Source organism: Moschus berezovskii, chromosome 26 (assembly GCF_049115385.1).
Source record: "Moschus berezovskii isolate FMDL1 chromosome 26, NW_MosBer_1.0, whole genome shotgun sequence".
Taxonomy (NCBI): Eukaryota; Metazoa; Chordata; class Mammalia; order Artiodactyla; family Moschidae; genus Moschus; species Moschus berezovskii.
The window spans coordinates 34,071,890-34,143,978 of record NC_142485.1 but is presented as its reverse complement, the minus strand read 5'-3'; the positions used below and the strand labels follow the sequence as shown (position 1 = coordinate 34,143,978).

General features: G+C 37.8%; 1 pseudogene; it reads right to left on the bottom strand.

The window, feature by feature from the left end:
* Nucleotides 1–33,574: 33,574 nt before the first annotated feature.
* LOC129549200 (dnaJ homolog subfamily A member 1 pseudogene) lies at nt 33,575–55,073 on the bottom strand (annotated as a pseudogene).
* Nucleotides 55,074–72,089: the final 17,016 nt, after the last annotated feature.

The window sequence follows — 72,089 nt, the reverse complement described above, 5'->3', positions numbered from 1 at the left end:
ATTTAAGGTTGTTAGAGCAATGAAAATTATTGACTTGGCCTAGAAAACCAGATAGATTGATCTATAACAATGTAAACATGCATATTCATATTTTCAGACTTCTAAAAATAGTTTGAAGTTTTATTATCCCAATTTCCTTTTTTTATCCATTATGAAAAATAATGATTATGATTTTAAATATTACCTATTTTAAAATATTATCTATTAATATTGTTCAAGTGTTAATAAGACAAAATTATGAAATGGCTATAAATGGTCCCTGAGAAAAGGTGAAGAATATAGTTCAGAATGAAAGAAGGTTAGTATTTTATTTATTTGCTATCTATTTATTTATGCATGCTTAATTTTTATGGAATTAATAGATGGGGAAACAGTGGAAACAGTGTCAGATTTATTTTTGGGGGCTCCAAAATCACTGCGGATGCTGATTGCAGCCATGAAATTAAAAGACACTTACTCCTTGGAAGGAAAGCTATGACCAACCTAGATAGCATATTAAAAAGCAGAGACATTACTTTGCCAACCAAGGTCTGTCTAGTCAAGGCTATGGTTTTCCCGTGGTCATGTATGGATGTGAGAGTTGGACTGTGAAGAAGGCTGATCGCCGAAGAATTGATGCTTTTGAACTGTGGTGCTGGAGAAGACTCTTGAGAGTCCCTTGGACTGCAAGGAGATCCAACCAGTCCATTCTAAAGGAGATCAATCCTGGGTGTTCATTGGAAGGACTGATGCTAAAGCTGAAACTGCAATACTTTGGCCACCTCATGCGACGAGTTGACTCACTGGAAAAGAGTCTGATGCTAGGAGGGATTGGGGGTGGGAGGAGACGGGGACGATAGAAAATGAGATGGCTGGATGGCATCACCGACTCGATGGACATGAGTTTGAGTGAACTCCAGGAGTTTGTGATGGACAGGGAGGCCTGGTGTGCTGTGATTCATGGGGTCACAAAGAGTCGGACACGACTGAGCGACTGAACTGAATTGAACTGAATAGTAACAGGGATGATATAAATTTCCCAAAGTCTTAATTACAGGAAACCATTGCCATGTCTTTGCTTCATAGTGTTGCCAACCGTATATTTGGTTGAAGATGTATTGGATGGAGCCAAATTGCACAACAGAAACTGCAGTGACTACAGGTCACTTCTTTCTTGGTTGGAATGATTTCCATTCTCTTTGCTGCACTTCCAGGTTGCAAATCTAATTGTTGTAATCTTCTTCTAAAAAAGGCTAAATTGCTTCTGGTTGCCCATAGGAAAAGTCTGAATTTCTTAGTTTGCCTAACATATCCATAAAAATTAGTTCTTGCTGACAACCAAGTAATGTTTTTTTTTCTAGAGTGTCTCCTGTCCACTGTGTATTCCAGTCTAACATACTTTTATTTCAACCCAATAAATGTGTCACACTGTCTTTAGCCTCCAGACACTTGCATATGCCCTTCTCTTCTGGGAGTCATTTCACTTCCACCCGTATGACTTTTCTTCACCTGGCTCTTACCTGCTTATCATTGAGGCATCAATGTAGTCTTCCCTTCCCTGCAAAAACCTCATTTCCTACAATGCTTCAGTTTTCTCACCCTGCACTGATGGAGTTGTGAGATGCTGGTCTGGGTTACCTGCAAGCCTCTCAGTCAGTGAGTGGATTTGGCACATTCTCTACTTCTCAGTCCCCAACAGATTGCCTTGAATATCATGCATACTTAGTGGTAAATATTTGAATAAATAAACTACCAATCTGGAAACATGCACAAATATATGATTGGGCAACTAAATTCCAGGAGGCAGTGTAGGACAGGGAAGCCTGCTGTGCTGTCGTGCATGGGGTCTCAAAGATTTGAACACAACTTAGTGACTGAACAGCAACTAGGCAATTTTAGGTAGTTATTAATTCATTTACTACACCAAACACTGATTCTTTCCATACTATTTTTGAGTAAAATTGATTGTTTCTGACCCATTGGTCATTGGTAAATGTTTGATCACCTGGCCCCTTGGTTAATGGAAAGGAAGAATGCATAGGAGCTTAGAAGTTTTAAATTTCTTAGAGGTATTTGTAAATTTATATAATCTAAGTTACATAAGGGCTTCCCTGGTGGCTGAGAGGTTAACGCATCTGCCTCCAATGCGGGAGACCCGGGTTCGATCCCTGGGTCGGGAAGATCCCCTGGAGAAGGAAATGGTAACCCACTCCAGTATTCTTGCCTGGAGAATCCCATGGATGGAGAAGCCTGGTAGGCTACAGTCCACGGGGTCGCAAAGAGTCAGACATGACTGAGCGACTGAACAGAACAGAACAGAAGTTACATAAGCTAACTTAATGTATGTTTAAGTTGAATTGCAGAGAATTAACAAAGATTGTTAAACATTACATAGCCAAGTGCAAAAACTAGAATGAAAAAGCTATATGGCATTTTAGCAGATACATATTTTTCATAGTCCAAATGCAGTAATTGATCTACTGTCTTCAAAGGTTAATATGTTTGTATCCATGAAGGAAAAAAGAATCCCATGTGGTTCCAAGTAAAACTGGATCTTTTAATGTTCTAAATCCTCCAGTGGAGATTGGATTACTCGTGTGTGGTTTACAGAGGTGGGTATTTCAGGGAAATCTGTCGACTAATAGGCACTCAGCAGCTCTAGCCACTATAGGAGGTCTTTGTCTTAGTTTAATAGTTTAATTTTAGAAAGTCATGGAAATGCTCCATGAAGAGCAAAACAGCAACAGGAAAAAAAAATAGTTTAATAAGGATGAGCTATGACTAGAGTTGTGGTTTGGGGAATAATACATTAGGTTTGTAATCAATTATGGATGAAATGTCTGGTCCATATTTTTCCACACCATCTACCAGCTGTGCATCCCTCATGCCAGAGACGATTATGGAAGTAACGCCTCTTCTGTCATAACTGCCTGGACCCAGAAGGATATGATACCTGCAGAACAGTGATTAGCATCAGAAACCAGTCATCTTTAGGTTGTGTTTTCTAGAGTTCATCTAGAAAAAAAAAAAAATCCTCCAATTGAGTCTGTGTGTGTGCATGCGTACACATGCTGGTATTTACTTGTAGTCTGTTGAATTGGAAACCTGACATTTTCTGCTTGTGTCTAAAAGCAGAACAAATCAGCCTAGTTAAACCCCTGAAAATAAGAATGTGACATCCCAGTGACACACAGGAAAACAATTAGATTTGAAGTATTTCTTAATGTTAGCAATCCATATTAGCATATATAAATTGGCTGATTACCTAGTGCAAAGCTACTGTTGTTGTTATAAAGGTTACTGAAATTTTATGCACAAACAATCAAGAAATCTTGGTGAAAAAATAATGGTAACAATAAAAAAATGAACCTTTCCAGAGCTCATTTTATATAGCAGAATTTTTAACACTGCTTGAGCTAATATTTTCATTAATGTAACTGATAAATATCTAAGGCATTACCCCTAAAATGCAATTTGGCTTTATAAAATAACTTCTTTCAGCTTGTAGATGACTCTAAGGGAAGAAACATATATAATTGAACTAGTCAACAATCCTTGTTTATGCAGTCATGCAGCATTTGCACATTCTGTGTTTGTGGAAACATTACAGAGACTTATTCCTTGTTGATTCTAAAATGTACACCAAAAAAATAGCAAAGTTCAAGACAGCCTTTCTTTGTCATGGCTTTAAGACTGGAATATTTCATAAGCACTCTTTTTTGTGACAACTAGATGCATTTGTTACCGTTGATAAAGGTAAATATAAAATATGAAAATAGGTGTTGAAAAAAATTATAACCAGCAAAACATGACTCAAATTGTGTGGAACTTCTTAACCTGTAGACTATTCAAAATAGTCTACAGGTCAGACACCATGAAAATCCCCATTCTCCAAGAACCTACTATCTGGATGAGGGCAGATAAGAGATAACACGTGTTCCTGCTGCTTGTGTCGCCTGTGTGTTCTGAAGTCACACCAGCTAACTTTGGCAGAAATTCCAAAGTGGCACTTCTGGTTAGGAATCAGGGAAAAGTTCATGAGTGGAGAGGTTTCTCCTGCACCAGGCTTTTTATTTATAATAGTTCCTGCATTTTTTTCATTTTACTTTCTGCATAAGCATCCCTTGGAAAAGCTCTAACAACTGGTGCTTCTAATAGATATTCTGTTACCTTATCTGGAGGCTCCTCTATCACCATGTGAATACCAAGGGGGAAAAAAAGTTTTGCTCATCTTTGTGTCCAATCCTGAGCCTGGCATGTCAACATGCAATGGATACTTTGTTTATTTAAATCTTTAACAATGTATGCTGTCCTGAATTATTTTTGCAAATAGAGATTTATCTCTGTCAGTTTTACCTGTTCTTCAACATTATTAGGGCAGTGGCTGAGCCTAACAGTGCTTAAAAATTCATTCTTTGTATATTGTATTAGAAAATATGGCTCTCACTGAGCATTTCTGCCGAAGAAGGCAATGGCAACCCACTCCAGTACTCTTGCCTGGAAAATCCCATGGACAGAGGAGCCTGGTAGGCTGCAGTCCATGGGTTCGCTATGAGTCGGACATGACTTGAGTGACTTCACTTTCACTTTTCACTTTCATGCATTGGAGAAGGAAATGGCAACCCACTCCAGTGTTCTTGCCTGGAGAATCCCAGGGACGGGGGAGCCTGGTGGGCTGCCTTCTATGGGGTTGCACAGAGTCGGACACGACTGAAGTGACTTAGCAGCAGCAGCAGCAGAGCATTTCTGTGATAAAAATCACATATGACTATTTTTCTTTACTGGATTTGATAAGTTAGTATAATCAAAACCCATTAAAACCAGCTTTCTGTAAATTCAAAGAAGGTGCTCTTTGACAACTGTTTGCATATGATAGGCTGAAGTGTCTTTTAACCTTCACTGGCTATAAGCAGAAACATAATTAGTAGGCAACTTGCTATTTTAATCATGAAATAAAAAAATAAGTATTTCATTTGCAGTTTACTTATTATCCCTCAGTTGTCTTTATGGCACAAGTCATCATGCAGGAATATTGTGAAGTGAAGAAAGTGAAGTCACTCAGTCGTGTCCGACTCTTTGTGACCCCATGGACTGTAGCCTACCAGGCTTCTCCGTCCATGGGATTTTCCAGGCAAGGATACTGGAGTGGGTTGTCATTTCCTTCTCCAGGAGATCTTCCCGACCCAGGAATTGAACCTGGGTCTCCCGTATTGTCGACAGACACTTTACCGTCTGAGCCACCAGGGAAACCAGGGATATTGTAGCATAGACTAAATATGAAAACAGGTATGAAGAACTCGAATCCAAATTACCCAGTTTGGGTTTAGTTTGCCACATAGGCAACATTAGTTTCTGATGGCTGCTATAACAAAATAACTGCAGTCAATGGCTTAGAAGACCTCAGATTTATTATCTTATAGTTCTCGAGACCACAAGTCCAAGATGATAGGGAGAGCTGATTTTCTCATGGAGACTCCAGGGAAGAATTCATTTCTGTGCCATTTCTAGCATCTATAGGATTGACCAAAAGGCTCCTCCAGGTTTTTCCATACGGTGTAACAGAAAAATCCAAACGAACTTTTGGCCACCCTGGAGATGCTGCCTTTGTTTCTTGGCCCCTGGTCCCACAGCTCCCCTCCCTCTCCTGCCTCCAGTGTCAGAGCTGGCCCAACTCTTGGCTTCCTTGTCTCTGTTACAAGGACCCTTGTGATTATTCCAGACTTCCTGGATAGGCACAGCATAGTCTTCCCGTCTGAAAACACAAAGTTAAAACACATCAGCAGGGCCTCTGTTGTTAAGGAAACCGACCACCAGGTTTCATCAAGTAGATTGTGAAATTTTTTGAAGTGTCATTATTAATTTAGGAAAGATTTCTCCCAAATGAAAGCAATTTAAATACCTCTTCTATTAACCCTTGGTCTATGACGCCTTTTCAGGGTGGGAAAACCAGGGGTAAAGGAGATAGGTGGTACTGGTCTCATTTAAATCTGGAAAATCCATAGCCATTGAGATTGTGCATTTTCATTTGGGATAGAAGGATAAAGTATCCTCTGATTAGATCTTTATGTAGTTATCTTTGCTCTCACATTTTAAACTTCTTTTGGAACAAATACCCAGATTACTTGAGAAAGTTTTTGTAAGGTCAGACTGAAAATAGTGATTGTCATGTCTTGATTTTGCTTTTCTCCTGAGGCTGCCAGAAGTTGTCATGAACACATACATTTCTTAAAACTGATTTGACATGAAAGAGAATAGATAATGTAAAACTTATAGTAGTAACTCTTGAAACCCTAAAATTTTTGTTTTTCTTGAAATGATTTTTTGCTTGGTCAATATCAATAGATTTCTTAATTATTAATATTTATGTTCAACATATTATTTAATCAACTTTTATATATTTATAGTCAAGCTGTTTGAGGATGTGAGTTTCTCTTTCCTTTATGTGCATCCTTTTTTAGTTGATTATTTTCATTAAGATTGGAAACTGTCTCTTTAATGCTGTAGTATAATGTCTTCCTCTTAAAAGGATATTTTTCTGACACTTAAACTCTATGTTTTGAATCCCAACCCAAGGATTGAACCCAGGTCTCCCGCATTGCAGGCAGATTCTTTACCAGCTGAACCACAAGAAAAGCCCAAGAATACTGGAGTGGGTAGCCTAGGGGATCTTCCTGACACAGGAATCCAACCAGGGTCTCCTGCATTGCAGGTGGATTCGTTACTGACTTATCAGGGAAGCCCAGTCATGGCTGACTCTTTGCAACCTCATGGACTGTAGTTCACCAGGCTCGTCTGTCCATGGAATTCTCCAGGCAAGAATACTAGAGTGGGTTGCCCATTTCTTTTTCCAGGGGATTTTCCTGACCCAGAGATCGAACCTGGGTCTCTCACATTGCAGACAGATTCTTTACCATCTGAGCCACCAGGGAAGCCCGATAAATTTCCTACTTGTCTTTAACTTCAGAATATAAATCGAAAGTATCTTACTGTTTATTTGGTTTATAGATAACTTGAACAGTTTTATAACAGTTCAAAATGTTATAGATTCATTTTTCAATCATTTACCTTCCTGATAGTCAAGCTACTTTCTAGAGTGTTTTATGATCTACAGTAAAAACTTTTGGGGGGCAAATTTCCTACATGTTTTCAAACTAAGATTTAGTTAACAATGCAGATGTTGAAAATACATGTTCCATTTAATGACTAGTATCATTAAATATTCAACATTTCTCTCAAAGCTTGAAAGTGTCAAATACACTCTGGGGAATGTTCATGTGATGTGATTATTTTGTGCTAGAAATACAGAAATGGCATTATCAAAGAAAAGTGAGTTTTGAAAAATACCTTGTATTTACCTTAATCAAAATGTGAGATGCTTTCCAATTGATCCTTGTAAATGGTTTCTATGACATTAGCCACGATGGTCATTAATTTAGATAATAATAGCCCAGTGTATATTTGGATCCTTTCGGTTTTTCAGAACTAAGAAATGGTGTTGGCTAGTTTTCTGCTTTATGAGCCTCTGCAAAAACAAATGTGCTCATAAAATGCACATTAAAAGTTCTTCAATTATGTTCTTACTTCCTTTAGCACCCCAGCCTCTTAATAAGCTTTTTTCAGGTGTTTCTACTCCATATTCATTTAATTTCTTCAACTTTTCTCATAAGCTTTCATCATGATTTAAATGAAATCCTGTTACAAATTACAGCAGAATTATAACCAAGTTCATTCACTGAGTCCTTATAGGAGCTTATTTCACTATATGGGAAGAAAAATAATTTGCATTTAATATCTTCACTTTTTTTAGTTTTAAGAAAACCATTGAAATTTCATACACACATTTATATACAGGTATATTTAACAAATATACGCAAATATTTTAATCACAAAGGAAGATTCCCAAGATTATCCAGTCCAGCCCTCTTTTTCTATATTGCTCAAGCTAGGTAGTCACGGAGCTGAAGTGAGATGAGAGCAGGCACAGCACTAGGATTCTGGTCTCTTTACTCTAGGTTAAGTCCATCATCTGGTCAATTATCCTGCCTTCTTGACAACATGTACAGTGAGCAATATAAAGCCTGCCTGCACATGATACACCTGGGCTGGAGGCCCCATTGACTCTTTCTGGTACAGAACTTGACACTCCATCAAGTTCCTGCTGCAGCTGTCATCATGACCTGTCACTTGCCTGACACTTTGATAGCATATGCCTCACACAGTATGAGTCCAGGCAGAATGTGATTTTAATTATATGTGTGTGTGTGTGTATTGTCCTTTTTGTCATTGCTAGATGACGCACAAGTGATGGATACAATAATGAATATGTACCAAATTGATTATGGTCATAGGCCCTTGTGTCTGTTCATGTCTTCATGCTTATTTCTTTTTAAATGTCTGATCATTTCATCATTTGGGTTTTGGTTATTGAGCCTGTCTTCTCCCAGTGTTAGAATTTTTTCACCAGTGTCTTTTTACCTTTTGCCTTCTTGAAGGATTTTGTTCTTTAATATATATATATTTTTTTTCTTGCTTTGTTTCATAATCATCTTTTTTGAATTTCTCACTCTATGTTACGTATATGAATTTAAAGCTATACTTTTAATACTTTTTGAGAAATTTTTTTTATTTTTATTAAGTAATAAGTGTTCATTGATTCCTGAGCACTACAAATGGAACTAATAAAATAGCTCAAATTTAGTGTATTGTAATATTTGAAATTAACCAGAGGTGGGGTTTAAATGTCAGGTCTGTTACATGGTTACAGCTATATGAGTTGAGAAAATGACTTAGATTCTTGTAATTTAAATTTTCTTCTCTATACAATGGAAATAATAGCAAGTAAGTTTAAAAGAATATTGTGGAAATTACTGAGACATTCCTTGATAAGATTCTGGAATGCATAATATCCTTACTGCAGAGTGGCTAATTTTCATTCACTAATTTGAAAATATAATTTAGTAAACAAAATGGGAGATGGTCTGAGAAGTCAGATACTGGTTAATAAGCTTAAAGGCCCAGACCAAGGGAAAAAATCTTTAAAATGTGATGTAAGCCCCTCTTCCCAAAATTTCCAAAATAATTTTCTTTCCCAGAAAGCTTCAATCTTTTCTCAAAGGGAAGAATAGCCTTCTGGACTTGGCCTCATCCATTTAATTAGCATATATCTTAGTGGGTCTCAGGTTCTTCTTCAGAGATTGTGAAGAGAAGCTAAATGTTTATTTATGAAATTTGTGAGATCATCAAAAAAATAACAACCATTATTCTAGGGCTTTCTGGTTCTCATATCCTGATTGAAAAGATTATCACTTGTGTATGTTATTTATTTACTTGTGAATTTGTTTAGGATTCACCTTGCCCCTAATATAAGTTGCATGAGGACAGAGGTATTGCAGATTTTATCAACCACACTGTCTCCAGTGGCTGGGAAGATGCATAGCATACTATAGACGCCTCATGTACTGGATGAGTGGGTGGATGGATGCACTTCAAATATTAGATATTCAGCTACAGAGATTTTAAAGACTAGTTTTCAGGCATTAATCTTTCTTTAGTAATTTAAGTAAAACAAGATTTTCCAAACCCAAAGCAATTCTTGAAATTTTGTTTTCAACACTTTGTTAGTTTATATATCTTCAATAAACTATGAAGTTTGTTAAATATAAGCAGAGAACTTAGCCCAGTTACTAACTACTGAATAAATATTAAATATTAGTCATCAGTTAGTTTACTTGAAATAAAATTTTTCAGTTTTTCGGTAGTCTACAAAAAAGAAGAGAATTTTTTTTTTTATCATAACAAGGTAAATAGCTAAGAACTGTCTCAAATTTCATGTGTGTCTAATATTTGACTCCGTGGACAGCTTTGCTTTTAAGATGTGGCAGAAGATTTTTCAGCTTGGTTATTAAGGGTGATTAGGGTTCCTTCTTGTTTTGCAAAATACAGCATTATTAGAGAATTTTTATAACAACAGCCATCAATAATGATGAGTTTAGATGGATCCAGAGTGAGTTAATTAAAATGACAGTAGAATTGTACTTATTGTCTTGCTATAAATGAGCTCCAAATATTCATTCAGAGCTTGAATATGTTACTTTTTAAACTGCCCATTGTACAACACAACAGAAATTAAACTGAAATAATTAATACTTTAAAAAATGTTAAAACGAGTTACTGCCATCTGTTTCATCAGGGATATTAATATACATGAAATGCATCTTATTATAAAGTAGGAACAGCTGGCAATAGAGTAGTAATTTCTTTGACTGTATTTTTTAAATAAAGATTACCTGGACACAATGATTTATTGAAGTAGTAGCTAGAGTGGTAATTACACAACTGATAAATGTGTTGTAATTAATGGCCTGTAAACAAATTTCCAATTATATGTAGTCATTTTACAGTTTTTATGTATGTAATTCAGTTGATGACTTTAAATTAAATTTAAATGGATTAACCTGAAATATATATTTAAAAGAAAAATTCTTCACTCACTGAAATCTTCAGAGGAATGATAGCAACTTTAAGCTATAAATAACACTGGGCATGTTGCAATTAGTTTCAGTGATGTTTGAAGTAAACACTCAGTTTTTACTGAGTGAAATTCACCAAAGGTATCTTTTTGGAACTTAACATTTTTGCAATGCCTAACGAATGGATCATTATGGAAAAATTTGAGAGTGCCGTTAAAAATGTGTTCTCTGCATTAAAATGAAATAAAATTTCCTACCAACACATTAGATGGCATTATTTTGCAGTTTAATATTAACTACATTAGAGTATAAGATTCTTCAGTGACCTTGTTAAAAATAACGAAAATTTGAACATTATTTTTAAATGAAAATATTATTTAATCATTTTAAAAGCTACATCTTTTGACATAGTTATAATCATTTTCATTGAGAAAGAGATATATTGTTCCTTTTATGTCATTCTCATTAACTTGTATAAGGCATGCTTATATAACTTAAGTAAAATATAACAAGATTCTTCGCCTTTCACAAATGTAATTTACAGAAGAGCAGAAGATAAGCTAGTACTCAATATTACACTGAAATGAATCATCATTGATAACTGCACTTCTTCCTCTCTGCTTAGCTTTTTATCTTTTCTCTTCATAATGTACTTGTGGATGATGAGTAATTTGCAATGGATTCCATTCTAACAATTATACAAACTGCTCCACTCCTATTTCCTGACAAGCGAGATTTAGACTAAAAGGAGTGCAAGAATAGCACAGAATAAGAACTCCTTCTCAAGCAGAGTGTGAATGTTAGGAAAGAACCTGTTTGCTGATGTTGGCTGGATAGTAATTTGGGGAGATGAGCCCTCATCCACATGCAAACGCTGGGAAGGAAAGTAAAATGCCTGTGGAGCAGAGCAGAGGAGCCCACAAACAGTAACTTATCATCTCATTAATGCTGTTTTAATATTTTGATTACTATTGTTAATGTTTATCATAACTCTCGAAACTACCTTTCTTTTACCGCCGACGAAGTTTGCCAGTTGACTTTGGCAGTGAAGACACTGAGCTGGAGGCGTCCCAGAGTGGCACTTGTAGACGCAGATAGGCCTGCGTCAGATTCATCTCTCTTGCCACTTTGCTTGTTTAATTTCATCTGTGTGTTCACTAAGGATTTATTGACAGACACTGTTCTAGGAAACTTAGATGCAAATATAGTGAAAGAGTCTTGTCTATTTGAGTCCAACACGTATAACATTCATTGCAACCATACAATAAGGGCTTTAGTAATCAACATGTATGTGACATTATGGAAACTCAGCAGGGAGCGCTTTATTGCCTGGAGAGATCTGTCAAGTCCATTTGGACTCCTTTGGGCTTGTAGTAGATGTTCAGCCTTTGCATGAAGGGAGAAGATGTTCTTAGCTGAGTAAGCATTTATGGGTAAAGACAGGATCAGAGAGAGTATGGCTTGTTCAGGAATTCGAGTGACTGGAGAGTAAGTGACAAAGGAAATGTATTTACTTTTCTATTTCCCAGCTTCTAAATATTTTTTTTATGTCTTTAATTATTTACCACCTATGCAGTTGATCTGTAACTATACCTGTTAGTGATTTGGGTATCGTTCATGCATTGCTAAGGGTCGGACACGACTGAGCGACTTCACTTTCACTTTTCACTTTCCACTTTCACACATTGGAGAAGGAAATGGCAACCCACTCCAGTGTTCTTGCCTGGAGAATCCCAGGGACGGGGGAGCCTGGTGGGCTTCCGTTTATGGGGTCACACAGAGTCGGATATGACTGAAGTGACTTAGCAGCAGCAGCATGCATTGTGGGAGAAGGCAATGGCACCCCACTCCAGTACTCTTGCCTAGAAAATCCCATGGACAGAGGAGCCTGGTAGGCTGCAGTCCATGGGGTCGCTAGACGACTGAGCGACTTCACTTTCACTTTTCACTTTCTTGCATTGGAGACAGAAATGGCAACCCACTCCAGTGTTCTTGCCTGGAGAATCCCAGGGACGGCAGAGCCTGGTGGGCTGCTGTCTATGGGGTCGCACAGAGTCGGACACGACTGAAGCGACTTAGCAGCAGCAGCAGCAGCATGCATTGTGTGCTGGGAAAGCTGGATCCTCTGACACTGAGTGGTAGTACTACCTCAAGGATTTTAAGTTGTCTATGATAGTATTCTACTATTGAAGAAATAGAATGGTTACTTCCTGTCAGGGATATAAATTATATAATAAAAAAGATGGAAATGTTGGGAAAACGTTTATGATTAAAATTTGGAAGAGTGATCTTTGCATTCTGCTTTTATAAGTAACCTTCAGCAATTTATTTATAGATTTCCTTGTTGCAGAGTTCATTGTGGTAAGCACTAATTTCTAAAGGTGCAGTTTATTTAGTCATGACAAAGATACAAATGATAATCCTGTCAGCAGTTCAGAGGGAAAAAATGGATACCTTGAGACAAGGCAATTGTGTAATCCTCAGGCTTCCCCAGAAAAATATTGCCACTGCATGTACAGTAGCAGTGTGCTTGTTTGGAGTCATTACGGGCCTGAATCTCTATTGATTTTCCACCAATATTGGGTATATGTTGAAAAATCTAAAGCTGCTTTGAAGTTGCTGGAGAGTGACATGCAAATGGCATGTTTCTTGCATTGATCACAATGCAGAATTGACTCTTACCATCTTAAAAAAATACTCAAAATATTCAATCAGAGAAATAAGATGTATTGTTTATGAAGGAGCTTGTACTGCTGCTGCTGCTGCTAAGTCACTTCGGTCGTGTCCGACTCTGTGTGACCCCATAGACGGAAGCCCACCAGGCTCCCCGTCCCTGGGATTCTCCAGGCAAGAACACTGGAGTGGGTTGCCATTTCCTTCTCCAATGTGTGAAAGTGAAAAGTGAAAGTGAAGTCGCTCAGTCGTGTCTGATCCTTAGCGACCCCACGGACTGCAGCCTACCAGGCTCCTCCATCTATGGGATTTTCTAGGCAAGAGTACTGGAGTGGCTTGCCATTGCCTTCTCCGGGAGCTTGTACAGAGAGCTTCAATGTTTCTAGGATGAAGGTATGCTTCCAAAAGAGATATCACATATGTAAATAGTGATATTTAATACTCAAAAGGTTGCCTGTGCTCTCTAGTAGAAGCAGATTGTAGTGATGCTTCGTGTTTTTGTCTTGTTCTTAAATGGAAAGTGTAGATAGGAAAGTTTCTGATGGAAGAAGTGAGAGATCTGGAGGTTTAGATACTGGGCTTAAGAGCAGAAGTTTAGAAACTACAGCCGATAGGCCAAGTGTGGTCATTGCTTGTTTCTCTGTGGCTTGAATTTTTTTTTTTTTTTTTTACATTTTGAAAGGTTAGAAAACAGTTTGTTACCAGTGCAAATCATTTAAAATTGCCAATTGACATTTCAGTGACTATAGCTAAAATTTTATTGAAACAGACTCACTTCATTTATTCACATGTGGTCTGTGGCTGCCTTTGTTTGAAAAGCAGAGATAAGTAGTTGAGACAGACAGTCAAGGCTGAAAATTCTCAAATATTGATTATATGGTTTTTGACAGAAAGTTTGCCAACCTCTGGTCTTCCCTGATGGCTCAGACAGCAAAGAGTCTGCTTAGAAAGCAGGAGACCCGGGTTCAATGCCTGGGTTTAGAAGATCCCCTGGAGAAGGGAATGACTACCTACTCCAGTATTCTTGCCTGGAGAATTCCATGAACAGAGGAGCCTGGTGGGCTACAATCCAAGGGATCTCAGGGTTGGAAAAGACTGACTGACTAAGCCTTTCACACTTGCCAACCTCTGATTTAAGAATCAAGGGACTGGAATTCCCTACCAATCCAATGGTTAAGACTCTGTGCTCTCACTGCTGAGGGTGTGTGTTCAATCCCTAAACATGGGGAATTAAGATCTGACAATCCAGTTGGTCAATATATATATATATACACACACATATATACAATATGATGTGATATAATATGATATATATATATATCATGTAGAATATCATGTAGTTAAAAAAAAGAGAACTGCACACAATGATACTCAAGAGTATCAAGAGAGTTCAGAGCACCAAGTTATTTATGTAAATTCATTTAGGTTTCAGTTAAATTGCAGAAAACAGTATCTGAAAGCAAAGACAGAAGATTTTCTTTCACTTCTCTTTTGTTAAAAACTGAATATATATATTTTTTGAGCCTGAGAGTCCATAGTTGATAGAAACAGGCAGGTACATACAGATGGGTGAGCCCAGCATATGGATTTTTCAGTGACTGGGTGGTTGGGATTCAGCGCAAGGAGAAGTCTTCTGCAGCGAGCAGATGGCCAGCATTAGCAGCAGTAAGAAGAGATGGGTCGAGCTGCATGCATCACCTCTCCCCCACTGTTACTATCCAGGAAGTCAAGTAGCATGTACTTCAGAAATCGGAGTTGCAATTCACAACTCTGTAGTAGGTGTTATATCCTTTATAAACGGATAAAAAAATAAAATAGGTTAAGCTCTAAATAACAGAACTAAATCTTAGGATAATAGATCCACTTTAACTCCAACTGAATTGCAATATACTTGTCATACTGGGAGAGAAAAAAAAAACATAGTTCTCAACACTGAACACAAAACTGAGAGAAAAAGTCCCAAAGAAACCACTGGACAGTGTATAATTTCAGGGTCCGCTAACTAAACTCAAATAGCTGAATTAGTGAGTGAAAGTCGCTCAGTTGTGTCTGATTCTTTGTGACCCTGTGGGTTATACAGTCCATGGAATTCTCTAGGCCAGAATACTGGAGTGGGTAGCCTTTCCCTTCTCCAGGGGATCTTCCCAAACTAGGATTGAACCCAGGTCTCCCCAGGCAGGCAGAGCCACAAGGGAAGCCCCAAATAGCAGAGAATAATGTAAATATGTAAGAATGTTAGTCTCATGGAATCTACTAACTGTATACAGAATATTCAGTTATATTTAGGTGAGGTGATTGGGGAAAAAAACACATCATAATAGATATAGATAGAACCTTTGTTTTTTCAGAAAACCAAATTCTATTTTTCCTAAGGTTTTCTTCTATGCAAAATATAAATAGAAAACTTATGCTTTCATAGGAAATTAATAGATTCTCAGTCTTTGAAAAGTTTTCTAGGGAAGGTATTTATTGGTTCCATTTTACTTTTTCCATAAGCCCCATCCTTCCCTCTATGGGAACAGGGTATTGATACAAAAGATCCTCCCAGTTTACTTAAAACAGTTTGCCCTGGAAAATGGCACCCCACTTTAAAAATAAAAAGCACTCTTTTTTTTTCTTCACATTTCCCCTTCAGAATCTACTTAAATACCATTTTCTGATGGTGCGTATCCAGTGTAGTTTGTATTTTTTATAATGTACTCTCCCTCCTTTCTCAACCATGCTCTTCTACGCTCAAGTATGTCAGGTATTGATGCCTCTCTTCGCTGTCACTGCTGTGGAAGATCTCTCAGAGGGACTCGCCCCGCTTTCTTCCCCAGACCTGAGACTCTGGCACCTTCCTGTTTGCTAACCTGGGCTCTGGAGACAGCTGCATTAGCGTTGCTTAGGGCCGCCTGCATTTCCGAGAATGGTCAGCAATACAAAGAAAGCGAATGTGAAAATGTTAAGGAGGTTCCACTTTGGCTAAGTGTTCTTTAAATAAGTGGTGTCCTATCATTATCAAATTAAATACCAAGTGAGGGTTTTAAATGGCATGTTCTGAGCATTTCTCTATTGTTTCATCTTGTCCTTCAGCAAAGTTTGTTCAGCCTGAAACAGGTGTAAAGGTATCAGGAGGCAGGGATGCTTCCAGCATTTTTGTAAGGAGGCTTCCTGGAGGTTCTCTGAAAACGCTATGAGAAGAGCAGTTCATGAGCACGCATGACGCTTCTTTCTCTTTTCACTTGTATGTTTTTAAAAGCTTTTTTCTATTTTTACTGAAGGACCTTAGTGCTGGCTTCAGGATAGGAGGTATATGCAGTGGATTGTGCTGTTTTGGAAATTATGCATGTAGAGCAAGGTCATATTATATAAGCTTGTTCCTTGGAATGTATAAAACTGGATTTCTAACTGTCCATCTTTATGCTTTGGAGAATTAATGTCATTTTATTAGTAGTGCTCGTATTTCTCTTTGAATTTAATTTATCCTCTTTAAGTTTCTGTTCACCAATTTTCTTTGATCATCAATAATTTTCATTCCTCAGACATGTCTATAAATGTTCCTTTAACCCTCTCAATTTTTTTTAACCTGAATTTTTTTCACTGTCGATTTTATTAATACCAAATACATTCTAGGTTAATACCACTTTTCCCCAGTGTTTTAAATGTAAACAGTCTAAATTCAATTAAACTTTATATATTTTCAAATGTTTCCAATGTTTTCTTGCCTTTGTGATTATTACAGTACGATGTCTTTCACTTTCAAAGTTCTACCACTTACATAATTAACTATCACAGGGATGGCTTAGAGAACATTCTTTACATTGAATGTTTTGGTTTACAGTGTGAATTTAGGTCTCAAATCTATGTTGGGGTCAGCTTAGGTTTATCACTTCTCATAGAAGCTTTCTTTATTTTTTGAAAATAAATTATGGACAAGGTCAACACCAGGTTTCTCGACATTGATACTATAGACTGCTGGATGATTTGTTGTGGGTCAGAACTGTCCTGAGCTTAAAAATATTGAGCAGGATCCCTGACTCCTACCCACGAGATACCAACAGCACGGTAGCATCTCCCGTTAGTTTTCGCAACCAAAGATGTCTGGTGACACTGCCATCTGGCTGTTGGGGGGAGGGAAATACGGTCTCAATGGAAAACCATTGATTAAGACCAAAACCAACCTGTTTCCCAGGGGCTCTTCTTTGCAGGCGATGTGTATGTGTGTACTTTTTCTAATTAATATTTTTCTTTTTGCTCTTTTTTTGGGTCATATTGCAAAAAGGAAACCTACCTATTTTGTGTGTATTATGAAAATCCATTTAAATGTAACAACATTAAGAAATTCCAATAATATGCACTATAGAATCCCAAATAATTAAAAGAGAAAAGTCACTGTTTAAGAGATGAAATACTTCAGTAAATTATGTCATGCTTTGAAGAAGTATTTATAGAGTACCTATTATGTAGCTGGTATTAATATTCTTAGACAAGTTTGTAAATTATTAAATACATTGGTATTAATACTATTAATAGTCAATCATATTGTCACTGTTGTAACAGTAAAATGCTTATTAGAACTCTGTAAACAGATATAGGTACAGGATGATTGTAAATAAATGAAGAATAAACTCAGCTAGACATCCAAAGACCCTAACCATCTATTACACACCTGCCTAGTAACACCAGATACACAGAAGTAAGACAAAGTTCCTGAAAAGATGACAGTAATAATACAAAACCAACATATGCTTGCAATAAAAAATACTTACGCCTTTATAGTTTAGGTCAAACACAGAAGAATATGTGAATATATACAGCAGTCAAGCCACGGAGTTAATGAATATGATTTTGAAAACCTTTATTTCAGAATTCCTTTGGACCATAAGATTTCTGTAGAGAATAGTTGAGACACAGTCTAGATTTTTTACTAAAAACATCTTATGCAATAAAGAGAACTAAATTTGGAGTTCTTTGTGTTTGTCTCTAGTGTAGCAAACATATTTTGAATTCTGCCTCCCAGATACCATTTCCTGTCACTCTAGGTCACACAGCCTCCATTTCCTTTGCATAGCTGTCCCTTGCTGGCTGGGTCACTCACTGACAACACACAGAGCCTAAGAGAAGCTCACCGCTTCCAGCTACAGGGGCGGGGCCTGGAGATGAAACCTAGTCAGTTTGCTCAAGAGTGGGCATATCACCTGAAGTGGTCTGGTCAGAGAGAAGCTTAGGAATTGTCTACTGTTTGTGGAAGAGACCCTTACACTGATATTGTGTGATTATGAGAAGAGAGTGTCCCAACAAGGCAGGCAGCACTAAGTGTATTAATTAGGACAGTGTCTGATGATTCAAGTAGCCCATTAGCAGAAGGAAGTGTTTCCCAACCTTTATTTTGGGCTGTGTGGGTGAGCATTGCCTTCCTACAAGCAAACACCACACTAGGCTGGAATGACACTGTTACTAATATTGTTATCATTGAAAATCTGTGTAGGAGGGAAATAAAGTATTGTTGTTGCTTATTTGCTAAGTCATATCTAACTCTTTGAGACTCTGGACTGTAGCCTTCCAGGCTCCTCTAGGGACTTAATTTCTTCAAATGTTGCTTTAGGGGTACAGTGACTTATGACCCTGTGTGCCTGACAGCATGCAGAGGTAAATATGGTTGTGGCATCCTGATAACTTAGGTCGAATCTTTTAATCTATGGTAAACCTTTTCTGACTTATATTGGTGATAGTTACTATGCTGCCCAAGTGCTCAGAAACAAAACCCAATCAGCTCTTGGCTTCTTATCTACACATTGTAATGACTGATGAAGACCTTTTAGTTCAGTTGAATTCAAATGCAGAAAAGTTTTCCACATTTAGTCATGAGGAGCAAAGATCTATAATGGTAAGTGGGCTGTTACTCAATGTAAAGTGAAAGTCGCTCAGTCATGTCCGACTCCTTGAAACCCCATGGATTATACAGTCCATGGAATTCTCCAGGCCAGAATACTGGAGTGGGTAACCTTTCCTTCTCCAGGGGATCTTCCCAACCCAGGGATCCTGCATTGCAGGCAGATTCTTTACCAGCTGAGCTATGAAGGAAATCATACTCAATGCAGGAAACTCTTAAATCCTAATCATGCACCAGTCATAAAATATACTAACTTAAAAGAGTTCATGCCATAGAGAAGAGTGTGCTTGTAGTCTTAGCTCGAATCTTGCTCCCTCCGCTCACTTCAGTGACATATGATCTCATGCTGCTGCTGATAAGTCGCTTCAGTCGTGTCTGACTCTGTGCGACCCCATAGACTGCAGCCCACCAGGCTCCTCCATCCATGGGATTTTCCAGGCAAGAGTAACGGAGTGGGTTGCCATTGCCTTCTCCTATATGATCTCATGCCAGCTACCAAATCTCCTGGAGACTTAGTCTATGTGGAATGAGTTAATCTCACCTCACTTACAATTCTTAACATCATATAATATATATATGAAATGCGCAGTAGAGTTTTTTGCACACAGTGGGTGCTTAATACATTTTACCTGCTCCCAAAGGGAAGCTCAGATGTCCCCTGTTTTTTGTTGGGGACAAAGCATGAAGACCCTTCAAGGATTAAAATGCTAAAACAGTTGCACCAAATTCTGCACACAGTTCATTTAAGAGAGAGAGTCAACAGCCCAGTGTTACTGAGTGACCCCTAATGGTGTCTTTTGAGAATAAAAGAGGATGATCTCTCGTATACTTGTAGTATATGTAGCAGTCTCATATACTTTGCTCTTTGAACTTCCTAAATTAAAGTTAAAAATACAGTCACCTGTTCAATTTTTTTCTTCTTCTCAACAGAAGAAAATTGCATAACAAGGCTTTGTCAAAGAGTCAGCAAAATTACTTTTGTAATTTGTACCTTGTCACGTATGATCTCTTTTCAAGGTACTTAAAAAAAAGCCTGAAAACCCTTCTTTCTCCCATGGCTAAGGCCTGTTGATTACTCTTCTATATTCACCCACTTTCAGTTGTACTTCATTGATAAGTTACTTTTTTTTTATTGAAAAGGTATTCTTAACATTTAAGTCTACAATATAAGAAAAAACATAGAAGGTAATTTTGAGAATTAGAAATAAGTATTTCCTTTATCCTTTTTAAAAGGATAAAGGTTCTACATAATGAATAATGGGATTTCACTTCAGCTAATCTTGGGAATAAAATTATTAGGGAAAATACAGAGATAAGTGAAATGACAGTCCTCTTTCTGCCTTCCATTCTTCCCTCATATTTCAAGCCTCCATCTTTTCACACTGAGTATTTCAAAAGCCTGTCAAGTTATGACCAGAATTATAATTTTTTGGTATATATTCTATACCTAAGATGATTTTGTGCTTAGCCCTCAAATTACCATTTCAATTACAATGCAAATGGACACATGCATGCGATTTTATTTAAATGCATTGCCTTTCTTCAACGGTTGCATTGCCAAGGTGCTGTTCTCTTTGGTTCATTTTCTGTTGTTTTCAGGAACTAATATTTGCAATTACAGTGAATGAGAAATTGTGATTTGACCTATAGAAACCGGATTCTTTGAATATTATTTTTCCATTGTTAAACCCTAAATGATGTCATCACTTTCGTTTCTGTCATTTACATTTTTTTCATTACCTGTAAGCCATTCCAAGTATGACATATTTTTGGATTAAAGAGACTCATCGTTCTTTCATAGTTAGACATGTCAGAAATTTCACACTTATGATTTTTACATTTTCTGTCACTGAAAGGAGGTGAATATATTTCCTGCAAAATTTATATTTTATCGTCTGCCTAATTTTTTCAACCTGTCTAGTTCAATTCTTCCTTTCCCCCTCTCAAAAACACCATGTACCATCTAAACAATCACAATTGAGGGTTGAATGGTGAGGAAATTTCCATAGCTCCATTTCCTCAAGAGATTTTGACATTTAGAAGAATTTATAAATTCTCTTACTTGTGTGATTATGTTTTTCTTTTCTCCTTTATGTGACTTCTGCCTTTTAACCCAAAATTGGGAAAACAAGAGGAGTAGGGACGTATAATGGCTAAAATCTGCCTAAAGTGGCTATTCTAGATGTTACAGTTAATCAGTAGTCAAGCTGGGAGCTGAACTAAAATCAGACTTTGAGCAAGTATCTCCTCTCACTCTACTAGACAGATTATGATTTCTACATCTGAATTGTTTGAAGCAATGAAACAATGATTTGTTACCAGAGATAGTAAACTTAGTCTGTTAATTACATATGAGAGGCAGTACTATGGATGGCATTGTTTTTTCTTGTTATTTAAGGTTATTCATTGAAAATTCTTAACATGGAGAAGTCTCTGTGAAGACTTTACAGAGAAATTAGAGGACTCTTGCCACCAAAATATTTAAATTTAATTACATTTAGATAGTGTCTGTGTATTTTCTGTTAGATCTAACCTTAGATGCTAAATGCTTAAAGACTAATCACTGACTTCTAGAAAGGAGTTTATTATTGAAAGTTGTCTGTTCTAACATAAACCCTACTTTTTGATTTTGCTTTAATGATCAAGTCATTTAATATCCTCTTGTACCTCTTTATTGACTACGTGAAAATAACAACATTTCTCACCTCTCTAATGTAGGCAATTTAATAAATTATTAATACTTACTGAGTGTTTTAAACTACTGCCTTAAACTGTGTACACTAACAGATGTATGTGAGAAAAATGCCTCAAGGGTGACCTCACCTGTGTTATGATGTTGACCTCTGCACAAACCCAGATAATGGCTGATGGCTTTTTCCACAAAATAATTGTTGATATGTTTCTTCAACCCACTGCTTCTAACAGTCTTCTTTCTTTTCAAGGAAACCCACTGATATGCTTTAGAGGCACTTCATCATTATCTCTTCTACTCTTTGTGAATGGTCAGTAGGAATATTTCAGGGCTTCTGGAGCTATATTCATTTCCTGCTTTCCTCTTAAATTGTCTCAGGAAGTTAAGCAGAAGTAAATAAGTCAGCTAAGTGTTCAGTTTGCATGCATTCAATCAAAAACTGGAATTCTGCACCACTCAAGATTATACAGGTTGAGTAGGGGGAAATTCAGAGACATGATAGCCAGCGTCAGATTAATGAAAAAATGTAACTATGTAGTATGTATATGATGGGACTTTTTCATGTGTATGAGGCATAATTTATGTTAGTGAAAATGTCACAATATTTTCTATATCGTTAACCCTTATATAAAATAATGAAAGCACTGAATCAGAAAAGTATATATATGTATAGTATATAAAAATACTTTCAAATATGCAAAGAATACTGTATAAGTATTTAGAGTGAGGTGCTCTTATACGATTCCAGAACTTACAGCTGTTCTCTTAAAAACCAAACACTATACTTTAGCTGTGCTGAGGTTTGTAAGTGTGTAAGCCTGAAACAATCAATCAATCAGTCAAAAAATCAACTCAAATTCATTAAGTATTTATTGAACTCCCACCATAGGCTGATCACTGAGCTCAGAATTGGGTGTACGATCAGTGGAAAGCAATTCTCGCTCCCAAGAAGTAGCCCGCATATCAATAATAAAGAGCACAGTACTGAGTGCTGAAAGAGAGCTATCAAAGCACAAGAGAATCAGGAAAGGAATCATAAACATGATGACAGGAGAAATGAATCTTGAAGAATGGGTAGGTTCTTTGTTCAACAGAACACATGGTATGTTCTGGATATATCAAGATATTCTACTTGACTTGTGGGAAAAGACAGGAAAGAAATAGAACTGATAAAAATAATGAAGCAGGGAAAAGTAGAAATGTTGGATTTCAAGAAACCTGAATGTCATGATAAATTTGGACTTTGGTCTCCTGGAAATGAAGAAACCTACAAGAACTGCAGGCTTTAATGTATGGATCAATGATCCTCAGGGGGGCATGTGGAGAATGATATAGCGTCACAGGAATGATTTGATAATATTTACAGACATTTCTGGGCCTCCCTGGTGACTCAGTGGTAAATAATCTGCCTGCCAAAGCAAGAGATGTGAGTTTGATTCCTGGGTCAGGAAGATCCCCTGGAGATGGGATTGGCTACCCACTCCAGTATTTTTGCCTGGAAAATTCCATGGACAGAGGAGCCTGTTGGGCTTCGGTCCATGGGGTCACAAAGACTCGGACACAACTTAGCAACTAACCAATAACAACCGACATTTCTTGTGGTCATGGTTGGTGATGTTCTAATTAACATCTAGTGAATAGAGAGCCATGGGGTGCTGTTAAGCACCCTGCAATATGAAGGACAACCTTACAACAAAGAATTCCTAGACCACCATAGTAGTAGTGCTGAGAAACCCCCGTGTAGCCTATGGGATGGTTAGGAAGAGTTGTCCACAGTGGACTGCTTTCTTAGGAGACTAATGCTATAGTTAAGATAGAAAACAAACCCAGAACTAAGAGACTAAAGGAACTTCAGAAGGAGACTCAGTGGATATACTGAAGAAGAATAATCTGTGCACATTGGTAGCTTATTGAATGTAGATTGAGATAGAAACACTGAAAATGACTCTGAAGTTTTCGGGCGTGGGTAACTCGGGGAATGACTGTGGATCTAATAAAGTTGGGGAAGTTACGTGAGTTTAACTACTAATATTTTGAGATTTGGGTTTCTGCTGCTCATCAGAGGGAGCTGTATCATAGATAGTTACAAACTTAAGCATCAGGAAGTGCTATTTGTTCAAACATTAATCTTTATTTAATACTTTAATCTAGGCATATGGAATCATACAACCATCAGTCAGACATAATAGATGCCCACATTGAACTCCACACTCTTCAGTCATAAAGATAGATCAGTGGTGTATGTAGATGGTGTTGGCTCTTTTTTCATGAGAAATTAGTTGTTTTTTGAAAATATTAACATGAGGTGACAATGGTGTAGGAAATAGATAATCTCATTTTATTCTGATGGGAATATTACCCAGTAAAAGGTATTGAAATGGTAATTTGTCAATGTGTTTAAGATTATCCTAAGTCTCAGTCAAGTTACTCAAGTTCTGGGAAACAATCAGAGATGAATTAAACTTCTCAGGGAAAGCAGTTATCACAGCATTGTTGATAAAAGTGCATAGTTAAAAGTGATGCATGTGCCCCCAAAGTTGTATAGTGTAAGATAAATCATTACAATTTCATAGGAGTTAACTCTAAGCAGACATGAGATTCAGTGTAGGGGGATGAATGAATGTTTCATGCAAAGAAATAGAGGAAAATAATAAAATGGGAAAGCCTAGAGATCTCTTCAAGAAAATTAGAAATACCAAGGGAATGTTTCATGCAAAGATGGGCTCGATAAAGGTCAGAAATGGTGTGGACCAATAGAAGCAGAAGATATTAAGAAGAGGTGGCAAGAATACACAGAAGAACTGTACAAAAAAGAGCTTCACAACCAAGATAATCACGATGGTGTGAGCACTCACTTAGAGCCAGACATCCTGGAATGCAAAGTCAAGTGGGCCATAGGAAGCATCACTATGACCAAAGCTAGTGGAAGCGATGGAATTCCAGTTGAGCTATTTCAAATCGTCAAAGATGATGCTGTTAAGTTGTTGCACTCATTACGACAGAAAATTTGGAAAACTCATCAGTGGCCACAAACTGGAAAAGGTCAGTCTTCATTCCAATCCCAAAGATAGGCAATGCCAAAGAATGCTTAAACTACCACACAACTGCACTCATCTCACACGCTAGTAAAGTCGTGCTCAAAATTCTCCAAGCCAGGCTTCAGCAATATGTGAACCATGAACTTCAAGATGTTCAAGCTGGGTTTAAAAAAGGCAGAGTAACCAGAGATCAAATTGCCAACATGCTGGATCATCAAAAAAGCAAGAGAGTTCCAGAAAAACATCTACTTTTGCTTCATTGACTGTGCTAAAGCCTTTGACTGTGTGGATCACAATAAACTGTGGAAAATTCTGAAAGACATGGGAATACCAGACTACCTGACCTAACTGTTGAGAAATCTGTATATAGGTCAGGAAGCAACAGTTAGAACTGGACATGGAACAACAGACTGGTTCCAAATAGGAAAAGGAGTACATCAAGGCTGTATGTTGTCACCCTGCTTATTTAACTTTTATGCAGAGTACATCATGAGAAACACTGGGCTGGAAGAAGCACAAGCTGGAATCAAGATTGCTGGGAGAAATATCAATAACCTCAGATATGCAGATGACACCACCCTTATGGCAGAAAGTGAAGAAGAACTAAAGAGCCTCTTGGTAAAAGTGAAAGAGGAGAGTGAAAAATTGGCTTAAAGCTCAACATTTAGAAAACAAAGATCATGGCATCTGGTCCCATTACTTCATGGCAAATAGATGGGGCGACAGTAGAAACAGTGACTGACTTTATTTTTGGGGGCTCCAAAATCACTGCAAATGATGACTGCAGCCAAGAAATTAAAAGACACTTACTCCTTGGAAGGAAAGTTATGACCAACCTAGATAGCACATTAAATAGCAGAGAGGTTACTTTGCCAACAAAAGTCCATCTAGTCAAGGCTATGGTTTTCCCAGTAGTCATGTATGGATGTGAGAGTTGGACTATAAAGCTGAGCGCAGAAGAATTGATGCTTTTAAACTGTGGTGTTGGAGAAGACTCTTGATAGCCCCTTGGACTGCAAGGAGATCCAACCATTCTATCCTAAAGAAGATCAGTCTTCGGTGTTCTTTGGAAGGACTGTTGTTGAAGCTGAAACTCAAGTAGTTTGGCCACCTGATGCGAAAAGCTAACTCATTTGATGATGTGTGAAAGATTGAAGGTGGGAGGAGAAGGGAACGACAGAGGATGAGATGGTTGGATGGCATCACTGACTCGATGCACATGAGTTTGGGTGTACTCTAGGAGTTGGTGATGGACAGGGAGGCCTGGAGTGCTGTAGTCCATGTTTTCACAAAGAGTCGGACAGGACTGAGTGACTGAACTGAATTGAACTGAATAATGGGTAAATAGCTTTCTTTAGGAGAAGAAAATGGCAGTCCACTCCAGTGTTCTTGCCTGGAGAACCCCAGGGATGCTGGTGCCTGGTGGGTTGCCAGCTATGGGGTCTCACAGAGTCAGACACGACTGAAGCAACTTAAGAGCAGCAGCTTTCTTTATAGATCCATACATACTGATTTTTTCCTTTTTCTACTGAGATCTAACAAGTTTAAATGAGACAAGTGAAAAGTGAAAGTGTTAGTCACTCAGTCGTGTCCCACTCTTTGCAACCCCATGAACTGTAGCACACTGGACTTCTCTGTCCATAGAATTCTCCAGGCAAGAATACCGGAGTGGGCAGCCATTGCTCTTTTCCAAGGGATCTTCCTGACCCAGGGACTGAACCTGGGCCTCCTGCATTGCTGGCAGATTCTTTACCATCTGAATCACCAGGGAAACCCTGAGGAAACAAAGTACACATGTTTTTAAAAGGCACAGAAGTAATTAGAAAATAGCAATTCTGTAAATTGGTAGGCATGTAAGAGCTGACAGGTACTTGGCAAGGCGCAGGGAAATGCCAGGACTGCATCTAGAGTTCTTTTTTTGTCCAACACAGGTTCTCCATGCCTCAAACTTAACTTTAAGTTGTGGAGGAATTATCATTTATTTATTTTTTAGACTTCACAGAACACTAAACTTAAATGAATAATCAACACTTCCTTGCAGTAATGCTCTTTTCTCTCATATTTACCTTTCCCACACTTTGAGATGACCAGTTGCATCGTTTCTCCTAAAATCCTTGACAAAGCCTCCCATCGCTTTCACTCCAGGGTACCCTTTCCTCACACATGATGGAGAAATGGAAGTTACTGGCCAACACTTTCCCGGTTGTTGATTGTTAAAATGCAAGTGTACAATCTATACCAATCTTTTCACCTTCTTCCTATTAAGAATTCTTGAATATTGTGAATCTCATTTCCCCAACCTTATTCAAGGAATTCTTCCCCTTTGTTCTCCATCTGGTAAATTGTCTTCAAAAGTATATTCTAGATTTTCTGTATCCCTTTTTCCTCTTTGTATTAACCTCTCCATCCTCCCCAAACTGAATTCTTTCCCTAACAATTCACTGAAGCTTTTCTCATCAGGAACAACAAGGAATTTTGCTTTACCCCGAGCTCCCTGATTATATTTGCATAGATTTTCCAGCAGATTTCAACAGTCAGTAACTTGCTCTCCCTCGAAATACTGTCATGGAGCCAAGGCATCCTTTAGATTTTGCTGGCTGCTTACATGAGCATTATTATCTGTCTTTTCTCTACCCATTCTTTGCAGGCTGAAATTCTAGATTCAGCATGTTGCCAACCACCTTTCTACCTTCATCTTAAACTGTACTATGTTGGGGGCCGTCTACTTTCCTGAGGTTTTAAATACCACCTAATTGTTAATAATTCCTATTGTTTTAAAGCCATCCTAGACTGCTGTTCTGATTTTTGGATGTGTATATACAACTCAGTTTCCTTGTTTGTTTTATGGACTCCTCATATAGTGTCCAAGCCAAAACTGTAAACTATTTTCTCCCTCATCATGCTAAGTGGAATCATGCATTCAGACACTAGTGCAAATCAGTTGCTGAGAAGTTATTGCTGTTCAGCCACTGTTTACTGTTTTTATCAACATCTTAATCTAATGCAGTTAGACTAATGCAGTGTATCTACTTATTGTCTTTCTTGTTTGTCTTGTCTTTCTTGATCTCTAGAATATTATTTTCTTTTTGCAGGAACATTATTTTGTGCAAAATTGTACAAGGGTCACCTGCAAAACTCCTGGACACCAGTGAGTTGCAAGGTTGTATATTTTTCTTCCAGTAGACAATTAAGGAGACATTGTGACTTAAATAATTGAATAGGATATATTTGAACATGAGGAGTTACATACTGAATTTGATAATATTATTTTTAGTAGACCATATGGTTCAGCTATTTTAAACATCTGCCAAATCAGGACATGAAACCTAGATATCGAAAACTTATAAATATATCAGATTTGAAGTGATTCAGAATATTAGAGTAACCTGGGATGCTTTCTTATATGTAAATTATAGATTCCTTTGTATTAACTTAAATATTAAATCATATTGCAACTAATTGTATTTTAATAAAAATACAATAAATGGCCGTGAACATGGTACTGATTTTAAAGAATTGTATTCAAAGCATAAGGAGAGTTTGCTTCCTATTTTTTTGTTTTAATTTAAATCCAGGTAGCATTGAGAGCTCACCTCTCACTTGCAAGATATCTTGTGGGTAGCAGCTGAGACTGTGGTTTGCAGGGTCAACTGACATTCATGTTTATGTCCCTTCACTTTGGAATTTAACCTCTACTTTTGTTGCCATTGAGTGATGTTCACTTCGATTCCTGCGTGCCACATGATGCTGCCATTGCCTAGCAGTAAATAGCATACGCTGCCTTGTTTAAAATTGTATTTAAACCTTGTCTCTCCTCTACACTTTGGATGAACTTAGTTTTGCTCCTAACACTACAGTCTTTGAGTTATGAGAGTTTAGGAGGTATCATTTAGATGATGATCATAGTGGTGGTAAAGAATTTGTGGTAAAAAGAAATATCATTGATGATAACGATAAAACAAGAATGTCTTAGAGTCTCAACACAGAGTAGACCTTGGATATGATGCTATGGGGCTGACTTAAATTAGCACCTACTTAATTAAACAAAGGAAGAGCTAGATGTTTCTTTAATTCATTAAGGATGTATTTTAAAGGGGAGTCAGAGCACATCTGGCTCTCAAATTGTGACTTTTCCTCAATCAATAACTTCATCCCTAATGTCCATTCTAAAGGAGATCAATCCTGGATGTTCATTGGAGGGACTGATGCTAAAGCTGAAACTGCAATACTTTGGCCACCTCATGCGACGCATTGACTCACTGGAAAAGACTCTGATGCTGGGAAAGGTTGAGGGTGGGAGGAGAAGGGGACGACGGAGAATGAGATGGCTGGATGGCATCACCGACTCTGTGGACATGAGTTTGAGTGTACTCCGGGAGTTGGTGATGGACAGGGAGGCCTGGCGTGCTGTGATTCATGGGGTCGCGGAGAGTCGGACACGACTGAGCGACTGAACTGAACTGAACTGAACTGAATGTACTTATGTGTTAAAATGCATCACCTTCTAGTGGGCTATACAAAAATAATCTTTTATTTCAAGAGAACATTTACTTTCCAGTCAGAAATTGTGAGTTAAACATTGGACACTATGACTAAAGTTGTCAATAGTGTACTAAATTTGTGTTCAATAATTATAATATATAGTATCTTTAACTTTTAATTTGTGCATGTTAATGATTTACAATATAGAAAATACATATTTTAATATCTAATACCATAGTTACACAAATGTTCTTATTCCTTTTTTTGCTAAATAAAATTCCATTATTGCCAACTACTATTTAAAAAGATATTTCTCATTTAACTTTTACCTAGCTCAAAATTGTAAAGTAAATAAAAATAATGAAACATAGATTTCAAGCTGGTTAGTATTTAAGAATTGATTCTTCCTTGATATATCACACATTTTCATCACAGAAATAAATCTATCCATTTATATTTCTTTTTAAATTATTTATTTTAATTGGCGGCTAATTAATTTACAGTATTGTGGTGGATTTTGCCATACATTGACATGAATCAGCCACAGGTGTACATGTATTCCCCATTCTGAACCCCCCTTCCACCTCCCTCCCCATCCCTTCCCTCTGGCTCGTCCCAGTGTACAGGCTTTGAGTTCCCTGTTTCATGCATTGAACTTGGCCTGGTCATCTATTTCACATATGGTAATATACATGTTTCAATGCTATTCTCTCAAATCATCCCACCCTCACCTTCTCCCACAGAGTCCAAAAGTTTGTTCTTTATATTTATGTCTCTTTTGCTTTCTCACATATAGGGTCATTGTTACAATCCTTCTAAATTCCATATATATGCATTAATATACTGCATTGGTGTTTTTCTTTCTGACTTACTTCACTCTGTATAATAGGTTTCAGTTTTATCCACCTCATTAGAACTGATTCAAGTGTGCTCTTTTTAATAGCTGACTAATATTCCATTGTGTATATGTACCACATCCTTTTTATCCATTTGTCAGCTGATGGACATCTAGGTTGCTTCCATGTCCTGGCTATTGTAAACAGTGCTGCAATGAACACTGGGGTACACGTGTCTCTTTCATTTCTGGTTTCCTTGGTGTGTATGCCCAGCAGTGGGATTGCTGGGTCATATGGCAGTTCTATTTCCAGTTTTTTGAGGAATCTCCACACTGTTCTCCATAGTGGCTGTACTAGTTTGCATTCCCACCAACAGTGTAAGAGGGTTCCCTTCTCTCCACACCCTCTCCAGCATTTATTGCTTGTAGACTTTTGGATAGCAGCCATTCTGATTGGCGTGAAATGGTACTTCACTGTGGTTTTGATTTGCATTTCTCTGATAATGAGTGATGTTGAGCATCTTTTCATGTGTTTGTTAGCTATCTGTATGTCTTCTTTGGAGAAATGTCTGTTTAGTTCTTCGGCACATCTTTGATCAGGTCGTTTATTTTTCTGCTATTGAGCTGCAGGAGCTGCTTGTATATTTTTGAGATTAATTCTTTATCAGTTGCTTCATTAGTTATTATTTTCTCCCATTGTGAAGGCTGTCTTTTCACCTTGCTTATAGTTTCCTTCATTGTGCAAAAGCTTTTAAGTTTAATTAGGTCCCATTTGTTTATTTTTCCTTCTATTTCCATTACTCAGGGAGGTGGGTCATAGAGGATCCTGCTGTGATTTATGTCATAAAGTATTTTGTCTGTGTTTTCCTCTAGGAGTTTTATATAAGTTTCTGGTCTTACATTTAGATCTTTAATCCATTTTGAGTTTAGTTTTGTGTATGGTGTTTTAAAGCATTCTAGTTTCATTCTTTTACAGGTGGTTGACCAGTTTTCCCAACACCACTTGTTAAAGAGATTATCTTTTCTCCATTGTATATTTTTGCCTCCTTTGTCAAAGATAAGGTGTCCATAGGTACATGGATTTATCTCTGGGCTTTCAATTTTGTTCCATTGATCTATATTTCTGTCTTTGTGCCAGTACCATACTGTCTTGATGACTAACTTTGTAGTATAGTCTGAAGTCAGGCAGGTCGATTCTTCAAGTTCCATTCTTCTTTCTCAAGATTGCGTTGACTATTCAGTCTTTTGTATCTCCATACAAATTATGAAATTATTTGTTCTAGTTCTGTGAAAAATATTTCCATTTTTAATAATATACTGAGTAGCAGAATAATTGAATATAATAATATGTTGAATAGTTGTGAGCCCTCCACCCAGCTAAATAACTTCTGTTTACCTGTATGTTCTTTCTGTTTGATTTACCAAATTGTTACAATAAGTAACTACATCAGGAGAAGTAATATAAACTTTTATGAAATTTTACTCAGAGACATCCATATAATCTGAAAATTTAAATTCAAAATACAAATGATAATTACACAGAGAAATTAGTCACGGAAAACATTGGAATATATTTATTTATTTTTGTAAATCTCAACTGTTATTGTGTCCTGAGTGTACTAGCCATGTCCAGTAGCATTTTCTGTTTGCTTCTAATAGAGAGGTATGGGTAATGACAGTTACTGTATTAGTTTTAATTTCATGATAAGTAATGTGATTTAATTTGTGGGCTTAGCACGTATTGATTTTATAAATTAGCTATTCATTGTTTAGGGTGGGCACATTACGTGAAGATTGTGGCTTTATAAAACTCTGAATTAAACTCTGGCAGTTATTTGAGCCTGTCTCATGAGTCTTGATCTTCATTTGTGGATATGTGACTCTCAATATTAAATATACATATACATAGTCAATTTGACATTTATTTGAATAACTTAAAATTTTATATTATTTTGAATCAAATTAATAGGACACTCAAACAATAAATGACAACAATTATAACTCTTTGTACTCAGAGATAGAAAAATATGAAAAATAATGCAATTAACATTTTCACTAAAATTCTACTTTGGAATTAGAATAAGGATAAAATAATATGTCACAGATGTAATGCTAGTCTCATGTTTGAAGAGTTTTCTTTAAATTTTGTATATGTATAACTAAGTTTGCAAAGGATGAAATGAATTCTTCAAGATCACATTAGTTATTAGAAAAAGACCAAGGGTGGAAATCATGGTAATCTGGAGTTTTACAGGGTCATGAAGCATTCACACTGGGCAAGAATTTCCAGTATCTTCCATCTCAGTCTAAAGGATTAAGAAACTTTTGTCATCTCAGTTTGCTACTTGAACCTCCTAGAATTAAGATTAGTGAGATACAATGAAAATAATAAAGACTTTTGAAATCCAGATAGATCACAGTTTGCATATCAACCCTGACACTGTGTCTTTGAACAAGTTCCTAAATATCTCTCATCTCAGAGTTCTTGTTTTCTCATCAGTAAAACATATTTTGTACCTCAGAAATAGTCAAAGATATATAACTGAGGCCACTGTCTACAAATTTTTCAATAAATATTAATGCTTTGTTCTCCCAGTATGGTGTTTCCCAGCAGATTATGTTGCTGATCCAACATGGGGTTTAAATAACAATTTGATCCAGCTATAAAACAATGTATAAAGAAGCTGGATTCAAGTGAAGGCATGACTTGCTTCCAAAATATGTGCAATCAAAACAAGGAGGGAGCTTCCTAATATCACAGGAACTCATAATAAAGAGTGATTTCTATAAATGAACAACAGTGGAATTAGAAAGAGAGGGAGTGAAATGGTACCGGTGAAAATGGAGCAAATGACTAATTCATAATCTCCTTCATTTACCTAGTTCTAAAACGTACAGTTTTTGTGTAAAAAGCATTTTAATGCAACTCAATGTTTTTCGGAAGAAAGTTACTCTGTCTTCATAACAAAAAGTTATTTATAATACAATTAAAATGATAAATAATATCTTGAAGTTTTGTGTATTTTACAATGTTGTTATTGTTCAGTCGCTAGGTCATGTCTGTCTCTTTGTGACCCTATGGATTGACTGCAGTAGGCCAGGCTCCTCTGTCTTCCATTATATCCTGGAGTTTGTTCAAATTCATGTTCATTGAGTCAGTGGTGCTATCTAACCATCTCATTCTCTGCTGCCCTCTTCTCCTCCTACCTTCAGTCTTTTTCTCAGCATCAGGGTGTTTTCCAATGAACTGGCTCTTTGCATCAGGCAGCCAAAGTATTGGAGCTTCAGCAGTAGTCTTTCCAATGAATAGTTAAGATATTTTCCCCTATTTTGAGGTGGACCCATATCTTATGCTGAGAAGTATGAGAACATAATGTTAATTATGTTGGTAGAATAGAATATTCTACTTTTTTTTTTTTTTTTTTTGCATTTAAGGCCAATCCATTGAGTATTTTGAAATATCCAATATTTTGAGGTGTTTTTAAACTTTTATATGCAAGTATACTCTTCATTTAACTTTTAAAACACTGCTTATATGAATAGTAAAATAATAGCAAGTAGTGAAAGTATGATGATATAGTCCTTCATTCCGTTACTATTAAAAATAAAATGCCAGCAGTGAGTTTCATTCCTGGCCCTGGTAAGAAGTCTGACACTGAGCACCACCTCAAGAATGGTCATCATCCTCATATGCTTCTCCATTGAATGGCACCGTCTTTCCTGATCTGAATTAAAGTCCGCTAGTTTTACTTGGTTCGTTTCATTGATCTCTTCTACTTCCTTCTTCTCAGGAGTTTTTCTAGCAAAGAGAGTTTATCAGGGGAGAGAAAGCCATTCTTGGGAAAGTTTAACCTCAATTTGGTGATTAGGCAGCCCTTTTCATGCAGTCTGTGATAAATCACCATGCCTTCATTTAGCACACACGGATGTCTTTATGCTTGACAATCTGACCTGGATGAGAAGTGATGACTATAGTTTGGTTGTCAAGAGTAGATTGCCTTTTGGAAGCCACACAAAACTTCAGTCAGCTGCAAGTTCATGCACAAGAGATGGTATTCTCCTCCTTAAGTAAAAACATGGTCCTTCTGATCTAAAGCAATGATAATATCCTCTTTCTCCAATACTGGTTCTTGATCTTCCTCACCATGGAATGTTAAATTCTGGCCATCTTTCATGCTTTTGTTAATATGAGATTCTGGAATTTTCTTCTGAAAATACTAAAATTCTCATTTAACATTAGTGTCACGATGAAGTCCAGTCTGGAAATAAATTAGGGATAAATGTAAGGGAGTGACAGTAAACAGTACCTTTCACATCTATGCTCAACAATCAGGAAATTGTCACTAAATAGTTAAAAAAAAACAAACCTATAATCCATAATCTTAATCTTACTACTCTTTGTTTCAGAAACAAATCATGGCAAAATCTTCTCAAATTTGTAGATAGCTAGTCAGGGAAAACTGTTCTGTATCAGCCTCTTAATCCTTTCTTTCAGTTAGACAACATAAAAAAGAACATCACTTTCAGCACCTGAAGATTCCCAAGAAGGTGGAAGCAAGATGGAAGCATCGCCTTTTGAGAAAAATCTGTTCCAGAAAAGTTCTTTCATTTACAAGATTGTCATTAGACAAACTGTTGAAAATCAGTCTGCCCACATAGTGTTGTCATCTGAAAGAGAGGAATAAATTTAATCAATTTTAGCAATCAGTAGGATGTTTTGTCTACATGGTGAATCCAAATATCTGTGCATTTGAATGTTACTAAAATATCTGGAGAAAAAGTTGAACTTTTACAAATTTGACAAAAATGTATTTCCATTTGACAAAGTTAAGCTGGCCTACTTATCCCCCATTTAATTAAAAATCTGTCCTTACTTCACACTTCTTAGTAGTTTAAAGTTTGTGCATTTTCCCATATTTATAATTAATTTGCATATATTTTACATAGAGCTATTTTAACTAGCTTGATATATTCAGTCAATAGAGTCACATCAGATGTTTTAATACATAAACTAAGAAATTTAATTGATCAAGAAATATTCAAATGAAATTACATTGATGTCACACGACATAAATCTACAGTAACTCCCTTCTTAGAACTCCAAGCGGGGAGGAGTTTTTGTCCCTGTATAGTTTAGTATGCCAAGAAATATTTTATAGTTTTTTAAAGATCCTGGAAATGCTGATAAAGTATCAGAATACTTGATCAGGAACAACCATGAGCTCTATTATGTTTTATGTGCCAGTTAGCTCTTAATGCATTTACATGTCTCAATACATTATTAAATAAATATATAGAAAAAAAATAAGACCATAGAGATATTCTTGAACAATATGCCAGGTCCAGAATTATTTGGGTTGAGAGTTGGATTCTGAATAAATCCCATAAGAGATGGAATACTCTAGCTCAAGTTTTTTTTTTTTTTTCCCTCATTTTAGATGTGTATTGAATGGCTTCTTTCCCTCAGAGACCTGGTGAACGTATTGGTTAAATGAGATATTCGTTAATCAAGAACCTCACCTACCTTGGTGTTAGGAATAGAGAATTTCCATTTACCCTTCGAGAAGCACTTCATTATATACTATTTGGTAAATAGGAAAGCTTGGTAAAGCTGATCTACAATATTTTGGCCTCCTGACACAAAGAGGGGACTCACTGGAAAAGACCTGGATGCTGGGGATGACTGATGGCAGGAGGAGAAGGGGCGACAGAGGATGAGATGGTTGGATGGCATCATAGACTTGATTTGAGTTTGAGCAAACTCCAGGAAATACTGAAGGACAGGGAGCCTGGCGTACTGACGTCCATGGGGTTGCAAAGTGTGGGACAGGACTAAAGTGACTAAGAAAAAATAGCCTCTCATGTCTAAAGGTAGGTTATTATTTTCTAAATGGAAAATAAATCTATATTAAGATTCAAGTCATAAGGTAACCAACTATCATGGTTTGCCTGGAATAGAGTGACTTCCTGAGAGGCAGGGATTTCAGTGGGAAGTCTGGGAAATCGCCAGGCCAGCAAAGACGTTGGTCACCATATCTGTAGAATAGGTTCGTTTTCTGAAGTTTTTTTTTTTTTTTTAATTAATTTGCCAATTGGTTAGCAGCTTTGATAATTTTGCTGTTTTTCATTATAATATCAAGTTTGATCATGTTATCTCTGAATTTTTAAAATTCACTTTACTTAGTAAAATCTTAGAGGGAGACCAATACAGGACAAAGAAGCTACCGTTAAAGGATTTCCCTTAAAAAAAGCCCTTTGTGGTTCAGAAGTAAGCCTGGTTTTCATGCCATTGTTAGGTCCATCAGGTATAGTCTGTCCTTAAGGATTAAAGATTTCCTAATGTCTTCTGTGGAAAAATAGGATTCTCTTTCTTTCTACATAAGTAGCCTTCCAAACCTTCATCCTTGGCTCTTTGAACAAAATAGAAAAGGAAGTTAGAAGCTTCTGCAGGAACTGCAAGCTGGGTGAACATATCTAAGCTAAGGATACCTTGATTTTAGGACCTCTAGTTTGGAATGAATCAGAGAAGGCAATGGCAAGCCACTCCAGTACTCTTGCCTGGAAAATCCCATGGATGGAGGAGCCTGGTAGGCTGCAGTCCGTGGGGTCGCTAAGGGTCAGACATGACTGAGCGACTTCACTTTCACTTTTCACTTTCACACATTGGAGAAGGAAATGGCAACCCACTCCAGTGTTCTTGCCTGGAGAATCCCAGGGACGGGGGAGCCTGGTGGGCTTCCGTCTATGGGGTCGCACAGAGTCGGACACGACTGAAGTGACTCAGCAGCAGCAGCAGCAGTTTGGAATGAATAGACCATCTTTGCTCTCTCTTCCTTTGGTACTTACTGAGTTGGAAATTTTCACCATGCATGGTCTCTAGCAGCAGAACGCAATGTTAGTACAAACAAAAGGGGTATGAATGGAAATCAGTGACATGTGCTTGCCATGTTCTAGTCTAGATGACTTGCACTCAATTTTAGTGATTTTGGTATTCAGTCTGTCTTCAATTCCCATTTACAGGTAACAGCTTTTACAAAGATTTTATTTTTCACTTTCAAAACATCCATAGTAGTATATGGACATCTATGTCTCTGTATACTTACTTCAGACTTATAGGCAGTTCAAAAAAATAAATAAAACTGAAAAAAAAGAGTCATTTTTGTAATAATGGTAACTTGCTTGTTCACTTTTTAATTTGTTGGCGGCCGAGTGAGGTCAAACTCTTAGCCTTTTATCTCTTTGCTTATTGTCTACTCTCGTTCTTTGTCCAGTTTTGTTTTGGTGTTAACATTTTTATTTCTCAGAATTTGTATCTAGAAGATATTATTAACCCAGTTAGCTTACTTGTTGCAAATAATTTTCCAAAACTGTCACTTGACTTTCATTTCATAATTATTGCTTACAAAATATTTAATTATATTTTCAAATTTATTGATTTTTTTCCCTTAGTTATTTGTTTTTACTGTCACTTTTCTGCTTAGGAAGGGACGTAGGCATATTTCTTAATCATATCTTCAGTTCACTGGCAAAGAAATAAAATGAAGTAATTTTATTTCAATGTTTTCTTATTTCTCTTGCATTTTCACTTATATGGCTCTAATCGAAGGATAAAACTTTTGAAGGACTGTCAAAATAGGCAAGAAATCAAAATTATTTACTAAATACAAAGTTGACTGCTCCCTTCCTGACATCAATACCAAGCTCTTAGGTTTCTCTGGGAAATATGCCCTAAGGAGTATTTTGTTAATTTTTTTTTTTTAAGAGATAAACTGAAGCTTTACATAATAAAATACTATTAACCTGACAGATTTAAGTAGATTATTTTTGTCCTTTTCCCCCCTCTCCTTGGAAAGTGGCAATCACATCGTCCTTACCCTTCTTTCTTGTCAAGCATATTTAATAACATACTCAGAAGCAGATGGACACAAATACTTGATGTGAAATCAAAAAATGTAAATCTTCTCAACTGAGAAATTCAGGTTAGTCATCGCAGAGTATGAATACTTGAATCTAGTCTCTTCCCATCTTTTTACATTAAAGCTGGGCCATTTAACCTTCTCCCTATAGATTTAGTTTCATTTCACAATTTAATTTCAGGCTTGGGGAGAAGGAAAAATCACAAATTATAGAATTGACAAGAATGAGAATAAAATTAAAAAGATTGTAACCATTTATAATGGTTTTCCTGCATACAGAGTTACTCACTGGATGCTTTACATATTCTCATGACAATCCCTGATGATAAATTAATTTGCATTATACCCCTTTACAAGTGAAGAATTAGAGGTAAAAATGTGCCGAAGGGCATGGAGTAGCATGTTTTCCAATTGGGGTATAACTGACATATATTAGTTTGGGGTGTACAACATGATTAGATATTGGTATACATTGTAAATATGTCTAGGTAATTTAACAATCTGTTACCATACTTAGTTACAAAAATTCTTTGCCTTTTATTTTCTTGGGGAACTGCTATACTGGTTTCCATAGTGGCTACACTAGTTTACATTCCCACTAACAGTTCACAAGGGCTTCTTTTTCTGAACATTCTCACCAGCACTCACCTTTTGCCCGCTGCTGCTGCTGCTAAGTCACTTCAGTCGTGTCTGACTCTGTGCGACCCCATAGACGGAAGCCCACCAGCTCCCCCATCCCTGGGATTCAATATAAATTGTTCTAAGAGGTAGGAGATGATACCTCATTATAGTCTTGATTTACATTTCTTTGATAGTGATGCTGAGCATCTTTTCTTGTGCCTGTTGACCATCTGTGTGTTGTCTTTGGAAAAATGTCTTTCAGTTCTGCCTATTTTTTAATTGGATTTTTTTCCCCCTACACTGATATGTGTGAGTTCTTTGTCTATTTTGGATATTAACTCCTTCTCAGATATACAATTTGAAAATAATTTCTCTTATTCAGTAGATTGACTTTTCATTTTGTTCCTTTTGCTGTGCAGAAGCATTTTAGTTTGAACTTGTACTTGTTTTGCTTTTTATGCTAGATTAAAAAGAAATCACCAAGACCAATGTCAAAGAGGTTACTTCTTATGTCTTCTTTTTGGAGTTCTTTGGATTCAGGGATGGTACTTGAATGTAAATTCAAGTCTCAGGTCCATTTTAAGTTAACTCCTGTGTATGTATAGTGGTCCATATTAATTCTTTTGCATGTGGCTGTCCAGTTATCTCAGTGCCAATTATTGAAGAGCCTGTCCTTTCCTCATTATATATTCTTGGCTCCTTTGTTATCAATTGACCACATATGTGTGCATTTATTTCTGGTCTCTTGTTCTGTTCTATTGACCTATGCGTCTGTTTTCATGCCAATGCTTTACTGTTTTATCTACAAATCTTCTGACCTCCAGGCCAACCTTTGAAACCAGTGGGAGACATTAACCATTCTTACTGCCGTTGTTGTTGACACCATATTTCCTTAGTAATAAGACTGATGTCACATACCTGACTCCATGAGTCCCTGCTTTATGCCAGATTAATCTAGAACGATACTGTGCATGCGTGCAAAATCACTTTAGTCGTGTCCCACTCTTTGCAACCCCATGGACTGTAGCCTGTCAGGCTTCTCTGTCTGTGGGTTTCTGCATGGAAGAATACTGAAGTAGGTTGCTATGCCCCCCTCCAGGGGAATCTTCCTGTCCCAGGGATTGAACCTGCGTTGGTTCAATCCTGCATTGAATAAAGAATAGGGTTCTTTATCCCTTGCATCACCTGGTAAGCCCCAGAATGATACTATCCTCCCTATACTTCTGTCCTGGAGGGTGTCTAGATTTCCTAAGCACTAGCAAAATGTTCTTTGCAACTGAGTCCTCAGTATACATCACTCAGCATTTCTTGTTGCTAATAATCTATTTGCAAACTTAGCCTCCGCTGATAAACAGACAGCTCTTTGGACACTAAACACTCTGTACCTCAGATTCTCTACCCATACGTTGGGACCTCATGAAGAACTGGCAGAAGAAGGAAGAGAAACAGGATCCACAGAGCACTTAGTTCAGTGCTTGTCACAAAGTAAACGCTAGAGAAATGCTTATCAGATTCTCTTAAAGCTCTTTTAAATTCCTGTTTCATTTATAATCAAGATTTCTCTGTTGCACAGTGCCTGAAGGTTGCATTTGGAATCAGCCTTTAATTCATCTTCTGAATCTTAAATGTGGCTTTTCCAGAGATTTCCATTTACAAAGAGAACACATAGCCTTTATAAATGGACCTTAGACCCCACTGAGTTCACATATCTTTAATGGAGTTGTAAAAGACTTTTTTCATTTTTTAAAAACACTTTTATAAAAATGAATAGCTTTGACTGAACTAAAATAGAAAATGTAGAATTAAAAATATTATACTTTACACTTGGCAAGGGTATGTATTGTTTCATAAAACTTTTATGGGATGTGTATGCATTAGGTTGCAATATACATTATATATTTTATTCTGGGTCACCATCATTGTAGTTAGAAATAAACGAGTCCACATTATTAAGTATTTAAATAGTATGTCTAGAGTGACTTGAGAATCATTGGATTTTATAATCTCACTGTCAAAAGAGACATAACAATCTACATATGTTCACAAAATTCAAAGCAATATTCAGTGAATAGTTTTTTTCAGTTTTTGCTTTAAGAGAGCATAAGCTTCTTTCTGTACATTTACCCATTTAAATGTCATATTTGAGATTTGTATGGGAAGGAAGAACCGTTAAGTGTGCTCTTAAATGTTAAGGGTAGAAATCCAACATCCCAAGTACTACGTTATGTAAAACTTTAGCTGATATAAACATGGGCTTCCCAGCTGGTAAAGAATCTGCCTACAGTGCAGGAGGCCCTGGTTTAATCCCTGGATTGGGAAGATCCCCTGGAGATGGGATAGGCTACCCACTCCAGTATTCTTGGGCTGCCCTGGTGACTCAGATGGTAAAGAATCTGCCTGCAATGCAGGAGACTTGGGTTCCATATCTGGTTTGGGGAGAGCCCCTGGAGAAGGGAACAGCTACCCACTCCAGTATTCTTGCCTGGAGAATCCATGGACAGAGGAACCTGGTAGACCACAGTTCATGGGTGGCAAAGAGTCAGACATGATTGATTTAGCTCAATAAAATAGGTATTAGAGATCTTTGTTTTAAAAGAAAATTTAGAAAAATCTTAAAATTTATCTAGATTTTCTATGAATTACCTGTTCTTCAACTAATTTACTTCTATTTGTCAGTTTCTCCTATAGAAGACATATTAATTAAAATTCTGCTTTAAAATATTAACTTTCATAGTTTTCCTATTTTTCTTTCTTTTTAATTCCTTCCCCTTAACTCTCTCCTTCCCTTACTTGCTTCCTTCTTTATTTTTAGGAGATGGAGTCTTTTCTAGAAAATTGGTATAAATCTTGAATAGCTCCTTGAAATGCAATTGGATATAGAGGATCAATTTTTTTAAAAGATTCACATGTGACTGAATATATTCTTTAGATTTTTCTAAGAATGGGAGAAACCTCTGTTTTTAGGGATTGTGATTTATAGAGAATAAGGAATAAAGTGAAACAATTTTCTGCCTTTGAAAGGGATGTAATTCCCATGAATTCCTTTCACAAAGCATAAAATTGATGATTAACCAAGCAAAACAACTGGCCAGTTCCTTTATCTAGCTGTTTTGAATTGAAAAAAAAAATTACTTACAATTTAGCTCTATATTTTTATATGGATAAGTTCTATTTGGAACTCAAGTACATTCATTAAAATAGCGTCTATGATGTCTTAAGATGCTAAAATACTGTTGTCAGATTTTACTGTCTCTGACAGTCTTGCCATGAAAGGTAAATTAATTTTAGTTACATATAACTTAGGTATAATATCGTTTTGCCCCCCTTAAGTTGTGGAAGCTGTGCAGTTGTTATAATTGATCTTGCCTAATTGAAACCTCCACTGAGTGTCGACCTTGTTAATCTACTTTAGATTATAAACCCAGTTAGTCTGGAGGGATTTTACAGACCTTGTTACATTCTTTTCACAGATTTTATTCCTCTCATTTCTTCTCTAGAGACATTTAATCAATTGATGCTACCAAAAAGAAGGAAACAATGACACTGGGGTTTTGATGCACCTGGTTTTTTATATATGTGCTCCTCAGCTGCAAGTGAGTTACCTGCAAGTGAATTTCTATCTTGCCTCTGTCATTCCATACTTAACCTAATCCTATCCCTTTGAATATCTTGAATGGCACCTTGGAGAGGCAGTCACTTGCACATCCATTCAAGAGATTGTTTCCCCTACTCTGATTAAATACTGCAGACAAGTGGTTACTCCAGACATTACTTTTAACTCTTATTCTTCTTATTTAAATATGAAATATAAATTATGACAATCTTCTATTATTTAAATAGCTTTACCTATTGTGGCTTTCCAATTGGCAAGATTAATGTACCTTGCTCGATGGCTAATATCTAAGCCATCTGAATTTAGTATTATATTTTAAGTTGGCTTTGAGTGTGGACATTTTGTTAGTAATTGATTGACTCATCTTCCTTGGGCAAATTCTGTCAGTCCTCACATAGCAGCATGTGGCGTGAAACGTGGCTTTATGGAATTTACAATTAAGTGTTGATAAAATAGTTACACAGTCTAATAGGAGGACTGTGATCTGGACAAAAGGGTATGTACCAAGAGTAACAGAGTAACAAAACACCTTCTGTCTTTCTGGTTTTCTTTCAATCCTTGTCTTTGGCGCTGATACCTGTTATTGGGAATCAGGAGTCATGTGTGATCATAATTGCAGTGTACCTGGCTTGCCATCCTCATTGTTAGCCTATTTTGGCCTTTATCCAGACTGTTTGCATATCCTTATCCCCCAAAGAAATCAACTCATTCTTTGTGAAGACAGTGCTAGCCATGTGTTCCAACTCTGGTGTTAAGTACAGATCTCATCTCGAGAAGCCTTGATAGAGTAATTGAGGCAAAAGCTGTTATTGTTAAATCCAGAGTTTACCTTCTTGAGGAAGACAGTAACTTGTGAGCTTGTGGAATCATAAAGCACAGTTTATTCAATGTCAGCTCTGTCTTCTCCATGAATCCCCTGTGAGTTTCGTACTGACTTTGGAAATTTGGACACCAGGATATGAGATAGCCCAGCTGGGTTTGAAGAGCCAGATGCCCTAGATACTCCCATGCCTCTTAAGACATAGCTGATCATGCTGCAGCCCTGGAGTACTGCCAGCTACTTGTGGGCTATGAAACAGGTGAAACTCGGTAGAATGTGTTCTCAGAGTGTCAACTTAAATAATAAGCTTATAATAAAAATGATAACAAACCAACAAATGGAATTACTTATAGAACCTTACTATGACAAGCAATGCATCTCATTCTGCTCATGTCTTATCTTATACCAATATCAGAGCAACCTATGAGGTAGAGATTATGGTTGACCCTACTTTATAGCTGGAAAAAAAAAAAAAGACTCTCAACAAGGTTAAGTAATCTTCCCCCAAGCTGCATAGTAAGAAAGCTAAAATTTAAATGGAGCTAAATTTAAACCCAGAAAAGGCTAACTCTAGAACCAGTGATCAAAACACTGCACTGGTTTTTGAGGAATTTTGGAAAATTGCAACTCCTTTAACACTGTCAGTCACATTTTGAAATATATTTATAGATGCTGTATCAAACGTTTAAACAATATGAAAACCTTTTTTCTTTTGAGATGAATTGATGAATAAATTCTTTCAGAATGTTTTTAAGGGAGCAGAGGGCATTACATTAAAAAAAATCATCAATTCCAACAATTTCATTTGAATTTAGAAATGAGATTCTACTTGATTATTTTCAGCTCATTACAGTTGAACTATTGTTTAAAGGTAATTTGTTTAATTTATTCAATATTAAACTTATAACCTGAATTTTTAAAAATAGTTATTATTGACACTTCTTTGAGAATTCAAAGTTAAGAGTCACTTCAGTTCACTTGCTCAGTCATGTATGACTCTTTGTGACCCCATGGACTGCAGCACGCCAGGCTTCCCTGTCCATCACCAACTCCCAGAGTCTACTCAAACTCATGTCCATCGTGTCAGTAATGCCATCCAACCATTTCATCCTCTGTCATCCCCTTCTCCTCCTGCCTGCAGATTTTCCCAGCATCAGGGTCTTTTCCAATGAGTCAGTTCTTGCATCACGTGGCCAAAGTATTGGAGTTTCCGCTTCAGCAACAGTCCTTCCAATGAACATTCGGGACTGATCTCCTTTAAGATGGACTGGTTGGATCTCCTTGCAGTCCAAGGGACTCTCAAGAGTCTTCTCCAACACAACAGTTCAAAAGCATCAATTCTTTCGTGCTCAGCTTTCTTTATAGTCCAACTCTCACATTAATAATATGCTGTCTAGGTTGGTCATAGCTTTTCTTCCAAGGAGCAAGCGTCTTTTAGTTTCATGGCTACAGTTACCATCTGCAGTGATTATGGAGCTGAAAAAAATAAAGTCTGACACTGTTTCCACTGTTTCCCCATCTATTTCCCATGAAGTGATGGGACCAGATGCCATGATCTTTGTTTTCTGAATGTTGAGCTTCAAGCCAACCTTTGAACTCTCCTCTTTCACTTTCATCAAGAGGCTCTTTAGTTCCTCTTCACTTTCTGCCATAAGGGTGGTGTCATCTGCATATCTGAGGTTATTGATAATTCTTCCAGCAATCTTGATTCCAGCTTGTGCTTCTTCCAGCCCAGCGTTCCTCATGATGTACTCTGCATATAAGTTAAATAAGCAGGGTGACAATATACAACTTTGACGTACTCCTTTTCCTATTTGGAACCAGTCTGTTGTTCCATGCCTAGGAGAGGCACAAAGGCTGTGGGATAGAAAGAGTAGAGGAAGCTTCTGACGGAGATGTGCTGTGGAAAGCGAGTGGGAGCTAAATAGAGGAGCTGGGTGGCAAAAATCCCAGGCATATAAAAAAGAGGATTCATGGGGTATACATTTTCCTTTTCCAAACTAATCAAGGAGAAGAGAGGAAGCCGATAAAAACGGAAAAGGCATGAGCTGGAACAGATGGCACTTGGCATTGTGTATCTTGATACATAGTTTTGATCTTGTTCTGTGAAAATGGGATGTATCAAGATTCCATTTGAGAGTCAGGGCGGGCCATCGTCAGATTTGTAATTTGGGATGATCATCTCTGGTGATGGCAATGTCGGAGCGAGTAGCCAGAATGGGGAGGAGAATACCAGCTAAGAGTGCGTGGGTAGTAAGAAGTGTGATGCTGGGGTCCTGAGTTGAAATCAAGGCAGGGATGGTGTGCTGACAGCTGTTTAGCAGGTAGAACTGAGGACGTGGCAGGTAAGTGGATTGGGACTGGGAGGTGAAGTGGTAGGAGCATGTCTCAAAAGTCTCCCAGGAATCCAGTGAGAGTATTTTTAAGTAGTTGCTCTTCTTAGAGACTGGAATAGAGAAGAAGAACAAGCCGGTGGCTCTTTGGTGGGGCTAGGAATGTAGCGTGGTTTCCTGGTTTTTGATTCATGTAGTTAGCCAATGGTTAGGATGCTGATTGCAGCCATGAAATTAAAAGACGCTTGCTCCTTGGAAGGAAAGTTATGACCAACCTTGATAGTATATTAAAAAGCAGAGACATTACTTTGCCAAGCAAGGTCCGTCTAGTCAAGGCAATGGTTTTTCCCGTGGTCATGTATGGATGTGAGAGTTGGACTGTGAAGAAGGCTGATCGCCGAAGAATTGATGCTTTTGAACTGTGGTGTTGGAGAAGACTCTTGAGAGTCCCTTATACTACAAGGAGATCCAACCAGTCCATTCTAAAGGAGATCAACCCTGGATGTTCATTGGAGGGACTGATGCTAAAGCTGAAACTGCAATACTTTGGCCACCTCATGTGACGAGTTGACTCACTGGAAAAGACTGTGATGCTGGGAAAGGTTGGGGGTGGGAGGAGAAGGGGACGATGGAGAATGAGATGGCTGGATGGCATCACCGACTCTGTGGACATGAGTTTGAGTGTACTCCGGGAGTTGGTGATGGACAGGGAGGCCTGGCGTGCTGTGATTCATGGGGTTGCGGAGAGTCGGACACGACTGAGCGACTGAACTGAACTGAACTGAGGATGCCTTTAGAATTTCCATTGTTGGCTTATTGGCCCATTTTAATTGCTGTTCTGCTAATGAATCAACTGTTTCCTGTATACAGAGAAAACAAGTTTACATTAACATTTCAATAAAAATGACATGAACGTATTCTCTCATTTACGTATTCACTCTTTTCTGAGTATGGAAATATGGTGTGGTGATAGACAATAGGTCTCAAGTCAAATGCTGCCTGGGTTCAAACCCTGATTCCAGACTTAAAATTTCTGAGACTTTGGACAAATCACTCAACTTCTCTGCCTCAGTTAGTGTGTCTGTGCAATGAGGGCTTCCCAGGTGGCACAGTGGTAAAGAATCCACCTGCCAATGCAGGACACGTGGGTTCAGTCCCTGGGTCTGAATGACCCCCCTGGAGGAGGAAATGGCAGCCCACTCCAGTATTCCTGCCTGGGAAATCCACAGACAGAGGAGCCTGGCAGGCTCAGTCCATGGGTTGCAGAGTCAGATACAACTGAGCATACACACACATAACGAGGTCAGTAACTCCCACCAGGAGTTGTTTTGAGGAACAAATTGTCCAGTGTATATAAGGTGTCTGGCACGTGGTAATCACGAAAGGTCATTCATTAGCATCTTTTCTACTTCTGTGCTAAATCTTTTTTTGGAGCTTTAAACACAAAGACAAATGGGACATAATTATATTAGGCTGTGGTGCTTTGTCTTCCATTAACTCACTGATCAGATGTGTTTAACACTAGAGAGTTCATGTCCTTTTCTTTGTAAATAAATTTTAGTTTAGTGACATTCTCTATCTTTAGAGTTTAAAAAGTAAAAAATGATTTCATTGTTTCCTGGAAAACTGTGGTACTCTAATTTAATGGAAAAGGATGTTGACTTGTGAGCAACTTCATCCTGAGTTTGATAGACAAGTTATTGAAGAAGAGAAACTCTACTTTTTTCATGTAATTTGGAAACAATTCTCTGGAACAATTTATTTTCTGATTAAAATATTTTTAGTCTATTTTGCTTTGTATCATCAGTTAAAGTGGAAAGTAGTTACAACACTGTTAGCCAAATATCCTTGCCTAGAAAATCCCATGGATGGAGGAGCCTGGGAGGCTGCAGTCCGTGGGGTCGCTAAGGGTCGGACACGACTGAGCGACTTCACTTTCACTTTTCACTTTCACACATTGGAGAAGGAAATGGCAACCCACTCCAGTGTTCTTGCCTGGAGAATCCCAGGGACGGGGGAAGCCTGGTGGGCTTCTGTCTGTGGGGTCGCACAGAGTCGGACACGACTGAAGTGACTTAGCAGCAGCAGCCAAATATCTGAACAACATACTTTATGGCAAGGTTTTGTTTTTCTTTTCTTCCTTCATGTTTATTGTGAACTTATATATCCTGAGAGTGTTTCCTGGAAAACTAGGTGAATACAAATCTGATTTTCCTCCATTTAGTTTTAAACTTTGTGCTTTCAGAGCTGGTTCCATGAACGAGAGAAGCAAGGCAAAGTTGACTTTCCAGAATGGCACAGTAGTTGTTAGGAAGAGAAGATTTCTTGTTCTAATGGGTAGAAAACTATCTTTTCTTCCCAAGGTAAACAATATCACTTCCCCAGACCATGGAGAATACAGAATTGGATATGTATTGAAATAATAAATTGGCAGTAGCGTTTAATGTTCAAAGCCCTGAGACTTATGCTCTCTTCTATTGCATTCCAAAGAGTCACCTACTTGAATGTGCTCCCATAAAGCATCACTACTCAGTGTGTGCTCAGGGGTACCTGCAGGCTTCTTCAGTCTCCTTTTAGGGTATTCTTAAGCTCAAAACCGCAAACCAAAACAATGCTAAAACCTGACTTACCTTCTTCATCCACTATTGAACAGTGAGTTTTCCAGAGAATGCATGATGTGTGATATCACAAAGCAAAAGTTCTTGAAAAAATTCAAAATAATATTTTCTTCACTTTTTAAAATTTGAATTGTAATGTTGTATTGGTTTGAGGTTGCTTTCAGTGTTAGTTGAAAATAATTCATTGAGATTACAAACAAATCAACATTTAGATCCTATTTGAAAACTAATCCAGCTCAAGAGAGAGAAAATGGACAATAATTTTTCTACCATTCACCCAAATATTTGTCCCTCCATGAAAATAAAAGTGGAAGATTTTCCATCTCTGATGATCATTTCCAAGTGGCATAATGTATTAGGTGGATCTAAGTGGAATAAATTTTAACTGGGAACATACTTTTAACCGGAGCAATCAACAGATTGATTAGAGAATACCCTCTAATATTATTTGTCTCTTCTGACTCCAAATACAATGTTAATCATAAATATAAATCATAGTTTGTAGTACATTTAGCCCCAGAGAGCCACGCAGCTCCCTTCTCTCAGGTAAGACTCTTTATGGATGTCTGAGACAACTAAGCAGGGACAAAAGCAGTTATGTTACATTCCTGAGCAGGGCATTCTTGAAAAATTGTGGTCTCTGAGGATTAATGTTGTGGCCGCAAAGGGTGGATTGGAAAGGAAAGACTAGAGTCCAAGAGAATAGCTGGAAGCCTCTCACAGATGTTTGGGGTAAAGAATTTCACTGTTAAAATGGAAAAAAAAGAGAGAGAAGATTCAAAAGAGAAACTGCAGAGGAGGACTCAAAACACGATGCTTTTCAATTAGGTCATGTTAGAAGCAGCAGAGTCACAAGCAAGTCAAAGTTTCTAGACATTACTGGTGAGTCCAGCGGTGGTAAATTGTGCTAAGGAAGACTTGGTCCATAGGGGATAAGAATGAGTTCAGTAGTGAGCAAAAGTTTGCCTTCAAAGCAATACCAACAAGTTAAATGTTTTGTACTAAGTTGTGAATAAAAAAAAAATTGGATAAAAATGAAGCATTGGGCATGAAGTCTCCTGGAGCAGAGGAGCAGTGATGGAGTCAGTCAAAAGGAGGACAGACTGAGTTGGAGGAGAGAGATGAACCTGGACCACTGGTGCAAATTGGAGGAGAGAGATGAGTTGGAGGAGAGAGATGAACCTGGACCACTGGTGCAAATTGGGTTGTCTCATCTTTTCAGATACTCTCCCTGCACCCTGAGGCTGCAGAGCACTGTGCCAGAATCTAGCTGGAGCTTTATGAACTGTCATATAGGGGCAGAAAAGAGTGTACAGGTCTATTAAACCTTGAGGCTATAATCACAAGAAATCTACACGTATTTCAAACGAAGTCGCTCAGTTGTGTCCAAATCCTTGGAACCCCATGGACTGTACCCCACCAGGTTCCTCTGTCCATGGAATTCTTCAGGCGAGAGTATTGGCGTGGGTTGCCATTCCGTTCTCCAAGGAATCTTCCCAATCCAGGGGCTGAACCTGGGGATCCGTCATTGCAGGCAGATTCTTTACCATCTAAGCTTAATCATTTATGTCATTATCTTCATTAACTACTTGTGGAACTAACATCACTGTAATGGCAGCATGTTTTGGCATATTAAAAATTTGTCCATCCCTTACAGAAATAACTAGCACATCTCCTGTTTGGATAGGGGTAAGAATGGCAGCTTCTGACAGTGGGAAATGTACATAATGAGTTTCACTGCTTATTTATTGAAATTGTCTGAGAAGAAAGAGTGACAAGTATCCTAATAACACCCTTAGTGTCGGCAGTGGGATGCCAGCGCTCTCCTTACGTGGCCGGTGTTTAACGATACTGTGTATTTATGAGACATTTTAACCTTGCTTGTTTTTAACTGTGAAATACCTAGATCATGTTATGTATAAAAAAGTATTGACTGGGAATCAAATTTATGGAGAAAAATATCACCCTTCGGGTTGAAAAATTGACCACTACTAGAATATAATTTCTGAAAATGCAGCCTGAAGGCAATTCACTAGAGGGTAATTTTTCAGTGCAGTAGGCAAGTTTTCACAGGATTCTGACAGCCTCTCTCCCTTTCTCTCTTTCTCTTAACCTTTAAGGCATATTTTTGTTCTAAATATGTTTCAACATTATTACTCCTTAAGACATCTTGTTTAATTCATATAGTCATATGACATATGAAGCATAATTAATGCCTAATATCAGAGTCTGGGTTGTTAGTCAAGATTTTTGAATGATTAATTTGCAAAACAATATAAACATAGTAAGTCTAATTTTGATCAGTAATTATAGACACATGTACTATTTTGTGCACAACATCCTAAATAACTTCCCAGCTCCTAGGTTTTTTTGTTTTCTTTTGTTTTTCCCCTTTCCTGAAGAATCCAAACACTGTCTGACTTTTCTTTTCAAGCACATAACACTGACCGTGTCACCCTGCTCCAGAACCTTTGGTGGTTTCCTGCTGTTTGATAAAAGTAGAAAATTCTTAAACTGGCAAGGAAGGATCCTCTAGTCCAATTCCAGTATATTGTTGTTGAGTCGTGTCCTACTTTTTGTGACCCTGTGGACTGCAGCACACCAGGTTTCCCTGCCTTTCACCATCTCCTGGAGTTTGCTCAAACTCATGTCCATTGACTCGGTGATGCTGTCCAACCATCTCATCTTCTTCTCCTTCTGCCATCAATCTATCCCAGAGTCAGGTTCTTTCCTCAGGAGTCAGCTCTTTGCATCACATGGCCAAAATATTGGAGTTTCAGCTTTAGCATCAGTCCTTCAAATGAATATTCAGGTATGATTTCCTTTAGGATTGACTGGTTTGATCTCCTTGCTGTCCAAGGAACTCTCTAGAGTCTTTTCCAACACCACATTTAGAAAGCATCAATTCTTAGGCTCTCAGCCTTCTTTATGGTCCAACTCTCATATCCATACATGACTACTAGAAAAACCGTAGATTTGACTATATGGACCTTTGTCAAAAAAGTAGTGTCTCTGCTTTTTAATATGCAAAGTTTGTCATAACTTTTCTTCCAAGGAGCAAGTTTCTTTTAATTTCATGGCTGCAGTCACCATCCACAGTGATTTTGGAGCCCAGGATAATAAAGTCTGTCACTGTTTCCATTGTTTCCCCATCTATTTGCCATGAAGTGATGGGACTGGATGACATGATCTTTGTTTTTGAATGCTGAGTTTTAAACAGCTTTTTCACTCTCCTCTTTCACCTTAATCAAGAGGCTCTTTAGTTCCTCTTCACTTTCTGTCATAAGGGTGGTGTCATCTGCATATCTGAGGTTATTGATATTTCTCCCAGCAATCTTGATTCCAGTTTGTTCTTCATCCAGCCTGGCATTTCCCATGATGTACTCTACATATAAGTTAAATAAGCAGAGTAACAATATGCAGCCTTGACATACTCCTTTCCCAATTTGGAACCAGTCCATTATAACATGTCTGTTTCTAATTTTTGCTTCCTGGCCTGCATACAGGTTTCTCAGGAGACAGGTAAGGTGGTCTGGTATTTGCATCTCTTGAAGAATTTTCCACAGTTTGTTATGATCCACGCAGTCAAAGGCTTTGGTATAGTCAATTAAGCAGAAGTAGATATTTTTCTGGAATCTCTTGGTTTTTTGATGATCCAACGGATGTTGGCAATTTGATCTCTGGTTCCTCTGCCTTTTCTAAATCCAGCTTGAACATCTGAAAGTTCTCGATTCACATACTGTTGAAGCCTAGCTTGAAAAATTTTGAGCGTTACCTTGCTAGCATGTGAAATGAGTGTAATTTTGTGATACTTTGAACATTCTTTGACATTGCCCTTCTTTGGGATTGGAATGAAAACTGACCTTTTTTGGTCCTTTGGGCACTGCTGAATTTTCCAAATTTGTTGGCATACTGAGGGCCACACTTTAACAGCATTATCTTTTAGGATTTGAAATACCTCAGGTGGAATTCCATCAAGTTCACTAGCTTTTTCGTAGTGATGCTTCCTAATACCCACTTGACTTCACACTCCAGGATGTCTGTCTCTAGGTGAGTGATCTCACCGTTGTGGTTATCCGGGTCATTAAGATCTTTTTTGCATAGTTCATGTATATGTACCTGATTATTTCCCTTACATGGCATACTCGTCATCCTCTCTATGCATTGACTCATGGTGAGGATTTTAATACTAGATTTTATAACATAGTAGGAGCCGAAGGTCGGAGAAGGCAATGGCAAGCCACTCCAGTGTTCTTGACTGGAGAATCCCAGGGACAGGGGAGCCTGGTGGGCTTCCGTCTATGGGGTCACACAGAGTCGGACACGACTAAAGTGACTTAGCAGCAGCAGCAGCAGGAGCCGAAGGTTGCATTTAGTAGGCGTTTCCCTTTGGAGCAGTTTTTAATATTAAGCAGTTCACACTTTTACATATTTCAAGCATTCTTTGTAGATTCCTTTAAGGAATATTTGCTTTCAAGAGTAAAGGGTGTAATAGGAGATGAAAGAAAAGAGAGAGGAATGGAGAGAAAGAGAAAAATGAACGCAGAAAGGAGAGAGAGAAGTCCATCTATTTAGTTGCAAAGTAGTTATGTTACAAATCCAGTCAAATGAGAAGCTCTCCTTAAGAGTTATTTTGGACACAGATTTCATTCCACAGTTGGATTTTCTTTTTTTCCCCTCTGGGCCATTTTGGCATAATAACTTATATTGGGATGTTAAATATTAATAGTTTTATACATTAATGATAGGCCTTTGCTATATTAAATTATAAAATATATTCTATTAATGGTAAAAGTCCATATCTTATGAGGTGGTATAGATCATCGTAACAACCAATACTTGAAATTAAGAGAAAAAAAAAAAAACACCTCTTGGAGCTTCGTACTGACCTGGTTCCATTTTATATTCAAATGTTACCTTGAATGTCTTGGGCTTTTCACTATAATCTATATCGATAACTGTTAGTTGCTCAGTCATGTCCGATTCTTTCCTACCCCATGAATTGTACCCCGCCAGGTTCCTCTATCCGTGGAAATCTCACGGCAAGAATGCTGGAATGAAAGAAAAAAAAAAATTCTAGAATGGGTTGCCATTCCCTTCCCCAGGGGATCTTCCTGACCCAGGGATTGAACCTGAGTCTCCTCTGTATAGGTTAATCCAGTAGCTTTAAAAAATTTGTGTTTCACATTAAAACTATTGAGTGCTCCCATTCTTTATATTTTGGGGCATATTCTTTTAGTCTCTCTAAATTTCTTCTCCTGACTCCTAATATCCTCTATAATGATTCTTCTGTCTAGCTGAGAAATTAGGTATTTTTTCTGCCTGTTTGTTTTATGCCCTGTGCCTCAGTAGATGACCTTGGATAAGTTCCTCACCTGTCTGAGCCTATGTTTTCTTGTCTGTATAATGGGAATAATACTAATGCTGACTTCAGTGGGGTTATACATGTAGAGAAGCTGATGTGTGCTTAGATTATAGTAAGCACGTGAAGCCTGTGTGGGTGAGTGTTTAACTGAACATCTTACTGTAGTCCTTGCGTTGATTCTGGATATCAGATTGGCTGAAAGAAGAGGTGCAATCTAGTGCTTAACAAGCCTTTTTTCATAGAGTTGCTGTGAGTAAGCAGCACGATATTTTAGAATTCAAGTATTTTTGAAACTCCTTTTGAAAGTATGGTTTCTAGGCAATAAATGGTCCTTTATTCCATTACACGCCACCAGTAAAAAAGAGAAAAAAATTATGAAGAAATATTGAGTAATTCCTTGTTAAAAAATACAATTTTTAATTTATAGAGTTAGGCATGAACTAGTTTTATTTTACATTAATTGCTAAGTTTGGCTATTTTGTGAAATATTTTGATCAGGCCTCATTTATTTAATTGACTTCACTTCTCTGTGTATTCATTAAATCATTCCACAAATACTTATTAACCATATACTGTGTGTTTGGCACATGGCTAAGTGCTTAGAATACTATGGTAAACAAACAAGGCTTCTTATCTCAGAGAGCTCGCCATCTCTAAATAACTTCTCAATGTATTTATATCTTGACATTAAAATTGACATTGAACATTTCTTGAAAACCAATTAGGAAAGCATCTACACTAAAATCATATTTTTCCTGTACTATGTAATTTTCAAAAACACTACTGCTGTGTAACGTATACGGATATATCAAATAATGTCAATGTGATGAATTAAAACAAACATTGCCTTTTCTTATTTACAAATTAGATTTTGAACTGTTTGTTTAGGTGCGGTTTAGCATAAAATAGCTCTAATTTTCTCATCATTCTGGTAAAACTACTTCAATATTCATCTATATTATGTGTAATGAAAGCATAGCTTGGATTTGACAGGGAGAAACATTGATTTTACGTATAAATTCTGACCATTTATGCACTTACATGGGTTAGTTTGCAATCAGACTTGGTAGGAATCAGAATATATGAATAGAATTGTGCATAAATGTATATGTACAACGAATAAAAACAGTGCTTCTATTTTTGTTGATTACTGCAGTGAATAAGTAAGAAATGGTATGTATGAACATATACCTGGTCTTTCAAACATGCAACTTGCTGTTTTTCTTTGTATTTCTTTTCCAGTGATGTAACAACAGGCCCTAATATATGGAGCAGATGCAGACTTATAATAAGCTTCTAAATATTGTGGTAAAAACCAGAAACAAACTTTGTTAAATATCACATTGTTTAGAAGGTTGGTGGATTGAAGAAGGGATTTTTTTTTAAGCCACTCATAATTTTGATGTATTTTTCTCAGTTCTAACCCAAAATGTGTTGAATACACAAAAAGCATTTTCCAGGGCAGAAGCTTAGGCTTCCCAAACATACATCTCTCAAATCTGCTTAAGATGTTACTATGCAACCCAGTTTTATTTTTTCATCCATTTGCATTTTTAGATGCGTTTCTCTCCTTCTCCGGTTATTAAAGTTGGCGGCTGCATGGGGCAGATAGTGAGCCCCACTATATGCCGGTGTCTTCGTGGAAATCACCTGGGGCCGAGAGTTCCGTCTTTCTCACCTTATCATATCTGGAACACAGATTTGCTCTGCTCGTCATATTTTGGCATCTGTGAATCACCGTCATGTTGTCATATTCACAGTTACAAAGTAGCCAATGGGAAAGGAGCCAACTACTTGAGGCACTTTCAATGGAAAAAAAAAAAGTCTGATTTCAGCATTATTCACTGGAAATGCTACTTGTGAACGCATTTACTTCAGTTTCTGAGATGCTGGCAATGACTTTAATAGGCAATGCATAATCCTGCTTTTTAGAAGTGCTCCTATGTGCTAGAGAATGAAGCAACCAGTAATTATTGAGAGCTACAGGTAGAATGGCAAGTTTAGGAACCCAGAGTGAATACTTTCCGTGATTTATTTACATTTTATCAATAGTTCCTGCTACTTAAATGGACAATGAACAAGTCATGTCATTAGAGGTTATTTATGAGAATTATCTTAATCATGTACTAGTCCCTTATCATTTTACCTTTCTTCATAAATTAAAATGGGCAAAATTAAAACTAAATTTTAAAATTAAGTGAATTCAGGGTAAATCCTGAAAAATAGTAGCAAATAAATTTGTTTAAAGAAAAGATCTAATGTTTTTAATTGAAGTTAAAATCCATCATAAGTATAGGCAAAAATGCTAAAAATATTTTAAACATTATGTTTTGTTTTAGCTCTATATATTTACTAAAGGTTTCTCAGTAAAATAAGTTCTCATCTCTGTGTACCTATCCCTTTGTATATTATTTAAGTTAAGAGGATTCTTTTTTGTAACCTTCATGGAGATACAGGGTGTAAATACACACACACACACACACACACACAATGACTCTGCAACTTCTAACGACATTAAGGTTCTTCCAACTCAACTTAGAGTTTATGAATCTTCTCAAATGGTCCCCTAGTAATTTTGTATACATTTTGCTGTTGTTTGAATGACTGTGGTGATAAGATGGCAGTGCTAAGGCAAATATCCCAGGAAAGCTATTCATTTACAATGGAGTGTATAGATATTTCCTTAAGCAAGCATTTATAAAACTTTTATTTTATGAATACTATCTGTGTTGATATACTTTGAAAAATAAATCTCAAAGGACTGTAGTTCAATAATTTTGGAAATTCTACACATTCAAGTTTTACTTAGAGCTTCATAATGAACATTAGCATTTAAAAGTGCCTGCAAAATCCTTCAATAAAAGCACTTTACAAAAACACTTCAAAATATATTTGGCCACCAATTATTTTTTCTCCCTTAAAACACAGTTGTACCCCAGGGAACATATTTTGTTTGGAAGATCTATCTTAAACAGAGAGACTCATGGCTGCTTTAAAAGATCGAAGCGTCCTTCAAAGCACAATGGTGAGCTACATCCATATTCTAGAAGAATCAGCTTATTTAGTTTTTTGGCAATTCTGTTCTAAACCCACATCTTAATCATTCAGACCACCACATCATTCAGAACACCACTCCTAACACAGGAATGCTAGTCTTTCCTAGGGCTTGCATCCCCAAATCTTCATAGCAGAGTCATCTAAGTTTTCAGTCTTTCTGTGGATGGTATCAGGAGAAGGAAATGGCAACCCACTCTGGTCTTCTTGCCTAGAGAACCCCTTGGATAGAGGAGCCTGGTGGGCTGCTGTCCATGGGGTCACACAGAGTCATACATGACTGAAGTGACTTAGCATGCATGCATGCATTGGAGAAGGGAATGGTAACCCACTCCAGTATTCTTGCCTGGAGAATCCTAGGGACAGAGGAGCCTGGTGGGCTGCTGTTTATGGGATCACAGAGTCGGACACGACTGCAGCAACTTAGCAGCAGCAGAGGATGGTACGAGGCCCAGACCCACATTGATGACGTGTGGGGACATGTTGAAGTTGGGTGGCCTCAGCCTGCAGCGGCTTGGGAAGCAAGGTTTCCATTCCTGGCCAGAGATTAAGTGGGGTCATGGCAATGAGAGCACCAAACCATAGCCACTAGACCAGTGGTCAGTGACAAGGGCCTGGCCCTTTGGTTTTGCAAAATAGATTTCCCACAAAGATGGGAAGTAGTGAAACAAGTAAAGTATTTATTAGGAGGAAAAGAGTACTATGCCTATGGATAGATAACTCCCACAAACTCAGAGTTGCAGTCTTGAGAGTCATTTCTATGGGGCATTTCTTCCAGGTTTCCTTTGGTCAGTCATCTTGGTTGCCTTGTTCTAAGTCCATATTTGGTTTATCTCTGTATCTTCTTACGTGTGCACATGCATCTCTTAGCCGAGATTAGTTTTGCCAAAGAGGACTTTGCGTAGTTGGCATCACTTACTATGGGATAGCACTCCCTCCATATTTGACCTCTAAGAAGGCTTTCTGTGAATGTGTAGTCAGGAAGGTATCTTGGCTTTAAGAATGAGAAATACAAGGTCTTTCATCTCTTATCCAGGCAGAGCCCAGCCTCCTCTCTCAGTTGTCCTGCTATTCTTGTCTAGGAGTATCAGTCCACAAAGAATGAATTGCCAATTGCTTTACCCTCTGGCGGGTGGGGGCATCTACTTCCTGCCTCGGTGTGAACCATTTTGCAGAAATACATGCGTGTTAAATGAGATGATCTTCTAAAATATGACAAACGATTAATGCTTTTAATATAAAAAGAACTTTTACAAGTGAATATTACATACATCGAGTCTATCAGAAAAATAAGCGAAGTGTGTGAACAGGCAAATTCCAGGAATGAGAATAAAAGTAAGCTTTAACTCTATATAAAAGGAAGTTTGCCTTCAATAGTGGATGTGAAATCCAAATTAGAGCAAAATGAGATCGCATTTTCTTTCACCCATCCGACTGCCATATGGATTCACATCTAGAGCTGGTGAAAGTGTAGGGAAATTGATACTATTAATTTGCCAGTGGATTATGAATTATAACTTTATTTAAAGTATAGTCTGTCCATAGCTATTAAGATTATAAGTGTATCTCTTCATCCAGTATATTTAACTCTGGAGGAAAAAAATAAAATAGACATTATACATTTCTTCCTGGCTGAGTTCTTCAACCTCCCCTCCCTCTTACCTCCCTGCCTTCTGCAACCACCTGTACGGATCCACCTCCTTATCCCATCCACTGTTAGCTCAGATACCACTGCTGGGCTAGTCAAGGTGGAGCAGAGCATCTAGGTGAACTTCCCTCTTATGGTGAACTCACTGCTGCTGCTGTCGGCCAAGTTCCAGGTTCCACTAACCCACCCAGTTACCGTCTCTAGAAGCTCCTTCTCCCACTGTCCTTATGCCCTTATGCTGTTTTTCAGTTGAGATGACTTCCTTTCGTGGTGGATGAAGTCAGGCTTCTCAAATCTCGAGATTTCAGCTTTTAGGAAATGTAGCTCATTCTGTTCATACACTGCTGCCCCTCCACCAGTGCAAACAGGATCGACACAGTGAACGCAAAAGGTTTTCTGAAAGACGCTGGTCCAGGGTAGTTGGTGGTTTTAGTTGCTAAGTCATGTCCGACTCTTGCGACCCCCCATGGACTGTAGCTCGCCAGACTCCTCTGTCCTTGGGATTCTTCAAGCAAGAAATACTGGAGTGAGTTGCTATCTCCTTCTCCAGAGAATCTTCCTGACCCTGGAATCAAACCCAGATCTCCTGCCTTGCAAGAAGATGATATACTGACTGAGCTATTAGGGATGCCCTGCCCAGGGTAGAAGTCCCCTCTGATTGTGTCCTTAAAGACTAGTTGACTGTCCTAGACTCCTTTCAACCTCAGGGTAACTTCCCTCCCGGGAACACTTGGCCTTCTCGATTGGGCCTTGGTCATTAGTGATTTAGATGTCGAAGGATGACCACTGGATGTGTTTGTATCACATTCTAATTCAGACGACAGTTAGGAGCTCAGGGTCCTCTGGAGCTACCTCCATCTTTTATGCAGATACCTGGGAGGAGCATTGGCACCCAGCCTTAAACACAGCGAAATACATTGAGGAAGGGCTGACGACCATCTCTCATCAGACCCATACCCAAGCAGAATATCCTGCTAAAATAACTGAAGATGATGAAAATTCTCACACCCAGGCTGCCTCATGGCATTTAGATGCCAGTTCTCTTAAGACAACGATCTGGAGGCGATTATTTTTCTGCCCTTGTTTACCTAATCAAGCTCATTCTTATGAACCACACATGTTCACTCTCTCCTGCTGGCAAGAGCAGCCTCTCCAGGAGTCCAACCCACCACACTCATCAGGTTTAATTTCTGCCTAATTGGCTGCCTTGCCAGATCCTCTTTCTCTGTTCAGATTCTGATTTCAGAGGCCCCTGGGGTGAGCCTTCTTCTCCCTCCCCCACCACTTCTTATGAGATCATCCATATTCCCAGTGTCAAACTCAGCCTTTATTTTCATTCCTAAATGTGTATCTCCAGCCTAGTGATCGTCAACCCAGAGAAATTTTGCCTTCCCGCCATTTGGCAGTGTCTGGAAACATTTTCATCACAGCCATGTGAGGGATATACTGTCATCCAGTAGAGAGCAGCAAGAGACATATGTGTGATTTGTAGGGTGGTTCACAGCACATGACAGAAACATCTAGACTAAGCGTGAATAGTGCGGAGGTCGAAACTCCCTGCTGCTGAAACAAGCTCTGTTCTAGAATCATGTATGCAACATTACCGCTTACCTGTCAGTGTGGTCCACACACCTGATACTGATTAAACGGAAATATTTTCTTCCCCAATTCTGTGTTATTTTTCCTCTTTCAATCCCATCTTGGTAAATGGCAGCATATCCTACTTTGCCTCCCTGAGACCTGGGAGTTAATGGTGCTTTCTCTCTGTCTCATAGCCAGTCTCTCTCACATCAGCGAATCCTGGGAGCTGTATATCCCAGCATCATTCTGGCACCAGCCCTGTGTCTCTGTGTCCCTTGTAACTGCTGTATCCAAGCCCCGTCATCTCTTTCTTGGTCATTGCAATAGCCTCTTAACTGCTTTCCTGGCTTCCACCCTTGACTCTTGCTAGCAACTGGCACAGCAACAGAATTTTAAAAATATAAATTGAACCAGTGCCACCCCTCCTTCCAAACCTCAGTGTTGTCCCTTTTGTACTTACAAAACCACCCGGAAGTCAAAACCTGGTCTATGCCCATCTTCCTGACCATGCTCAGAAGCCTTCCTACTCAAAGGATTTCTGCTCAAAAATCACAGCAGTTTTATCCCCATCCATGCCCTCCCTGTTGAGCTTCCTTCTTCCTGAAAGGTCCTACTGCTAGATTCTTCTCAGATTGATGGCTGCTTGTCATTCATTCCTGTCTTCGATCAAGTGTCACTTGTTCTGAATGTACTTTGAATGTTATGCAAAACACAGTGAACTCTCCCATCCTTCTGTTCTCTTATAGTATTTAAACTGCTTTGTTCATCTTAATACACTTTTAAATTTAGGTATAATTGAAAAATAACATAGTTCTAGGTGCACAACATAATGATTTGATATTTGTATGTATCACGAAATGATTACCACAATAAGTCTGGCTGACATCTATCCCCATACATCCATCACTATACACTGTTACGATGTTTACTTAGTAATGAAAATTTTAAGATCGATCTCTTAGCCAAATTTCAAATATACTGTTCACTATCATTAACTATCGTCACCATGCTATTCCCTCCTCATGGCTTATTTATAGTTGGAAATTTGTGTTTGTAAACTCCCTTCACCTATCCCCCACCCCCACCCCCTTGCCAGTAATTAGCAGTGTTCTCTGTATCCATGAGCTTGGTTATTTATTGTAGTGGTGATGATGGTGGATTTTTGGATTTCAGTTACAATTTGTCTTGCTCTGTCTGATTTATTTCACTTAGCATAAGACTTTTAAGCCTATCCATGTTGTTGCAAATGGTAGATTTTCTTTCTTTCTCACTACTGATTTGTACTCCATTGTATTTACATACCATGTTTTTTGATCTGTTCATCCATCAGCAGACGCATAGGTTGTTTCCATATCTTGACTGTTAAAAATAATGTGAGTGAACATTGGTTTATAAATATCTCTTTGCCATAGTCTTTTGTTTCCTTCACATATATTCCCAGAAGTAGAATTGCTGGATTGTATGCTTACTCTACTTTTTTAAATTTTGGAGGAACCTCCATATTGTTTTCCACAGTGGCTCCATCAATTTCCATTCCCACCAACAAGGCACAGGGGTTTCCTTTTCTCTACATTCTCACCAACACTTGTTATTTTTTGTCTTTTTATTATTAGCCATTTTGACAGGTGTGAAGTGACATTTCATTTTGGTTTTGATTTGCATTTCTCTGGTGATTGGTAATGCAGAACACCCTTTCATATAACTGGCCTCCTATGTGTCTTCTTTGGGAAAAATGTTTATTCAGGTCTTATTTGTTAATCAGATATACTTTTTGCTGTTGTGGTATGAGAGTTCTTTTTGTATTTTGGATATTAACATGTCAACTGATACTATTTGCAGATGTTTTCTCTCGTTCCGTGGCTTGACTTTTAATTTTGTGGATGGTTTCCTTTTTCGTGCACTGCTTTTTATTTTGATTCAGTCCCGCTTGTATATTTTTGCTTTTGTTGCCTTTTGTCATCAAATACAAAGAATCATTTCCAAGACCAGTGTCAAAGACAGTTTATGTTTTCTTCTCAGTGTTATGGCTTTTGGTTTTGTATTCAAGTCTTGGGTCCATTTTGAAGCAATTTTTATGTGTGGTTAGGGGTCTGTAAGTTAGGGATCCCATTTTCTTTCTTTGTGTGTAGCTGCCCAATTTTCCCTGCATCATTCATTCAGGAGACTGTGCTTTTCCCCATTATGTATTCTTGGATCCTTTGTTATGAATTAATTGACACTGTTTGTATGTGTCGAGTTCTGGGTTCTGTTTTGTTTCCTCGATCTATGTCTGTTTGTATGCCAATGCTATACTGTTTAGATTACTATAACTTTTTAATATAATTTGAAATCAGGGAATGTGCTGCCTCTAGCTTTATTCATTCTTACGATTTATTTTGCTATTCTGAGTCTTCTATATTTTGTTCATTCTGTTCTCAGTGCACTCACATAAAGACTCCTGTCTCCTATGTTGGTTAGATTATGGTTTTCATCAATACACATAATCAGAAATAAAGCATTCACTGTTAGGCTGACACTAAAAACTTTGTAGAGAGGCTGGAGATCATAGTTAGTTCTAAAACTGAGTAAAATATTTCCAGACAGCAGTGTAGGCCCCCCATAAGATGATATAGCTTGGACATCTTTCCCAAACTTTGCCTGCCTGCCAAAATTAACAGTTTCCCTCAGTTCTCTTCTGTTGTCATTTTCTCGTAGAAATAATCCTTTGTTACCTAACATTGTATTTATTCCTATTTCATTTTCAACTAGATTACGGATTTGCTTAAAGGCAAAGATTCTTTGTATATTTGTATCACTGGCAGCATAGACCTCCACCTTAAAAAAAAAAAAAAAAAACTCCGAGACTCCTCTGTATATTCAACATATTTCAGATGTTGTGCAAAAAATTTGTGATATGTATCTGGTACTCATATTTTTATTACTACTTGATTTTCTGCTGAGTTCAGGGTAATTGAGGCATTATAGTATTTAATATTCAGCAAAGCCTAACTTATATAATAAATATCACTTGGTAACCAAGAAGTAGAGCAATAGAGTCACTGGAACTGTTATAAAAGCTAACATATTGAGGGTGAATTATGTGCCCAGCCATATTCTAAATACTTTTAATATGTTAACTCATTTAATCTTCATCTAGCCCTATGAGATAGTGATTATTTTCCTCTTTTGACATTTGATGAAACAGTGGCAGAGAGAAGTAATTTGCTGAAGGTCACACCATAATAAGGAAGTACTAAGTGCCCTTTCAACCTAGGCAGTATGATTCCCAAGTCAATATCCTTAACCTCTAGCCAGTCACTTTTGATAAAAAATATGATTGACTTTGTACAGGACTATATAGCTTTAAAGTAAAAGAGTTCTTTCCATCTAGATGTGACTTCTTAAAATTCCAGAATGGATTTATTGCTGTATCCACTACACAATTACAGATGTCTCAGCCTTCCACTAATTTTGGTGATAAATAGTATTTCTGCTTTCTGATACAAATGACAAATTCTTTTTTTATCCTCTATGAAAATGCAAGACTTTAGTTGAATACAGTAACATATCTCTGCAGAGTTAGGTGGGGGAGGGTGGAATGCAGGAAAATAAATCACTCTACCAATGCATCTTGGCAGCATAATCATCTATTTCTAGCAAAGAGCAAAATAGACATTATATGACACACTCTTGTTTGAGATAATCTTTTATGTTTTGCGATTAACAATCCAAATAAATCAATGTGAGCAAAGTTTAAGAATAAAAAGATAACCCCAAACCCCTTTAATTGTCCTTTCTATCAAAACGAGTACAGTTGTTATTTACAACCATAATGAACCATGCTAATTTTCGCAAGAGGCTAGAGAGGCAGCATATTCACTAACAATAGATTTGCATAACAACGATGAAATGCACAAATAAAAATCTCCATTAAAAGCTTGTTAGAGGCCAGCCTGAAAAAGAGAAATTTAAAAAAATTCCGAGGACATCTCTCACTAGGTAGCCAACTCAACGCTAAGAGCCATCTGGTCTCTTTTCATGCTCCATATCCACTGTCCTCACCGACGCAGACATGGACATGGTTTTTGGTCCTCTAATTAAGTGGAATCAATGTGGAATGGTAGGGCCGAGCTGCAAGACCATTCGCATCATTTTTTTGACAAGGTAATTGCCCGTCAGTAATTAGGTTTCAAAAGGATCTCACACCAAGGGAACGAAAACGTTCACCAGAGAGATGACTGCTTTCGTTTACTAAATCTTAACTTCACAGTATCTTAGATAAATCACAGGTCGAGACAACATCACTGAAAAAAACATGGTTATTTAGGTGTGTATTTAAAAGTCAGGAGCTGATTCTACAATGGAAACAGAATTTGGAGGAAATAAAATCTTTTCTTTACCACTTAGTAGCTCTATGCCTTTGAGAGAGCATATATGTCTTGGTTTAATTTTGCTCAATTATAAAATTAGAGTGATGTACACCAAAGTGTTGAGCCAAGTCTCCCAGGTTTTTCCTGAACTTCAACAATCTGAAACCTTTAGTCTGTTAACCCATCATCTTCTCTTACTTCTCATTCTTCTTATTTCTTACGTGATACACTCAACTAAAACTTGGAGCTATTGTCACTCATGTCAAACCTGGAAAGATATTCTATAAACTTCTGTTCACAGATGGTCAAAACTCTTAAACATTTTGGGATATGTTGCTTGCTGCTTCTGCTAAGACGCTCAGTCATGTCCACCTCTGTGTGACCCTGTGGACAGCAGCCCACCAGGCTTCTGTGTCCTGGGATTCTCCAGGCAATGATACTGGAGTGGGTTGCCGATTCCTTCTCCATATGTTGCTTAATTCTCCCTTTGTTCACTTCCTATTGCCTCTGTCTCAGTTAAGTTCTTCACCTTCTCAGTTATGGATTACATAAAGAGTCTTTCAATAGGCCTGTTTCACCAACTGTACCCAGCCACCATACTGCTAACCTGGTCATCAAAGGAAAAACTATGGCATCAGTCTTCCTTTTTAGAATCCCCTGTATCCTTCGTTAAACAAGTAGAAACATCTTAACAGAGCATCAGGATTTGGGCCCTTCATTATTCCTTCCTTTCCCCTCTAATTTAGCCAAAGTGATGTACTGAGTAAAATTCTCCGCCTTGTCTTTGATCTATTCTTTTGCCACTGTGTGATTAAATTCCACGGTCTTCAAGAGTCACACTTGGACTTCAACCTTCAAAGAAAGGAAAATGCATGACCTCACTCACCCCAATAGTGTATCATGCACACACACACACACACACACAAGCATGAACTTAACCAGAGTATTAAATGTCTGAAAGAAGAGGCCCATTTCAAGGACCTCAGTGTTCATATAGTCAGCTCTTTATTTACCCATCTCCGTGGAGAGTTCATTTGAAAACCGATGGTCTGAGGGGGAAGACTGCTGCTCCCAGTTATGCTCGAAGAGGATTTTACTTTGGCCTGATTACAAAGAGGGTGGTGAGCTCTTAGGAGTGTTGAATGGCTTCCTCTCTCCTGTCCTCATATCCAAACCATCATCAGGTGGAGGAGTAAACATCAGCTGCTACAGCCCATGGTTGGGAATTAGCTGATAAATGTGAATGTGTTGATGGTGGAGAGAGAAGCTGATAAGAGGCTGGGAAATGGCAGCTCTGGGCTTGCCCAGAAATGAGGCCAGGTTGCCTATAAATGGCAGTGATTTGGGCTGTGGTCCAGCTGCTGAAAACCTTATGAGTTTATCTCACACTGTTCTGATTTTACTTAAAAATATTTAGGGGGGTTCTTTTTATGATAGTTGCTTAGTACAGGAAAGGAGCAGTGAGGACATTTTGCACTTTATATAGCATAGAATGTGGGTAACCATCCGCCCTTAAGGCTCATCAGCTTCTTCGATATTTTCACTTAAAATTGGGCTTCCCTTCTGAGCATTTACATAAAGCTGATGCTTCCTCCACAGAATGTGTGCCATGTGGGTGGGGTTGCTCAGACCTGTCCTCGATTACATGTATTGCATGGGCACCTAGCTTTCATTGGTCTGAGAAGTTTCCCCATTTATATGGTAGATTGAGGTTCACTCTACCTGTAGGGAACTAAGTAGAGCTCAAACTTTCTCTCTGCAGTGCTTGAAAAGAGAAAACTGAGCAAAACACAGTTGCAGTTTTGTAAAAGAGATCCAGTTTAGGATTCTTGGGAAGAATCTTAGAGGAAAAAAAAAAACCAATGTTTGAAATTTGTAAGTGAAGTCAAGGGTCATAAAGGTGAAAGTGAAAGGACTTTCTCAGCTTTTACACTGGCCAAGATCCTGGCTTGAGACCAGAAACAGGATCACTGATGGGAACAGAAAAACGGGCCAGTATCTGTAATGTCATGAGAAAGTATTGTGAGAAATTAAAGTAGAAAAAGTCAGAAAGTTTCAGAGCAACAAGCCTTAGAAGCCAGGTCAAGTGTTTTCAGATTCATTCTGAATGATAACCAAAATATTTAAATAGTGCTGAAACTTGATTATATCTGTTCCTTCTTAAAAACAAAAGCAAGCAAACAAAAGAAACAGTTCTCTGCCATCTGTATGGATAATGGATCAGGGATGGGGTTAGGTGTGTGGACAGCAGAGGAGTTATGGAGGCCCCCTAACAAGGCGAGTGACAGTCATCATAAGAGATTGTGGAAATTAATCTGTTGTGGTGGTTTCGGGGAACAAAAACTATTTATCTTCAAGGACTTGAAGTTTTTTTTTTTTTTTTTGTCCTGAATGCTTACATTTATATCAAAGCACAGAGACACCTAGAAGTCATCCCTATGGACAGGTGGACATTTACATTGTATGATTTAATCAGTTTTGCCCTGAGTGGCTGAGAAGGGCATCTTCAGAGTGGGAACGTGTCCTGACGTTTGCACGGAGCAGTCAAGGGCGATACGAGACAGTGGGGCACCAGGGGTGACGGAGAGTCTTCCAGGAGCACAGCCCAGCGCCACATCCGGCAGCATCATCGGGTCACCTCTACTTCCATCCCTGAGCACCTCTTACCCTGTCTCTAAATCTTATTAGAGAGTCCATCTAGGACTAGAGAAGCGATTTTCCTGTCCTGACAATTTCACACTCAAGTGAACTCAGATGAATTTACACCAGGAGCCACCTCTGTTTGCATATTAGTATCAAGACTGTTTGCATATTAGTATCAAGACGTTATCAATTTTGCAAGTCTTCGGCTCTTAACTTGTTTTGAGGATACAGTTAAACTCGGTTAAAATGATATTTTTCAATACCTACAGGCGCCTCTCAATATCAAGATTTGTGATACATTTAGACAGTAGGAGAAAAATGCATCTGTGTAGTCTTACATATGCAAATAGAGTTCATAAGAAAATTATTCTTGTTTTTTTTTTTCATTTTTGCTTCTGAGAAAATGAATTCAGGTCCTGTGGGAAAGAAAGTACCGTCAAAGAAGTTTCTTCTACGACTATCGTTTCTCCTACTATAGCCTAGCCTCTGATTAGGATTAAATGTTATATTGATTCAAGCCAGTGTTGTTTCAAGTACAGTCTTGGCTGCATATTGTGTGGGACCATGACTTTGTTTCATCTCAGTGACAGTTGTCAGGCATTGTAAATAAAAATCTCTCTGACTTTAATGTGTTCCAGTGAAAAGTATATGAGAAATTCAAATAACTAATGCAATATTTGAGAAGGGTACATCTTATATTACTAACTTTTCTCTGCTATTTTGTTTCTATTTAGTAGAAATGAAAGTTTCTCTAACACCTAACCCTTAACGCTTCCAACATAGACATTAATTCACATGTGTCATATTATAGTCACTGAGTGGAAGGTACTGAAATCTGCAGCCATGACCTGGATAACATGCCCCGTAATTTCTGGTTTTGCTCTCAAACATGAAACTCATTAGCTTGTGTGCTTTCAATGCACCTGCACTGAACAGAAAGGCATTTAATTATTACAAGCAAGGAGGTGATTTTAATTTTTAGTGAGAAAAGAAGCTAAATGAGATCAGGAAAAGTTTTAAAAGTTGGCCTATAATTATGCTGCAGATAACAATGAATCATCCTTTATATTATTTACTGGAGACCAATAAATGATATGTTTTATTTTAACAGGCAATTTGCTGCCCGAACTGTGCTTTTCCTCTAAAAGGTAAGTGCATTTTAAGAATTATTATATAAAATTATCATGGTTTCTGATTTATAGCTTCGAAGAGCCTATTAATTTTAAAGTCTCGTGGTTGACAGCTGTGTTGTTCAAAGGCAAGGATATATAGTATTAATTATCTTAAGCTCCAGATTATTGTTCATGGTGGAGACATTGCATATAAAGGACAGACGCACTTTTTTCTCTTTTAGCAGGAATAATTAATTAACCTGGTGACTTTAAAAGAAATACCTGTTGAAGTAAAATACAAAGAATACAGTTTTAGTTTTGTTAATTTGCTTCACTTCTGGATGGCTTTTGACAGTTTTCATAGAAATTACCAGCCATTTGGAGCTTGCCTGCATTTTTTGCTACTGATCTTTCTTGATTGGTTGCTTGGTTGGCTTGGTCATTTTGGGGGGAAAAATGGTTGTTATCTTCACAGTAGTATTTGACAATGACACTTTTATTGAATATATAGACTTTTAAAATTTTGGTGTAATATATTGGGTTTTCAGTTCAGTTCAGTTCAGTCGCTCAGTCGTGTCCGATTCTCCGCGACCCCATGAATCACAGCACGCCAGGCCTCCCTGTCCATCACCAACTCCTGGAGTTCACTCAAACTCATGTCCATAGAGTCGGTGATGCCATCCAGCCATCTCATTCTCTGTCATCCCCTTCTCCTCCCGCCCCCAACCTTTCCCAGCATCAGAGTCTTTTCCAGTGAGTCAACTGGTCGCATGAGGTGGCCAAAGTATTGGAGTTTCAGCTTTAGCATCAGTCCTTCCAATTTGTTGCTGAATCAGTCTCATATTTAAATTTTCAAGAATTCTCTGAGGTTGAAAAGTAAACAAAATGCTTGAGTATAGCATATTCTCTGTTTACTATGTAACAGGAAGCAACCAGATCATGGACTTGGGTCTCCGCTCGCCCGTCCCAAAGCATTCGGTCCGACAGTGAAATCATGACAGGGTTATTAATTACCCTAGCAGGATGCCTAGTCTAGCAGGCATAAAGTCTGCTTCTTGATAAAGGTGTGGTCTTTGTGTTCAAATGATGCCCTTCAACACCTCGCATAGCAAACATAGATCTCTATTACCGATCTTGATTCCCTATCTCGTTGTTTCTGTGTGTTGGTTGCCGGCCATCACATTTTTACCATTACATGTGTGGATGCTGGAAGGAGAGGTTCACTCTCTTTGGGCCATTGGGCCCTGATGTGGGTTGTAGTAACCAAGTAGCTTTATGTGTAGCTAAGTTAAGATGAGTAGATTCATAAATTATCATTCTTTTGCCACCTGATAGTTGTTTCTTCATATGCTTTGTATTTGTGTGGTCTGATGATCTTGCTCTATTAGCCCAATTTATTGTGTTAGGACCCTCATGCCAGGTTGTTTAGTAAGCAAAGAAAAGCATTTTGGAAAAAAAAAACATAAAACAAGACACTGCTGCTTTTCAAAGTCCTGCACTGTTATGATTGGAGCCCATGAATAAGTGACCAAGAGATGTTTTTCAAAGGCATAGTTCAAATTTTCCCTTCACAGTGGGTGTTAGCTAAAAATAGTTTCAACAAAGTCTTGTTAATGTTTAATCTGAACTATATAAATGTGTGATATGTAAGTTACAGTCAGTGTTCAGATCACATTGCACAAAAACAACCAAAAGAAGTTAAAGTTTCAAGCATGTTCCAACACCCCACCCCCTCACATGCTGTGATGGAAAGAACAGGGACTTTGGAGTCAATTAAAATTCATTTGTATACCTAATCCCAGCTCTTACCCTCGGAGCAACCTCAAGTAAACTCCTTAACCTCTCAGAAATAGTTTCACTGTTCTTCAAACTGGATATTATCATACCTGCAAGCCTGCCATTAAGATACCAGAAGGTGACTTGTCAGTTCCCTACTTTCTAAGAGTTAATTTCTTATTATGGACAAACTCCATATTGCTCTATTTGATAAAGCAATAGTTTACAGTGTGCTGTTTCCTTCTTGTGTCTATTTGCCTTGGCTCTGCTGACTTGGTAAGATATTGAAATTTATAAACATGAGGGCACCGTGTCTTGCTCACTGATTATAGAGATGTTGTTATATTCTGTTGGTGGTGTCTATGTGAGGACTCAGGGGATTGATCCCAGGCATTTGTGGACACAGACAACTCTCCTTTCATACTAGCTCTTTATATATCTTAAATATTTGTCTTTTCTTTGATGTTCCTACTTAGGGTCCCACATCTGCAGATTCAACCATCTGCAGATTCAACCAACTGCAGATCAAAAATGTTTGGAAAGGAAATTCCCAAAGCAAGCTTGAATTTAGCTTAGCTCCAGATAGCAAGCTTGAATTTAGCTTAGATCTAGAAAGCTAAGCTTGAATTTTCTGTGCACTGACAACTATTGCTATAGCAAGTTCATTGCATTAGGTATTAAAAGCAATTTACAAATAATGTAGAGTATATAGGAGGGTGTGCAGTAGGTTATATGAAAATGCTACACCATTTTACCTGAGACTTGAGCATTTGTGTGTTCTGGTATCCCAGGAGGTTGTGGACAGTTCCCCACTTGGATACCAAGGAACAACTGTATGCTTGAGCTTGGAACCAGGGCCCTTTTCTTGCTTCTTTTATTGCATTATCTAGAAAAAAATCTCCTTTTTTGCAATGCTTTCTATTAAACCACTGCTGGGTAATTGGATAGTTAAATAGTTGAATTGGTTCAATAGCGTTCCTAGGTAATATTTACATTTTAATGAGCTTTGTAATGGTCTAACCTAAATGCAAGGGAATATGAAGACCTCTGTGGCAGTGGGAATCATTTGAGGCCATTAAGTTTTTGCCAGGCAGCCCTATAAACTATAAAAAGTGGGGGTGCTTCCTCTCTGTCCTTACGGTAAAGCTTCTGTTTGTACAATCTCTCATTCATATTCTTTCTTCCCCCCTCTCACTGCCTGTAAAAAACTTTAAACTGACAGAGATTGATATCCAAGCCTCTTCTGAAAATTGTAAACACATTTTCCTCTGTATGCATTTTAAATATCCTCTGTTCTGTTCTCCAATCCCTTAGGTTTTACTAGTTTCTTCGAAATTTTAAGAATAATTTCTGTTTTTAATTGTGTTTACTTGTCACAGATTTTCATATACCTTAGCCAAACAGTTCCATTAAGGTTGGAAGGTGTTATCTAGTGTTGCTCATCGGGAAATGAGATGAGGTTGCTTGGCTCATCAGAAGAGCAAAGATGGGTTAATGCTAGGGCTTTTGACATCCAATCCACTCCAGGTAGGCAGACATTATTCTATCACGTAAAAGCAATTTATGTGCTATTTTTCTTCTACAGATTTATTCATATGTATGGAAATAGGAGGGAAAAAGAAAACCAGACAAAATATACTGTATGTGGTAATGTGACTGAGCTCTTCAATAAGTCAGACTTTCACCAGGCTACTTGCCAGGATAAACTTAGTTGACAGGGCGCTTGATTTTGAGAAAAAAAAAAAATTATAGCAGAAAGCCTAAAATGAAAATACTTTACAAATGATAAATAAGAAATTCATTTTAAAAATACAGTTCTCTGCTTAAATAATGAAATATGTATATGACATTGCTAAGCTTTTTGAGAAAATAGGCTCTGCTTGCTGCTTTTTGTTGGACACAGTTAACGGATTCTGGCAAGGAAAAAAAAAAAAGTGGATTCCCCAGAGAAAATTTTAATGTCATTCCAACTGCATTAGTAATGAAGACTTAAATTATTGATATTTGTTTTTATCTCAAAATTTTATATGGATTTATTTTCTGTTATTGCTGAAAAGTGACTGCTGGGTTCCAGTGCTTGTAGAAAATACCTGTGTTTTCCATCTCAGTTCTTTCATTTGCTTGAGTGTAATGGTTTGCTCTACTTGAGCCAAAGCTTACCAACTGTGTCTGTCATAACATGAATTTTCCCCGGTTGGCCAAATGGATGTTTTATCTGCTTCTTGATTAATTAAAAAAAAATCTATGTTAATTTTGATAAGTTCAGATAGGTTAAATGATCATGAGAGGATTATTCTTGGAGTGATTATCCATCCATGCATTTTAGTTCAGTTCAGTCGCTCACTCATGTCTGACTCTTTGCGACCCCATGAATCACAGCACACCAGGCCTCCCTGTCCATCACCAACTCCCGGAGCTCACTCAAACTCATGTCCATCGAGTCGGTGATTAATTTTTTTCATTTAAACAAGAACTAGCAGTATAGAAACCCCTTACTGACAATAAGTATAGATATTAAAACTTAAGATTCTATAATTAAATGAATATAGATAAACTTTTCTTTCTGCAATGAAAAAATGTTTGTCAAAAGAATACTA